This window comes from Lycium barbarum, chromosome 3, assembly GCF_019175385.1.
Source record: "Lycium barbarum isolate Lr01 chromosome 3, ASM1917538v2, whole genome shotgun sequence".
NCBI classification, from domain to species: domain Eukaryota; kingdom Viridiplantae; phylum Streptophyta; class Magnoliopsida; order Solanales; family Solanaceae; genus Lycium; species Lycium barbarum.
In genome coordinates, this window is record NC_083339.1 from 70,060,664 (window position 1) to 70,132,752 (window position 72,089).

Here is a 72,089-nt window from a genome sequence, read left to right on the forward strand (position 1 = left end):
CAATTCTACCAGCAACAATGGGTGAAATATATGATAAAGTCGAACCTGGATCAATTAGTGCATACACAGACCGAGAGAAGACCAATAAAGTACCTCTAACGACATTAGGAGATGCCTCCTGATCCTGGCGGCTGGCCAAAGCATAAATGCGGTTCGAAGGACCGCTAATACCAGAAGCTCAACCACGGCCTCTGTCACGACCCGCTGGTGGTGGAAAACCCTGCCCCGTAGGGCGCATAGCCACTGACGAAGATGAAGACCCAGCGGCTAATCCGGTAGGCTGTGCTGCACCACTCGAACTACCCTTATATGGGCAATCTCTCACAGAATGGCCCTGACGACCATAAGAAAAGCATACACCGGTGGCTCTGTAGCACTCCCCCGGATGATACCTGCCACAAAGAGAACACTGAACCCTGGGTGGCCTCATCTGACCAGAACCCCTATCTGTCCGCGAACCTGAAGCCCTGGAGCTCTGGCCTGCTCCTGAATACCCTGGGCTATCGAACCTGCGACCTGTAGGCTGGGGAGGCGCGCTCTGCGCCGGCTGAGATGAAAGTCTGCTAGGCTGCTGCGGCTGTTGGGGCTGTCTGCCCTGAAAATCTCCAGATGACCAGGCCCTCTTGGGCTGTCTCCGATCCTGGCCCCTGTCAGGCTGGTGTCCTCCTCTGCCCAGATCCTCCATGCCCTGGGCATGGGCCTGAATACGGGCAATGTCCATACCGAGCTGAGCAGCCAATACTAAACAGCTATCAACAAAATACCGATCCAGCCCCATAATATATCTGTGCATCCGGTCCGCCATAGTAGTCACCACAGCAGGTGCATATCGGGCCAAGGAATCAAACTCCAAACTATAGTCCCGGACACTGCGGCCCTTCTGCCTCAATAATAAGAATCTATCAGATCTGGCTCATCGCAACTCTGGGGGCAGAAAATGTCCAAGAAATGCCTGAGAAAAATTGCCCCAAACTGCTGGAGGAGCGCCGTCCCCTCGGGATAGCTCCCATGACTCGTACCTGTTTGCCGCCACATCATATAACCGGTACGAAGCTAACGCGACTGACTCTGTCTCGGAAGCATTAATCAAATCGAGAGTGCGCCGTATCTTCCTGATAAACTCCTCGGGATCCTCCTCGGGCTTTGTCCAGAAGAATTCTGGAGGACTACAAGTAAAAAACTCATGGGCTCTAGAACTATCACGCCTGACTGCCCGGTCACCTCCCAGTCCATGCCCCTGAACCTGCCCTGCCACAAGTCTAGTCAGTAACTGGACTGCCTCCCTCATAGACTGATCCTCAGTGCCAGGCCGTGGAGCTGGAGGCTCAGGTACTGGAACTGCAGGAGCTGGCGGTGGAGCCGCCCCCCGATCTGCAGCTACGGCCACCCCAATCTCCTCCACGAGTGGCGGTGTAGAAGAACCCTCTGTCTGGGGAAAAGTCTCCGGAGCAATATGTGCCTGGGCCCTGGTAATCCTCTGGACCCGGCTAGCCTCTCCCAAGGCTGTTGACTTGGCCTTTTGGGCCGCTGTTGCCTTTTTTGGAGACATATCTGCAAATATAGCCACTCGTTAGGGAGGGGTCATCCTGATAACACAGCTCTATCGCACGATCTAAGACAGAAAGAAGGGTAGTATCCTAAATGCCCTGTAGCCTCCTGTTTATAGGTGTGGTGCACAACACACCGATAGACAAGACTCTACTAGACACGGTCTGTGGACAATCCGAGGACGAACCGCTCTGATACCACTTTTGTCACGACCCAACCCCGTGGGCCGCGACCAGTGCCCTAGCTGGGCACCTATACGTACCCGATACCCAAATTAGCATATTAACAAAATAATATAATAATAATATTAGTGGATGCTACAGAATTTAGCATAAAAAGCAGACTTGGCACACATAGGCCGATAAGGCCATCATAGCACAAAGTATCCCAAACATATGTACAGAACCCACACAGATATATCCACAGACCTCTACAGAACATATCATAATCATAAGACGGGACAGGGCCCCGTCATACCCAGAACAATGTACATATCCAGATAGCAGTGACAGACTGTACCAAAAGATGGGCTCTGAAGAAGAGAGCGCCCCAAAATAGGAGAAATGGCTTCCTAAACGTGTGGATCAGCGAACCTGTCGTCTGTACCTGCGCAGCATGAAAACGCAGCCCCCCCCCCCCCCCCCCCGAAGAAAGGGGGTCAGTACGAAATATGTACTAAATATGTAAAGCGGAATCACAGAAGTCAAATCATAATGATTTCAGAAAATGAGTACAAAATCTAGAGTGTCAAATGCAATTTCCAAAAACAGACAGAATGTGTACAGAAACATATGTCATATCATATCCGGTCCCTGCCACGGGACTCAGCAGACAGAACGTGGCCACCCTCCCGACGCTGGTGCCACAATATAGAGGAATCAGAAAAAGGGGCGTCAGATCAGAATGGGCGGACATGGCACATCATACTCCACAGACCCATGTACGCGTATGCCTGCCCCCTCACATCGGGACGCGGCGAACAATGCAGAGAATCACGCTTGACAACATATCCTGGCCCGGGCTCAGTGTGGGAAACATTGGGGCATCCACGAATGGAGTAGTGAGAGACTAATGCAATTTAAAAATACCATAATTATTTTCAAAGACTCGAAGAGGCATATGAAAGATAAACAAATCCAATGAAGTCGGACGGAATCATAATAGATGCATTTCGGGTATCATAATAAATTACAGAAATATAACCTCCCTGAAGTCATTCCGAGTGTCAAAATAATTTATAAGATTTAATAGAATATTTAAAACAATATTCGTTATGCGATTAGTAGGGTAATCAAAACATTTCTTTCAAAAATCGCTTAAAAAGGAAGCTTTAGCACATTAAGGGCAAAACCGGGAATTGTGGGCCCGCCTCGGGACAAAAAAGGCGACGGGCTCAAATTATGCCCTCTAAGCTTATGCTATCACCTAAGAAGGTTCTACAAGCATTCTATGACTTTCCAAGTAATTTGGAGCAAAGTTGTATTATTTCAAGAAAAGTGTACCAAAGTAGTTCAATTCTACTGAAGGAAAAACTGAAATTTTCTCTTGCGGATTCCGAGGGCCAAGAGGTCCTTCGAGGCCCGGATCCGACCCTAACACACTAAGGGCATGCCAAGGGAAGAATTGGGGTTGCTTTACATACCTTTCAAGCTCTTTACGCCTTTCCAAACTCACTTCCCGTTTCGTCGAAAAACTGTAATTGGTCAAGTTTACCAATTGTAAGCTATGAATACCAAAGTTTCAACTTAATGCATATTTGTCTACCGAAATTTTGGCAGCACTTCCCCTATACATATAGCACCCCGAGAATTCAACTCGGCTATAAATCATCAACAACAACCCAAACGACAACATCAATATCAACAATGAACATTAAAAACACAAATATCCTTCAACTAGTCATTTTTCTCACAAGTTGACATAACCTTCATTCTAACCCAAACTTTCACTAATATCAATAATTTAACATTCATCAACAATCAAAATCATCACCATATAGTTCTAGAAACATTTCTTATCATTTTCCTCAAGTTATACACTCGATATACATAATATACAACTTTCCGTCAAAGTCATAACTTATGCAAAACATCAAATCTTTGGCATACAACTTCGTAACAAGTTTCCAACTTCCAAATTCATCAATGATCATCATAATTCACAACCAAACAACTTCATTTCCTTAATGTCGGAAAATCATACTAAAACGACATAAGTTTCTACATTCCAATTCAATACAAACTTATATCATTCCAACTTCATTTACACAACAAACATCACAACAACACAACTAACACACTAAACAAACTTAATCCATTCCATTCCAAACCACTCCATACCACACGGCCAAATGCTATTTTCATCAATTCAATCAAATTTATTCCACTTTCATTCTCAACATAAATTCCATCACAATCACAACTAGAATACAACATGAATTCAACAGATTGTCACCACACAACACACACACACCCACGGCTCTAAGCCATATTCCAAACCCACTTTGCAAACTTCCATTTTTCCATACAATCAACACATTTCTATATACTACAACACAATCAAAACTTCATAACACAATAAAAAGGTAGAAATTCTTACCTTTTCCTCAAGTCTTCTTCACTTGGAGATATGATCACTTTGGTGATTCTAATGCTTCCCACTCCAAAACAACTATACCAAGTTACAAAGGAACCTTGACTTAGTAGGAAATCAACAAGAAATAAATTTTTTGGACAATATTTTGGAGGGCTAATTTTTGCTCTCCAAGCCGAGAGCCTCACTTTCTCTTCTTCTATTTTGCTCTTGTTTATCTTCTTTGTTGATCTTATCATAGTCTTCAATTGCTTAAATAATTGAAGTGCTTGGTCACATGACCAAGCACATGACCCATAAAATGGGCTTGGACCTAGCCAAAGTGGCCGGCCAAGCACTCCATTTTGGGCCTCACATTACTTCAATTTTTTTTTTAGCCCAATACTTATGAATCACATTTTGTAATTCCCGAAACAAATTTCCAAAATTCCAAAATTGCCCTTAGCCTTGTCCCACACTTTCATGACTCTATTCTTTCATACATAACTCCTATGTTCAACAAAATATCAAATTTGACCTTACATCTCAAAACTCCCATATATGACAAGTTTTTCCAAACGTGTGAAAACACGGGTTATAACACCATGTGGTTCGCTCGGTCATATGCAGTCAGGCACCGAGTGCCGTATTATGCCAGGCCATGGTTCGGGGCGTGACAGTTAGTCTGTTCTTCAACTTTTGAAAACTCTACTCACAAGCGTTTATCCACTGGAACTTAGCTGCCTTCTATGTCAGCTTCATCAATGGTGCTGAACGAGAGGAGAATCCCTCTACAAATCTTCTGTAATATCCTGCCAATCCCAAAAAACTATGAACCTTCATCGGATTTGTGGGTCTAGGCCAAGTCTTCAAGGCCTGTGTCTTCTGAGTGTCAACCCTGATGCTTTCATCTGATACAATATATCCGAGGAAAGCAACGAAATTCAACTAGAACTCACATTTAGAGAACATTGCATACAACTTCTGATTCTGAAGAACTCTGAGCAAACCTCACAAATGCTCCGCATGTTCCACCTCTGTATGTTGTCTTCGAAATATCTTTCTCTTTGACCCTGACCTGATGATAACCTGATCTCAAGTCTATCTTTGAAAAGCATTTTGCACTCTGCAAATGATCAAATAAATTGTCAATTCTATGGTGCGGATACTTGTTCTTTATCGTCACCTTGTTCAACTGTCTGTAATTTATGCACATTCACAATGAGCCATCTTTCTTCCTTACAAATAACACTGGTGCTTCCCACAGTGACGTACTTGGCCTAATAAAGCCCTTCTTGGCTACTATATTTGCCTTCCTTGTGTCATGACCCAAACTGATGAGTCGTGACGGGAGCCTGACCTCTAACGACCAAACACCCCCAAACACGTATCTATAACATACTGAACATCAAAGGCCCATAAATGGCATAAACTGATATATATATATATATATATATACGACATGTGAAAGAACTGTCTACAGACCTCTACTTGAATAAAAGCTGTAGAAAGGAAGGGACAGGCCCCATGATGCCCATATGTATACACATCAAAAAAGGGCATATCAAAACTGACTGTAGCTATGGATCGAATGGAGCGTACTGACCACTGCTAGATCTAGAGGTCCTACTAAGCTGGACCACCTGTCTGTGTCCCTGTACCTGCGGGCATGAACGCAGCCCCCCAGCAATAGGGAGTCAGTAAGGATAATGTACCGAGTATGTAAGGCATAAGAATAACATATATATACATAAGAATCATGGATAAAACTTGAACTCATAACTGAAATGACTGACTGCATGTACTTGTATGAACTAGTATCTGCCTAAATCGGCGTAACTGACAATGCCTCTGTGGGCACATAATATGCATGCTCATACCTATCAATGACGGTCATGTATCTATATGTGTGCGTATATAACGCCTAATATGTATGCGTATATAACGCCTGATGTATGTGCGTATATAACGCTTGTAAGCCTCTATGGCATCTCATCATATCATACTAGCTCCTCTGTGGCAAAAATCGATATTATCATCATAGTTTTAATGCGTATATAACGCCTTCTAGTCACGGGTCAATGTATATAAATATATAATGAATGTAATGCATGAAGGAACTGTATGGACAGAACTGGCTACATAAGACTGGACCCATGAAAAGAAGGATCACTCATAAATGGGGTACATGAATATCAAAGACTGAAGAACTGCTAATACTTCTAAGAGTAGAGTAATATGGAATCTCGCTTACGCGCTTGTTGGATCATATCATAGGATCATGCCAAAGAAGAAAAGAATGGCCTTAACATACCTGGAAGTATACTCAATCGCCCAACTTCTACCGCTCGAACTTGCAAGTCTACAATTAAGATAACACAGGGCTTAATTAGACTATTTACTTCACTTACTAACCATCCTCAAATACGTATAAAGCTCAATGAACTATAGACAATAATTTCCTTTGTAAAGTTACAACTCTCCAACTTCTCATTCGATCCCATATCAACTACAACAGTCACATCAAATATGCCAACACACACACACACACACACACACACACACACACACATATATATATATATATATATATATATCAAGATATACGTAAACCCGTTTCCAATCATCTCTTAATATAACCCTATATCACTACATTGCCCATCATCAACTTAACACTTCCACAGTTTCCTTCTCTTCACTTAATATCACTAAAACTCTTAATACTCAACTTAAATATAAGGGTAGAAATCATTTACATACCTTGAGGGGTCAAGAATCCTAAGAATCACTTCAACTTCAGCTCCCTAAACTTCACAACCTTAAAGAAACCCTAGAAGCAACCTTCTTTTTCACCATCTTGGGTTTACGGGGTTCAGGTCCTGTCAAATCTTCACTAATATGATGAAAAATATTTGGAGAGAATATATTAGGGTTTTCTGATTTGGAGAGAAGGAAAAATATGAAGTAGGTTCGTAGACCACCTATTTATACTTGGAAGCCAAAAAGGCTACAGCGTCCGATTTGACGAGCAGGTCGACAGCCTGTCGACTTGCCCAGTCGACCTGCGCCTGCTGATGCATGGTTGCGGGATCTTGTCGATGCCGCACATCAAAGGTCGATCGAACATGTCGACGACCCGTCGACGATGACTGGTGTCCTGCAGATTTTTCTAATTCAGTTCAGATCGCATCAATTCGATTCGTTAAATTTCTAACTCCATAAATTGATAGGAATATCTGCTGGTACCCTGGTACACGGGGTAAGGCACTTTATACCTCCAAACTCGGGCTCAGGTCTCTATTCCAAGGGCATAACCGACTCAGAAACCATAGGTTCTACCACTACGAACATGAGGGATGTAACACCTTGGATGGTATAGATTATCCACATCGTAATCCTTCAGCAGCACCAAACATCACCTCTGACATAAATTTAACTCTTTCTTCTTAAAGATATACTGAAGGCTTGTTAGATATGTGTAAACATCAATATGAACACCATATAAATAATGTCTCCAAACATTAAGCACATGAATCGCCGTAGCTAACTCCAAATCATGGGTGGGATAGTTCTACTCATGCTTCCTCAGTTTTCTCGAATCATAAGCAATAACCTTACTGTGCTGCATCAACACACAACCCAACCGACGCCCTAGGCATCACAATAGATAGCATAACCCTTTGATACCTCTGAAAGTGTCAAAACTAGTGCTGAAGTCAGTATGTTCTTAAACTCCTAAAAACTCCACTCACAAGCGTCTGTCCACTGGAACTTAGTTGCTTTCTGTGTCAGCTTCGTCAATGGTGCTGACAGATAGGAGAAGCCCTCTACAAATCTCCTATAATATCCTGCCAATCCTAAAAAACTAAGAATCTTCATCGGATTCGTAAGTTTAGGCCAAGTCTTCAAGGCCTGTAACTTCTGAGTGTCAACCCTGATGCTTTCATCTGATACAATATATCCGAGGAAAGCAACGAAATTGAACTAGAACTTACATTTAGAGAAGTTTGCATACAACTTCTGATTCTGAAGAACTCTGAGCAAACCACACAAATGCTCCACCTCTGAATGTTGTCTTCAGAATATCTTTTTCTCTGACCCTGACCTGATGATAACCTGATCTCAAGTCTATCTTTGAAAAGCATCTGGCACCCTGCAAATGATCAAATAAATCGTCAATTCTCGGGAGCGGATACTTGTTATTTATCGTCACCTTATTCAACTTTCTATAATCTATACACATTCGAAACGAGCCATCTTGATTCCTTACAAATAACACTGGTGCTCCCCAAGGCGATGTACTAGGCCTAATAAAGCCCTTCTCGAGCAAATTTTTCAATTGCTCCTTCAATTCCTTCAGCTCAGCAGGGGCCATCCTCTAAGGGGGAATAGATATCAATTGAGTATCTGGTAGCACATCGATAGCAAAGTCAATCACCCTTCAGGAAGAATGCCTAGGAGTTCGTTTGGAAATACATCTGGGAGTTCATTAACCACTGGAACAGACTGAAGAGTCAGTGGCTCTACTTCTATATTTCGGACTCGCAATGCGGTAAATTTTTCCCTTTGCAATCATCTTCTTTCCCTTGAGATAGGAAATAAACCTACCCCTCGGCGACGATGTATTACCTTTCCACTCCAGAACTGACTCTCCTGGGAACCGAAACCGAACCATCTTTATTCTACAATCAACTTTAGCATAACAAGAAGCCAACCAGTCTATACCCATTATAACATCAAAGTCTACTATATCCAACTCAATCAAATCTGCTACGGTATGACGATTTTAGACTATAACTACACAAAACCTGTATACTCGTCTAGCTATAATCGGGTCTCCAACAGGTGTAGACACCTCAAAAGGCCTAATCTTCACAGGTTCTATCCCAAACTTACCAGTTGTCACGACCCAACCCCGTGGGCCGCGACTGGTACCCTAACTGGGTACCCGTACATACCAACCCGACCGACTTTCGAATCATACGGATTTTTTTTTTTTAAAAACAGAAGTTATAGAAATAGGCCGATACACATACGGCATGCGCGCAAACATATATATACATACCTGAACATACAGACATTTACAGATAAGCCGATAAGGCTAACATACAGACGAAACCCGTAACCCACACATCTATCTACAGGCCTCTACAGACATACAGAGTCATATGACGGGACAGGGCCCCGCCGTACCCAGAATATCCATACATACAGAGTATACAGAAAACAGGAGATATATACCAAAAATATACGCTCCGGATCAAAGGAGCTCTTCAAAACAGCTGAATCAGAAACCTACGCTGGCGGCGTATCACCTGGCGCTTCTGTACCTGCGGGCATGTAGCGCAGCCCCCGAAGAACGGGGGTCAGTACGAAAAATGTACCGAGTATGTAAAGCAGAAACATAACAGATATAAGCATAGTCCGAACCGGAGTCACAGAAATATAACGGATAGAACCATAAATCAGACTGACGGACAGAGTCATGATCCAGACAGACATACAGAATCGTGTTCCATACAAATAAATCGAATTATGGTTCGAACAAACAGACGGAATCATAATACGGACAGACGAGCAGAATCAGAATCCATACGGTCATACAGACATAGTCGTAATTGAGACGGACAGACAGAAGTATGTCGGACAGAATTATGCATGCAGAGTAGTACAGAGTCATATAGAATCATACAGAGGCATGTGCTTAGATAAATATAGATAGCACACGCATACATTCATACAGATCCCGGCCCTGTCTGGGGGCGCGGTAACAGAACCCGGCCTTCTTAGTACGGGACGCGGTGGACAGACAGAATCAGATCAGATCATATGCCATCCTGGCCGCCATCCCCATACACAAATCATAATATCATACAGTCATACAGATCTCGGCCCGTACGCCGAGGGACGCGGTGAACAATGCAGAGAAATATGCACGATAACAGAACCTGGCCCGGGTCGCAGTGAAAGAATGCATTGGGACAGACACGAACCGATAAATGAGAAACTACTTACATACAGACTCAATCAAACTGAAGGGTGCCAAACGGCGAGCCAAAATCAGAATATCCAGATAGTATGCATAGTACGCGCCTATATCCTAGTTGGGAAGGCACGACAGATTATTATCAGAATCGGATTCTCAGATGTTCAAAAATCATTTGTATAAATTACACAAAAATAGCCATATTATACACAAAATAATAGTCCAGAAGTTTTTAGAGAAAATCAGACCAAAACGGAAGAATTTAAAATTTTACAGAAGATATCGGGCCTTGTGGGCCCGCCTCGGACCAACTTGAGGCTACATAGGTAAATTATTGCTAATAGACCTTATGAGGTCATCCATAGTCGTTTGGAAGTGTTCCGACTCCGTTTAGGGAAGTTTTGTACAAAAATTCACTTTAAAGGCAATTTGTAAGAAAATAGCTTCAATTGAATTGAAGGAATTGGAGCGGTTTTCCGTCTCGAATTCCGGGGAACGGAGTCGTACTTAAGGCTCGCGGCCGAGCCTACCACATCCAGAACATGCCTAGGAACATAGGGAAATGCTTCACATACCTCGATGGCGCCTTATGCTCGCTTGGCGTCAATCCAAATTTCGTCCAAAATCTGGAAATGGTCAAGTTTACCATTTGTTAGTTTCATTCTTTCCATATTCCAACTTTACACATACTCGCCTACCGAAATTTCGGCAGCATTTCCTCTGTAGATACGACATCCCCGAGACTTAGCTCGGCTCAATTCATCAACACAACAACCCAGGAATGACATCAAAACATCAATGGACATTAAACATACACTAAGGCATCATTAGCCATCTTTCGACATAACGAAACATTTTTCGTTTCAAACTTGCATTTCCAAACCAAACTTATTATTTTCATATTCATTATCCATCAAAGTCATTACGACATACATCGGAGGCATCCATACCATTTTCACATTATATTCATAAGATACACAACATTCAAACTTTCCATTAAGTCACTACTTTTCCAATCTTTTCCTAACTTTCAACATACAAGTTCATTATACATTTCCATCCTCCAAATTCATCAACAATAATCATAATTTGCCTCTTGATACATTCATTTCCATTTTTACATAATTCATAACAAAGTTGCATACTTTCCTACAACAACTTGATAACCATTTTTCCAAAACAATAAAGATTGTTATCTTTCCATTCACTTCACCATAACATACTTAACATACAAACAAGATCAAATTCATACTCCATCAACACATAACAATACCACACGGCCACCTCCTACATTCTTCAATTTTCACTAATTCATTCCACTTCCATTTCTAATAAAATTTCCACCATACTACAACTAAATTACAACATGAATTCAAATCATCCAAGACATGTAATACATGTACATGTATTCGGCCAACATGCATATTTTTTCCACACACAAAATTTTCATGTTTTTCATTCATTCACACATACTACAACATACATATACCCTTTATAACATAACAAAAGCATTAAATCCTCACCTTTCTTCAAGTTCTTCACTTGGAGGATAGAATTGCTTTCTTGCCACAATACTTATACCAACTTGTAGAGGGCTTTGCACTTGGTAATATTCCCACAAGAACTTGATTTTTAAACCAAAGATTAGGCCTCAAAAATTTTTCTTTCTTTTTCTTTCTTTTTCTCCTTCAAACCCGAAATGCCTCTTTCTCTTCCTCTCAATTCTTTTTTCTTGAAGCTTCTTTGGATAAACATGTATTATTACCTCTTTATATTAACTAGTCATGTGACTAATCACATGACTTATGGCCATTGATTTTGGGCCAATATGGCCGGTTGGGCCTCCAAGTTTGGGCCTTGTTCTCTTTTTTTTTTTTTTTGAGTCCAACTTGGCTAATTTTGTAATTTATGGAACAAGTTTCCAAAATTCCAATTTTGCCCTTGGCCACCTTTCGTAATTCCACACCATTGAATTCATAACCTACACATTCATACCAAGTAAGGTCCAATTGTGGCCTTATTCATCACATGTCAATTTGTCTTGAATCTTTTTGAATAAGCGAAAATGTCGGATGTAACACCAGTAATAAAAGGAGTGATGTATGATAAAGTAGAGCCTGGATTTATCAATGCATACACGTCATGAGAGGAAACTGATAATATACCTATAACAACATCAGGTGATAACTCAAGATCCTGTCGACTAACTAATACATAGACGCGGGTTTGAGGACCGCTCGAGCTGGACGCTCCGCCTCTTATCGTTAATTCAAAGAAAACCTTTAATCATAATAAAATCTTTTAAAAATAAAACATAAAAACACATTGACCTATGTGGTCACTTTACACTACTGTCGACACCTCGACGCACTATCCACAGGACACTGTCTGCAAAAGTCTCTAACAGACAGGAGACACCATAACATAAGTACTCCGACTCGGCAACACTCCGAACTGAGATGGAGCTCACCAATCCAGCTGATAGCCAGGGAAAATCCTATAGCCAATGACTTCTACTCATCTGTATACACCTACGTGGCATGAAACGCAACGTCCACAAGAAGGGACGTCAGTACGAATAGTGTACTGAGTATGTAAGGCATAATTAATAACATATATGGATATGAAAGGTAACATGGAATTGGAGGGATAACTTGTACATCTTAAAATCAAACGTACACAAGCACCTTTTTATATATAAATACACATATAATATGAATATTAGTTATGCAGAACGTGCAACCAAATCCATAAATATTAGTGCTGTGGAACGTACAGCCCGATCCATAATCGTCATATTTTAGTGCCGAGGAATGTAAAGCCCGATCCATTATAAGTTAGTGCCGAGGAACGTACGACCCGATCCATATAAGGTAGTGCCGAGGAACATACGGCCCGATCTATATAGGTTAGTGCCAAGGAACGTACGACCCGATCCATATAAGTTAGTGCTGAGGAACATACGGCCCGATCCATACATATATCATATTCATATGCATAATTTAAATAACATTCATGAAATCTCATATGAAGGCTACAACTTTATCAGAGCGACATAAGGTCGGTAACCTCCGATTCACATTATGGAACAACCATTATCGCTATATCTCACTTCGAAGGAACAATTCATAAGGTGATATTAACAACAAAGAAATAAATCTAGAAAATCATGAAATAGCTCAACATCTTCATATCATCGTTGAAATCATAAATTGAATAATTTAAATGTAAAATCAACATCATCGTAATCCTCATAAAAACATTCTCATCTTTAACTTTACAGGATGCTTTAAGAGTCATAAACTTTGAGCTTTTTGAAACAAGGTGGTTATTAAAACATGTACGAGATCATAACATAAGAATCATGCCTTCGAAAGAAAGGGACGAGCCTTAACATACATGTTCAGCCTTCAACTACCTACGGTTATCCGTCCGAACTCGCAAGTCTACATATAAGACCATTCAGACTATGATTAGGCCCATTGTTGTATAGTTATCCTAAGCCGTCAAGTAAATCTTTCTATAATCTTCCAAAATTTCGACAATATATCTTCTGTTTATATGTCTGGCCCGAAATCACAATTCAGCAACCACTCAACAACAACAACAATACCAACATCAACAACACTATTATCCATACCAATATATTCCATAAACATGCCACACGATGTTTTTCAACATACAATAACAATATACACTTCCTTTCTTTTTAATCAAGGATCATAATCTCATCAACACACCAACAACATTAGATACCATCTCTGTACATGTAAATCATCCAAGCCACACGGCCACAACATGCTCCAAAACAGTCCATAAATACAACAGCTACAACACAACACTTTATGACCTTTCCTCTATAACTATTTTCACTTTTAAGACCTGTTAAACCTTCAAATCAACTCAACATAAGAGATAGGGTGAAGATCATACCTTATACTTGAATACGATCAGCCACACCAACTTTATTCAAGACCAAACTTACCATAACATGATGTAGAAGCAAGAACAATCTCCTTTCAAGCACTAGTTTGGTGTAATCTTGTTAAATTCTTGATTTAATGGGCTATAAGTGTTTGGGGTTGTGTTGGGAGGTTTCTAGGAGTATTGGGAATGTAAGAATGCTGAAACAATGGAGTTAATGGGGGTATTTATACCCCTCATAAGTCGGTTCCATGGACCTTCTCAAGTAGGACCCATGGAACCCATTTGGCAGCTTGGAGTCTTGTTCTTAAAATGGCCATAACTTTTGGTCTCGATACTATGTGAAGGCCCATGACCTATGGTTGGAAATCTCTTTCAATTATTTACAACTTTAATTTTTGGTGTGTTTCCAAATTCCAAACTTATAATAGTGTTTTGGCCCCTCCAATTCAGATCATCCGAAAACGTGTCCTTAAATAATCCTTTTGGAGGGCTTATGCACATATTTGACTTAAGGGTCCTTCTTAATACTTGCTCAACTTCCCATGTCCTACTCATATCACTCTTCATATGTCCTTTATAAAACCCTGACATGTGGGCCCCACCTTATCTTACGGTTACGAGGGCTATTCATCAAGTAATGTGTTAACTGATTTACTCCATACGATCTCCAAATGTCATATATGTATTCTTATACGCAGATCATATAATATTCATCCATAATGCTTGTATAACTTTTCTCTCCCTTGAACTCATACTAAGCCATCTACAGGCTTGGTAACAAGAAATTTTTTGGGGTGTAACGTCCTTCTCCCCTTTGAAACATTCATCCTCGAATGTTTAAACTAGTCTTGTACTCTGTCCCTGATCCCATTCTCTGGTACATCCCTTTATCGAATCATTTTTCCCATTAACATATCGCATTTAATCGTACCATCGCCATAACAGGTCTCCATTGGTTATTTACTCGCTCTTTCCTACGCTTACTTCTGTCCTTCCCGAAATCTTGTTGTCCATTCCCCGACTTTTAACTTGTTTAGATCCGTTCATACCCTTCATAGCCTTCTACTGAATTTACTAACATCATAGGTTTACAAACCTTTCTCTACTCTCATAGCTAATCTCTTTGTTCTTGAAACTCATAAGTCGTAAAACATGGTTCTGAAGAAATCACTAACATACCTGGATACCGAACCAGGTCGCTTCTGGCCTCTTAACTGAGGTCTGAACCAATTATGACCTCATGTACTCCAATAGCTCATATCTTCCTCATTTTTACCTTACTGACCTTTAAATCTCTTAACTTGCCTCTTGATACTCTCGTAACCCTCGCTCTGCAATTGTGTTAACACTCTAACTAGTCGTAGCTCTGCTTAACGTAATCATCTCTGCATCAATGGAAAACATCAGTTCTGACTATACTTCATTTTACTGACAACTCTCGATCTGTAGGAACTAAGTAAGCCCAATTCACTAATCTAACTTATATAAAATCATCTTAATATCTCCAGTATCCTAAAGTATAACAGGAACAACCCATATCTTTATGACATTATTTAACTCAACCTTAACAAATAATCAATTCCATAATCCTTTCTATCAATCATTTCTTTTGAATTAGTCGTGAAAACCTTCTCTTTATATTAAGCCACAGCAGAACTCATTTGTCGACTTTCCCTGAATCCCCCAATAGACCTTGTTCCCACAAAACATCGAATGTAACCCATTTTAGTCCTTCGAATTACTAATCATCTTCCTCATAAACCATTCTTCATGCACACCAAGAATATTTTAAAACTCCCTTGCATTCCCTTCTATTTTCTTGTCATATCCTTCCCATTTTATGGACATTAAGTTCCCCTACTGGAATATCGTTCAATTTCTTTTCTTCCCCACAAATTATTTTCAGTCCAGTCTCAAAAGATACTCTTTAGTTACTCTATTCATTTGTTGACTTGCCTTCAGATTTTGTTAATCTTATTTTCACAACAATTCTTACTCCGAACCATCTCTATAATCCATTCCCAATACAACATCTACCATATATTATTTTAGACCTTGTGCTCGTACTCAAGCTTACTCGCTTCCCCCCTTAAAGGTCTAACCTTATGGGGTTGTATTTCATTGCCATTCTCGATCGAAATTTCATCCCATAATAATCCTTCAAGTTCTCTACTTGTCATTACCCAAAAATACTACTTTAAATCTCAAATCATGCCTATAATAACCCATGGCGATACTCAAAATAATGATGTGCCCAACTATCTGTCCAGCCGGAATAGTACTTTTTATTCCAATAACTAATGCCCGGTGTCCACTTGTAGCGTCATCTTTATGTTATCATTCCATATCAAATTGCCCAATACTTTCCCATTAATCAATCCGTATCAATCATAGACGTATAATCATCGTGATCTCCTAAATCTTTAGTCCTTGTCCTTAATTTTTTTAGAAAATTTTGGCAGAGTGCCCCTTATATTTCTTACTATCACAGGCTTGCACGCCGCCCAAAAAATACATACAATGCCTTCCAGAGCCAATTATATAAATACATAGCACACCTTAGCAATATAGGGCTCTCAATATAGAACAGAAATACAAAGAGGACGAAACTTACATCATGCGTCACAACTCGGGATATACCTGAACCTTTATTGATCGTCCTTTTGCACTTTCCTAGTCACTTCCTCTTCCATTCATTAGCTCTACATTTCAATCATACTTGAAACATTCTTACCATATCTGACTCATAATCCTTTTCACTAATACTCACCTCTATACTGATTCCTTCAACTTATATTGTCCCTATAATCCCAGTATCATCATTCACTTCCTTTGTTAGTACCATTCTTCCGCTGAAATCAAGGGTTAGTGCAAGGAATTTCATTTCCTATGACTTGGAAATTACCGCACAATCTTAGATATGAAAGAAGGGTAACCATCCTAAATTCCCTGTAGCCTCCTGTTTACGCAACACACCATAAACAAGACTCTACTGGACACGACTTTGCAGACAACCACTAGGATGAACTGCTCTGATACCACGTCTGTCACGACCCAAACCGGAGGGCCACTACTGACACCCAAGAACCTACTCGGTTGAGTGCCATACTACCATTCCATCCAGGAGTCACAACTTTTTGTGAACCTTTAATCTACCAAATGACGCTTCCATCAGGTCAAAAAAAAAATTCAATAAAACTCTTTCATCAAATCAAGGATTTCTCCCTTATCGTTAATTCAAAGAAAACCTTTAATCCCAATAAAATATTTTAAAAATAAAACATAAAAAGACATTGAACTATGTGGTCGCTTTACACTACTATCGACACCTCGACGCACTAGCCACAGGAAACTGTCTGCAAAAGTCTCTAACAGGCAGGAGGCACCATAACATAAGTACTCCGACTCGGCAACACTCCGAACTGAGATGGAGCTCACCAATCCAGCTGATAGCCTGGGAACATCTATAGCCAATAACTTCTACTCATCTGTATACACCTGCATTGCATGAAACGCAGCGTCCACAAGAAGGGGGTCAGTACGAACAGTGTACTGAGTATGTAAGGCATAAATAACAACAAATATAGATATGAAAGGTAACATGGAATTGGAGGGATAACTTGTACATCTTAAAACCATACGTACACAAGCACCTTTTTATATATAAATACACATATAATATAAATATTAGTGTTGCGGAACGTACAACCCGATCCATAAATGTCAGTGCTGTGGAACGTACTGCCCGATCCATAATCATCATATGCTAGTGCCGAGGAACGTATGGCTCGATCCATTATAAGTTAGTGCCGAGGAATGTACGGCCCGATCTATATAAGTTAGTACCGAGGAACGTACGGCCCGATCCATATATGTTAGTGCCGAGGATCGTAAGGCCCGATCTATATAAGTAAGTACCGAGGAACTTACGGCCCGATCTATATAAGTAAGTACCGAGGAACGTACGGCCCGATCCATATAATTTAATGCTGAGGAACGTATGGCCCGATAAATATAAGGTAGTGCTGAGGAACATATGGCCCGATCCACATAATTTAGTGCCGAGGAATGTACGGCCCGATCCATATAAATTAGGGCCGAGGAACGTACGGCACAATCTATATAAGTTAGTGCCGAGGAACGTACAACCCGATCCATATAAGTTAGTGCCGAGGAACGTACGGCCCCATCCATATAAGTTAGTGCCGAGGAACGTGCGGCCCGATCCACATAAGTTCGTGCCTAGAAAAGTACGGCTTGATCCATTTAAGTTAGTGCCGAGGAACATATGGCCCGATCCATATATATATCATATTCATATGCATAATGTAAATAACATGCATGAAAGCTCATATGAAGGCTACAACTTTATCGGAGCGACATAAGGTCGGTAACCTCCGATTCACATTGTGGAACAACTATTATCGTTATATCTCACGTCGAAGGAACAATTCATAAGGTGAGATCAATAACAAAGAAATAAATAGAGAAAATCATGAAATAGCTCAACATCTTCATATCATCGTTGAAATCATAACTTGAAACTTTTAAACATAAAATCATCATCATCGTAATCCTCATAAAAACATTCTCATCTTTAACATCATAGAAAGCTTTAAGAGTCATAAACTTCAAGCTCTTGGAAACAAGGTGGTTATGGAAACATGTACAAGATGATAACATAAGAATCATGCCTTTGAATGAAAGGGGAGAGCCTTAAAATACCTGTTCAGCCTCCAACTACCTACGCTTATCCGTCAGAGCCCGCAAGTCTACATACAAGACCATTCAAACTATGATTAGGCCCATTGTTATATACTTATCCAAAGCCGTCAAGTAAATCTTACTAGAATCTGCCGAAATTTTGGCAGCATCTTCTCTGTTTATATGCCTAGCCCAAAATCACAATTCAACAACCAGTCAACAACAAAAACAATACCAACATCAACAACTCTATTATCCATACCAATATATTCCTTAAACACCCCACACGATGTTTTTCGACATACAACAACAATATACACTTCCTTTCTTCCCAATCAAGGAGCATAATCTCATAATCACACCAACAACATTAGATACCATCTCTATACATGTAAATCAACCCAGCCACACGGCCACAACATGCTCCAAAAAATTCCATAAATGCAACAACTCCAACACAACAGTTTATTACCTTTCCTACATAACTATTTTCACTTTTAAGACTTGCTATACCTTAAAATCAACTCAACATAAGAGATAGGGTGAAGAACATACCTTATACCTGAATAAATTCAGCCACACCAACTTTATTCAAGACCAAACTTACCACAACATCAAGTAGAAGCACGAACAATCACCTTTCATGGACTAGTTTGATATAATCTTGTTAAATTCTTGATTTAATGGGATATAAGTGTTTGGGGTTATGTTGGGAAGTTTCTAGGACTATTGAGAATGTAAGAATGCTGAAAAATGGAGTTAATGGTGTATTTATACCCCTCATAAGTCGGTTCCACCGACCTTCGAAAGTGGGACCCACCAAAGTCATTTGGCAACTTGGAGTCTTGATCTTGAAATGTCCATAACTTTTGATCCCGATATTGTATGAGGGCCCACAACCTATGGTTGGAAACCTCTTTCAATTATCTACAACGTTAATTTTTGGTGTGTTTCCAAATTCCAAACTAATAATAAGGTTTTGGCCCCTCCAAGTCAGATCGTCCGAAAACGTATCCTTAAATCATCCTTTTGGAGGGCTTATGCACATATTTGGCTTAAGGGTCCTTCTTAAGACTTGCTCAGCTTCCCATGTACTATTCATATCACTTTTCATATGTCCTTTATAAAACCCAGACATGTGGGCCCCACTTTAACTTACGGTTACGAGGGTTATTCATCAAGTGATGTGTTAACTGATTTACTCCATACGGTCTCCAAATGTTATATATATATATATATATATATATATATATATATATTCATATACCCAGATCATATAATCTTCATCCCTAGTCCTTGCATAACTTTTCTCTCCCTTGAGCTCGTACTAAGCCGTCTACAGGCTTGGTGACATGAAATTTTTCGGGGTGTAACACTATGAGAAGTCGGTCTCCTTCATCGGTGAGGAACAAAAGTCGGCTGTGTGGTTGATGTAGCTCGCTCTAGAGGAGGTGTAGCAGAAGTAGAAGGGAAGATGTTCATGGGCACAATACTTGGTAACGTATTCTCTCTGGTAGATGGAACAAATAGGGGTTTGGAACTGAGATTCCATCTGCTCCACATAATCAGCTTCCCCCAAAAGGATAGCTTCTTCCTAGAGGAAAGTGGTGGGGCCTTCGAGCCTGTTTCGTCTTTCCCTCCTTTCGAGGGGCCTTTCTTCCTCTTTAGGCTCATTGCCTTCTAAGTCAATCACTGGTAGCGGGAGCTGGAGTTGTTATCTCGGGGATATAAGGATGATTCCTACTAACTCCGCTCTAATCCTTGGGGATATTTCTTTTACTTTGTTCGGTCCTAGACCAGGGACTTGCAGAAGAACGCATGTGTGTTCGCTTCTATTCTTCGGTCTGCCAAATAATTTGGCCTACCACAACCTTGTTATCCAGCACTTCAGTGATCGGAATGGCTGGGGTAACCTTGGACAAACCTGAGAAAGATAAAACAAAGTAAGGAGTTGACCCTAAATGTGAAGGGTAAAGTGGAAATAAAAGGAGACAAGTTACCATGATTGTTGGGTGTCTAGTAGCGGTCATCAGAGAGTTTCTTCCATGTCTGGGATTTTGGAGTGGAAACATCAATGATACTGTGGATCAAGTCCACAAGACCTTCAAACTCGGAGGGTTCCCAAGGATGAAAGAATGGAGTTAGCATAAGAAAGGAAACCAGAAGAGTAATTCATAGCACAAGAGCTTGCGAGTGGGGTTTCGTCGCTTCCATATAGGACGGCTACCGGCCGAAAGAAGATAAAAATTTGTGACAATTACGAATCATTCCTTCCAATCTCGGTCATGGTCATTATTGAGGCAAGTGGGGTTAGCCTTGCTGCCCTTTTTGGCCAGATTAATTATACCTCCCCAAAAGATCCTCGGGGAATAGATTTTGATTAAGTGGTCGATGGTGCATCGCACATTAGCCGGAGTGGCTAAGTAACGAAGGCTAGCCACTGGTCTCCACACCGATGGGCCTACTTAAGCAAAACAAACTTTATAGCGCCGATAGATGTCGAGAATGATCAGGTGCATTACGTCACCAATTTTTATTTAAAAGGGGTATGTATAAACATACAAATGCCCTTGTTGGTAGGAAATGATAAGCTTATCTTACTTAGAAGCTATCACCTCAACTCGCTCCCATCGAAAGTCAGCTTTTACAGTGGGCAAGAGAACAACCTGGATTTTGAACTGATAATTACCGATGGGAGAATCTCGATCGCCGAGTTAGCCAGTGGTGACGACTTTCTCCTCGAGATTATTGTCAAATTACTAGTTCTTTGGAATTATGGACCGGGCTAGTAGATTTGGCTTGAAGACGATTTCATCGCCGTTATTGTACTGGTCGTCAGCAACCTGTGGTGGCGGCGCTAAGGCGGAAGAATTATCAGCTATATCGAAAATATAGAAAGTGGCAGCCTCAGTAAAAGGTGTTTGTGAAGTCGACATAGTGTAAGAGGAAAAGATGGTCATATAAAGGTTTTGAAATGATGAAGTGGCCGAAAAACCTTTTCAATAGAGGAGCACAAAAGTAGGACAAAATATTGTTGCAGAAAAAGATAAAAGAAATTGAAAAGTGAACAAAGTAACATTTAGAAAGTGATAAACCGTTTATATAAAGAGGGAAAGGCACCGAGGTCATCATTACCTCGGTAATGTCACGATCCAACTGGTGAGCCATGAGGGGTACCTGACTGTATTAGTTAAGTACCATCTAATGTATATTTGTGACATTAGTAGGAACATAGGTGGACTGATAGGGCCATCATATGATACTCAATACACTTATAAAGAAAATATGCTTTTATCGGATAATCTGAAAGATTTATCTATATGGATATGCTGGACATACTATATGAACCAACGAGGCTATCATAATCACCTGTGTGACAACATATGAAATAACAAGTCTGGATATCATCTGACTATACGTAACTGTCTATAAGCCTCTACTAGAAAATATATGTAACGTGCTCGAGATAGGCCCCCACCATACCCATGTATATATGCATACGTGTATGTATATTTAAGACCATGCTGACTCCTGGCATCTCCGGAACAAATAGAGTGCATCGACCTTTTCCGCTGAGTTGACATCCTAATAGATGGATCACCAACCTGTATCTCGAGGCCTGCGGGCATGAAACGCAGCCCTCAAACAATAAGGGAGTCAGTACGAATAATGTACCAAATATGCAAGACATGAAAACATCATGTACATAAGAATCATGAAAGGAATCTGAGACATGAGAGTCAATCTGTATATTTGAATATGTCTATGTAACTTTGTACATCTGAAAGTGCATATGATGGCATATGATATACATGCTTTCTTTAAAAAATGATATACATATATCATAATACCGTACTCGGCCATATAACATAGGCTCGGTGTTATCCGTACCCGGCCATGACAGGCTCGGTGTTATCCATACCCAACTGCAGTGGTGTGCACAATACATGCCGTACCTGGCCGACTATAGCGCGGCTTTGGGTGGTAAAATAAGTGTATACATATATATACAATGCATGAATGACTCATAGGAATAACCTTTGGCCCTTTCAGAGTGCCGTAGGGTTGGTGACCTCTGAATATCATTATGGAGCTAGCATCGTCAACATATCTTACCTTTACTATATCAATGATCACAAGATCAATTCAAGAGTCATAAAAATGAAGTAATAACATTATCAGGAATCCAAAAAAACATAATCTTTCTAGCATTCTAAGAATGGAATCATTATGGATAACGTTAGTTCGTTCATTTGTTTTGGCCTTCTGATATGATTCATGCCAAAGAGAAAGAAGAGGTAGCCTTAACATTCCTAGATAATCTCCTTCTCAATCAACAACCAAGCTTAACCTAATCCTCTTGCGTCTACAATAAGTGAAAGGATATCATCGTCAACATATAAGGTAATGACTATCATATTTCGCTAATCTTATAATCTACGGAAAAACGGGCAGCATTTCCCCTATTTATACTATATCCAAAAGACCACTAAGGGTTATCAAACATCCCAACAACAACAACAATAACAACAATGGCAACAACAATAAGGATTCAATATACACTTATCCAATTACCTTAAACAACCATATCGAGCTTTTATAAATAACGAAACATAATTTAAATCCAATTCTAGTTCCATAAATCAGTCTACAACCTTCATAACATTATACTTATGTTTACCATAACCTCTTTAGTCCAAAACATCTTAAGGATAATCTCTAAAACAGTCCATACGTTTTAACTCTTTAACCTTCACTTCCGAGTCCTAGTTTTACATGTTTTCCTTCTTCATTTCCTTCCATTATTACATGAATAATCTTAAAAACAATAGACACAACATATTCAGGTTATATTTAAACAATTTCCATCAATTAGAAATGATATTTACACCTTCAAAATAGTCCAACAAAACAGTAGCCATACTTTAGGCTATTTCAAAGCAATCTTGTAGTATTTTGCTCCAAACAGCTTACCCACATAAATTTTAGCTTAGGCACAGCCAAAGGGATGTTAAAAATACCTTAAAAAGTAGATATCACTCAAAAAACATTGATTTTTTGGCTTCTAATAACCCTTAATCACGCTACATCATCATAGTAATAATCTTTTGTAGTCTTTACCACCTTTTGATGGAAGATGGGGTTGATTTCACCTTGGGTTTGGTTTTGAACCTTGAGAATGTGCGGAGAATGGTTTTGGAAGTTATCTTGACGAGTTGATGAAGAAAGATGATGAAAATGACGTCTACAGCACAATTTATAGCTCCAAAGGTTGGCCACCGGCATAGTGGGGTCCCAAAATAGCTGCCTGCGCAGTCTCGAAAAAATGCTCTCTAATCCGATGTCATATTGTTGAACGGTTTAATGCATTGGAAACTAGACTCGTATAGCTTTAATTTTTTGTGTGGATCATCCTATAACTCCAAGTAGATTTGAAGAAAAGCTCAGTTACATCTGACCCAAATTTAAGCAAACTTATGAACGTAACTTGTGACGACTTTTGTCAAGTTTTATTTTACAACTCACTTGACTTCAAAAATTAACACACGACTATCATATGAATAAAATGCCTCATGAAATGACCTTCTTAGCATGTTAAGCACCCCTAGTCTTACCCCAAACGTATGGGTTATAACATTCTCAAACTTGCTAACTTTCGATGAAACTTAGGCATTCTGATTCATTTGATGTCCAACCTTCCCAATGCTTGCCAAAAATGATTATAAACTATCATATAAATAGGATGATCATGTAGAATATCTTATGACCTCTAAAAAAATTTTGCTTACTCAGTCAACGTCGATTAACTCACGACGAAACTCAACGTATAAAAACATGGAGTGTAACATCCTTCCCCCTTAGGAACATTCGTCCTTGAATGTTAAATTAGTGTAACTATCTTCTTGAATGTCAATGTTATTCCATATGTGCATAAACTCATAAAATAGCTCACAGCTTGCCGCATCGATCTTCACATCCTAGACTTTTGATACTTAGGAGGTTTGATTGTTGTGTGTCCCAGTCTTTCTTTATTGCGATTTCTAGTAGCTTTTAGCAGTAGCTCTTTCGTTGTCCTCCATCACATTCTTCTATTAATTCTTCTCTCGTTCCTTACCATAGCCTTTGTTGTTAACTTAGTCATTTCCTTTCATTTCCTCTATTAACTTATTTCATTTCGCTTTCTTCTTACGATACTATGATGGAATTTCCCTGTACTTTATTTCGTTATATAATATTTCCCACTGAACTTACACCTTCCTTGAGGCTCTTCGCTTACCAGGTCACCATTTGAAATTGATAACCTTTCTTGGATGTTACTAATGCTTCACTTGGGAGGTATCATTTTCGTACGCAAGTCATAACCGAATTCTTCCAACCTTAGATGAACCTACTATCTGATACTTTATTATTCATCGTCACCTCCTCGGTCCTTGTAGTTCCTCTTACTTCTAATTCCAGCATCGAACTAGGTGACCTTCTTGCGACCTGCAGTCCTTTTGAAATGGTTCACTTCATCCTCGGTTCCTTATTTATGAACAATTATGTCGACTTCTCTGTATGAAAATTGTCACGATCCAAGCTGATGAGCTGCGACGAGTGCCTGGTCTTTAGTGACCAAACACCCCTATACTTTTATCTGGATAACATTGCATACTATGAGCCCACAAATAACTCAACCTGGACTAAGCTGACTCATGAAAGGATATATATATATATATATATATATATATATATATATACTGATGATAACAATGTAAGCCAACTAGGCTGCCACATGACCTGTACACAAAAGAATAGGAGCCGACAAGGCTACGTCACATGTCATCTACACATAACTATCTACAGACCTCTAATGGCATGAAAGCTATAGAGAGGATGGGACAGGGCCTCATCATACCCATGTACATGTCTATATCTCCAAAGTAGCATACCAAAATGAACTGCTGCTCCAGATCAAGTGGAACGCACTGACCATAGCTGGATGAATGTCCTACTGAGCTGGACCGCCTATCTGTCTACCTGTACCAGTGGCCATGGACACAGCTCCCGAATAATAGGGGAGTCAGTACGGACTATGTACCTAGTATGTAAGGCATAAGAGGGAACATATACATAAGAATCATGAAAGGAATTTGAAACTCATAAACAAACAGACTGTCTGAATGCATCGGTATGACTAAAGATACTGCATAATATGAATGCTATTCTATAAAAATCATATAATAGTGCCGAGGAACGTACGGCCCGATCCATATCTCATCTAATCCCTCGTCCGGGCATCCCATGTCTGGGCATCCTGCGTCCGGGACGATAATCATCTCACGCCGCCCACTAGTGGTGCTACCCGACCATATAGGCATGGTGTGAGAAAAATAGTTGTACACATAAGTATGTATATAAGGAATCAAGGATTCGATGAATCCTGTACCATCTAACAGTAGAGTCTTTGGAACTTGCTCGCTCACTCGTTCATTCAAACAATAAAGATCATGCCAAAAAGAATAAAAGGGACAGCCTTAAGCGTATCTACTTGTCCAACGTCTACTTCTTGAAATCGTAAGTCTACAACCAACATAACATAGGCCACAATTAGACCCTTTATAACACTTACCATCCAATTCAATTGAAAAGGGGACTTAACGAGGTCCGGATAGCATCCCCTTCATAACACGATAATCCCTAAATTCCAATTTAACTTAAATATCGACAATAATACTAACAACAACCCTATCGATACTTACATATAGAAATAAAACCGATTCTACTCCAAATGACCCCTCCAACATAGCCCTCAAGTCCAACTCTACTCTTATTCAACTTACAACTTTCATAACAATAATTCCTTTTTCTTAAACCACAAATATTCTTGATAATAACTCAAGGACAAGGATAAGAATCATGTACATACCTTGAAGAAACTAGGATATCAAGAATCAAGCTCTAACTCTAATTCCCAAGCTCATCAACTTCAAAGAAACCCTAGGAGCAACTTTCTCTTCACAAGCTCGGGTTTACGGGGCTCAGATCTTGCTCAATCTTCACTATGATGATGGAAAATATTAAGAGGAGTATTCTAGGCCCTTCTCTGATTTGGGAGTGAAAATAATGAAAATAAAATGTGAGGGTCAACTATATATAGATGGAACTAGAAAGTTTAGAGTTGCGGTTTGATATGCGGGTCGACGGCCAGTCGACACGTCAACGGTCCATCGACTTGCGCCCTCGATCAACCATTAAAGAATCAGAGACGGTGGTGTGTCGACTGTGTGCATTGACACAACCGTGGACACGTCGAGGGTTCATCAAAAGGGACTGGTTTTCTACCAGTTCCCTGAGTCCATTCCGCTGCGACGATTCAATTTGTTTAGCTTTAATGCATTAACTATTTTTCGTTGATCGCTTCTTCATGTCCTTTGATTATTTACTCAATAACTTAAAGGATGAATCAGTAGCAATTTGCTTACCCTTACTCTGCTTGATATCGTAACGTGTCGCTCATTTTCCATGCTGGGTTATTATGGACGCTCTTCACTGTTTATCCTTTCTTATGTAGTCATCGTCCTTCCAATCATTTACTAAATTATTCATGCGAATATCTTGTCGTATAGTTAGCAAGCCCTTATAGATATACCTTCTGTCACGAACCAACCAGAGGGCCATGACGGGCACCCGGGGCTAACAAACCGAGCACCTCTAAATATACATCTCATAAACATTTCTGGGTGGACCATAAAAATAGCTCCTGCATATCATGATCTATAAGGACATATATCACAATATAACGACACATCTCTATATAATCTTCAACAGTTATGTCCATCATCACCAGCCGACAAGGCTACTAAAATGTTATACAATGATATGGGCCGGTAGGGTTATGAAATGTCTAACTATACACACATGTCTACAATCCTCTACATGGAATACAAGTGACCATAAGGACCAGTACCAATAGACTGCATCTCCGAAGTAAGTGGAGTGCTCCTGAGAATCCGCTGATAAACCACCTACGGGTCAAATCTGTGTACCTATCTACCTGCTGGCACGAACGTAGCATCTACAAGAAATGACGTCAGTACGAACAATATACTGAGTATGTAAGGCATGAATAACAACATAAGGCAGATACGAAAGGTAACAAGGAATAAGAGAGATAACCTGTACATTTTAAAAAATCATATGTAAGTAAGCACACACAGATATATATATGTGTTAGTGTTGCGGAACGTGAAACCTGATCCATAAATGTTAGTGATGTGGAATGGACAACCCGATCCATAAATGTTAGTGATGTGGAATGTACAACCCGAACCATAAATATACTGTTGCGCAACGTGCAGCACAATCCATATATGTTAGTGCCGAGGAACGTACGGCCCGATCCATAAATATCATATGTTCGTGCCGAGGAACGTACGACCCGATCCATAAATATCATATGTTAGTGCCGAGGAACGTACAGCCCGATGCATATAGGTTAGTACCGAGGAACGTACGACTCGATCCATATATATATCATATGTTAGTGCCGAGGAGCGTATGGCCTGATCCATACATATCATATGTTAGTGTTGAGGAACGTACAGCCCGATCCATATATGTTAGTGCCGAGGAACGTACGACCCGAATCATATATATATCATATGTTAGTTCCGAGGAACGTACGACCCGATCCATACATATCATATGTTAGTGCCGAGGATCGTACGACCCGATCCATATATGTTAGTGCAGAGGAACGTACGGCCTGATCCATATATATATATCGTATGTACATATACGTAACGTAAATAACATGCATGAAAGCTCATATGAAGGCTACAACTTTATCGGAGTGACGTAAGGTCGGTAACCTCCGATTATATTATGAAGTCGGTAACCTCCGATTATATTATGGAACAATCATCATCGCTCTATCTCACAGTGAAGGAACAATTATTATAAGGTGAGATCAACAACTATGAATAAAATCGAGAAAAATCATGAAATAATTCAGCATTCTCATAATAACATTGAAATCCTAAACTTGAAACCTTGCAACGTAAAATCATCATTATCATTGTAATCATCATAAAAACATTCTCATCTTTAACATCATGAGAAGCTTTAAGAATCATGAACTTCCTCCTAAGCTCGTAAATCTACGTTCAAGAGAATTCATATTATCGTTAGGCTTATCGTCATATGCTTGTCTTAAGCCCTCAAATTAATTCCTTTTAAAATCTACCTAAATTCGGGCAGCATCTCCCCTGTTTATATCCCTAGCCCAAAATCACAATACCAACAAAACAACAACAATAGTAATACTAATATCAACCATATCATTATCAATACCAAAATATTCCATAAAACATCTGACACGATGTTTTTCAACATACAAAAAAAATATACACTTCCTTTCTTCCCAATCAAGGTGCATAATCCCATCAACACACCAACAACATTAGATACCATCTTTATACATGTAAATCAGGCCAGCCACATGGCCTCAACATGCTCAAAACAGTCCATAAACACAACAACTACAACACAACACTTTATGACCTTTCCTCCGTAGCTATTTTTACTTTTAAGACTCGCTAAACCTTCAAATCAACTCAACATATAAGATAGGATGAAGAAAATACCTTATAGTTGAAGCAATTCAGCCACACCAACTTTCTTCAAGACCAAACATACCACAACATCAAGTAGAATCAAGAACAATCACCTTTCATGGACTAGTTTGGTGTAATCTTGTTAAATTCTTGATTTAATGAGCTATAAATGTTCAGGGGGATATGTTGAGAATTTTCTAGGACTATTGAGAATGTAAAATTCTGTAAAAATGGACTTAATGGGGGTATTTATACCCCTCATAAGTCGGTTCCACCGACCTTCTCAAGTTGGGCCTGCGGAAGCCATTTGGCAGCTTGGAGTCTTTATCTTAAAATGGCCATAACTCAATACTCCGATTTGTTTTGTTCAGCGGTTTATTGCGTTGGAAACTAGACCCAACTAAATTCATTTTAGGCTTTTGAAACACCTTAAAAACCCTAATATACCTGAAGATATACCCCTCCAATGTTGACCAAAAATTCTGCCAACGTTTTTCCAAACTTTCGAAAAACTTATTTTCATTGATTTTCTTGGTCCCGGAATGTTTCGAAACTCTCCATGCATGATATTTATCATTAATCATACTTGATAATGGTCATTTCCTTTGGTTTCAAGGTTGTCCTTCCCGGGAACGACTTATGAGATCATAACTCATCCTTTACCTCATTGTTACGAACTTCCCATGGCTTATACCTTCTAAAAATTCTTGAGATGCCTCTGATACTCCATTAATACGGTAAAGTACGTGGCATGCTCATGCTCTGAAAATGCGAGGTGTAACATCCTTCCTGCCTTAGGAACATTCGTCCTCAAATGTTGTTGCTTGCGAGCTTACAATGCTTTTATTAGTTTCTTGAAATGGTTGTCCTCCTTTAGTTCCTAATCTCCATGCTCTTATACTGTGGGCTCATTAGTATTCTTTTATATCCTCCCAATTCTCTGTTAAACTCATAAACATGGAACTAAGATAAAATCCTACTTAATCATAACTTTCTTTTGATACGAGTATGCTTCCTTCATTAAGTCCTTGGGTCTCTTATACCTGTGAATAATTGAGACTTAAACTAACCTCCATTCTCCTTCGGCTCCTTATTGTCATCCTTGCACCATTCTGTTATCCATTTCATCCCGGCGATTGTTTATATGGTTCCATGTCATACACTTTCACAATTGATATAACTAGCAGCTTGGAATTTCATGACTTACGAGGTACTCCCCAATGATAGGTAGTATTGTTGTCTTGCTATCCATAGGCACACTATCTTCCTTTCTTTTGAAGATTATTGAACTTCCTATAAATATTCCTGTTGTAAAGCTTTCACCTCTTCTAGTGCTACAAGTTCTTTTTAGTAATCTCGATTGTCCCTTACACTTATCCCTGGTTACATGCGGCCTTCCTCACTCCTTCTGCTACCCCTTGGAGTACTTTACTACATATCCAAATCTACCTAAAATTTCTTAGGCGCGAGTGATTCGAGTCATAGTCCGGAATGCAACGTATCGTATTGGCGAAACTTATTTTCCTTCCCATATTTGTCTCATAATATACCTGCATTTAATCCATTCTCATTTTTCTTTAGCACATTCTTGACATATCGGTTCATCTCGAAATTTGACTCCTTCAATCCAATATATTTCCCTCTTTGAGCTTGGAAATATTGTAGCTCATCTTAGAAAGGAATTTGTTCTTCCCCCCTTTATAGGATGTTCTTATATACCAGTAACCTTCGAGTATTAACTGTCTTTGATAATCATCTGATCGACCTTAACGATCCTTCACTCCACTGTTCCTGGTAATGCCAGAGTTCCTTTCATCGCATGGTTTAACTTATTTTCCTTTCTGCTAGTTGAGGTCTTGTATCAAATCAAAATGCTCATAAAATATCAGGTCCAATTCAGATGCCTTCTTTATTGTCTTTTCACTTCTACCTTTCATGACTAGTAATCCTCTAGGCTAATGAATTAATGGGGACATCGGAATTCATTAGGCCCCTTATGGAATGTCCGACTATACCACGCTCCTTTAGCCCTAGTCTTTCTTTACGACTATCTTCTTAATATCCTTGATATTCTCTTTGCTTTGGGTTCCCAATTTTGATTTGTGTCTATACTATACCATTAAAAGTTGGTATTCCATGCAATCCATTTCCACGACTCGTCCTTTCATTAGCTTAGCTCATTTTGTCCCGTAATTCTCCTTAACTACTTGTTTGTATCACAGCTATGCATCATAGTCCTTCTAGTGTTCTATCGGTTCTTGTTCTTATCATGTAATCCTCACAAAGTACACCCTTTGTCACATACAACATTACTCTACCTCCCGTTGATCTATTTAAATTTGATCCTATCCTATGGTCTTCCTGCTTCCATCCTAACCCTTTCCTTACTTATATTACCTAATCCTAATTCTTTCTGTAGCACTTGCTACCTCAATTTTTGACATACAACACAATCAATATTCTTAACATGTCGTAACATCAATCGTAAAGGCATACATAATACTCGATGTAGTCACTCATGACTTATCTTTTTATGATTTTACCATACCATTTGATTATGTCCTGAATCTGTGGCTTTAATACATCTCCCCTCTCTTCTTGCGTAGCTGGCTAGAAAATTCTAATTGTAAAGCTCATATGTTCCTAATTTCCCTCGGGCTATTTTGGTTTCTCATATTTTTTTGTACGTCTAAATCTGTAGGTCTTCCTAACATATATTTCTATGTCCTAACTGTGAATCCCCTCGATATAACATTACTTAAAAATCTTCACTCGTACTTGCACCCTGTCTCATTGTAAAAAATAATCAACCTCACATCCTTTACTTTCTTGTAGCAACTGAATCTACCCTTATGATATTTTATCTTCACTTGTACACCTACTCTATTCTCTCTTTACACATAAATCGACATCGCACCTAATTTCTCTATCATCAAATAACCTTCACAACACCCGTCTGAAAATAAAAATTGAGGTGAAGTCTTCTTAGATTAGCTAGAAATACACCACATATTCCTAAGGTTGATACAATATATACTTCCTTCGTCGGCCAAGCAACATCACATTTAGAAGTTATATAAGCAATCCAGAAAACAATCATAAATGCAAACCAACTTACCTAACCATTTCTCATTCTTGAGTTCAGGGTCATCATTAATACCTAAAGTAAAGTGACCATAATGATTCTCAGAATAGTACCAACTATCAAATACATAGAAATCTTCTTGAAATCGAATTACTGGTGACGTCTGAATCCTAATGCAAACTCACATTATATAGGAAAGTCTGATAAAACGAGTCCGTGTGCCTGTCATTGACCCCTCCTGGTCCTATGTATATGCATAAACTTCGAGGGTAAAACTTTCCCCTACTCGTTAACTTCCTTTCTTTTATTTGTATCTCTTCGTTATCTCTTACTTACCAATGTAATACTGCACTTGGATTCTTACTGTCAACTTTCCCTATATCTCCAATAATCTCAATTCTCCAAATTCTTGAATGCACTCATTCCAACTTCTTTAATCACTAATCATTTTCCCACTCCAGATTCCTTCCCTTGATTTAAATTAAAATAATTCTAAAACTTCTCTTTGAAAGCGTCTCATAATTGTTCATTCAATCATAACTTACCAAATATCTGATTGTCACCTTTCCCTTCACGCTTTCTCTATAGCATAGACATTCAAGAATTCAAGTTGTAAGAATTTCGGTAGATTTTCCTCTATACTTCTTACTGCCTCATTCCTGCACACAGCCCAAAAAACACATCCAATGCCTCACAGGGTGATTACAATTACCCGTAACATCTATTTCAAGTTCTTATATCAAACTCTATCAATATCCATAAGGCAGGAAACATACCTTACGGAGTAACACCTACAATTCTCACTAATTACCTCATAGCGACATAATTAACTGCTCATCCACAATCAAAACATTTAGGATTAGAATCCGGGGCATCTGTCACGACCCGACTAGGGGCGATGACGGGTACCCGGGGCTATCACCGAGCACCGCTAATACTACTAGTAATCATACTCATGCTGCGATCATTCATTAATCTCATGCTTATAATCATAGAAGAACCATTTTCACTTGAAACATATTTACTTTTGTATACAATGAGGAAATCGTGAGACCATACTACCCACACTGTTATACCCCGTATTTTTCGCGTTCGGATAGTTTGAGATAATTGTGACAAGTTAAGGACAAGATTATAATTTGACCTTGTTTGGTACATAAGTTGGTTATGAAAATTTTGGACGTGGAAATATGAGGAAAGGCTAAGGGTAAGAAGGTAAATTCACAAAGTGGCTCAAGAAGATATTAGGAAAGTCTAAGGGCAAAATTGGAATTAGCAAATCATGTATTCATGAAAAAAAATAAAAAAGATAGAAAGAAAAGGAAAAAGAAAATAAAAATAAGGGACATGTGCCATGCACATGGATGTGGGCCATGTCCCACATGACCTTAATATATGCCACATGAATGGAATTTCATCACATTTGAATTTGGAAAATTCAAGAAACTTGAAGAGGAGAAAATAGAGAAAGAAGAAGAAAAGACCATGGCCATTTCGGCCAAGAGGAGGCGGTTTTACCCCTATGAAATTTTGTCCCAAAAATTGATTTCTTCATGTATTCCTACTAATTCAAGAGTCCTCTTCAACGTGGTATAATTGTTGAAGCAAGAAAATCATCCTTTGTTGCAAAATCACAACCCTAGTCAAGTGAAGAAGTTAGAAGGAAAAGGTATGATTTAATTCCTTTTTATATGTTATGAAGGGTTCATTTATGTTGTAGTAAGTGGAAATGGAAGAAAATCATGAAACCATGCAAGTTGGAAGCTTGGCCGTGTGTGTGCATGTTGTGTAGAAAAGATGAACTAAATTTTATATGGTGATTTGGTTGTTGTTGATAAGTATTCTATGATGAAAATGAGAATTTGATGGTTCAAGTTGGAGTTGAGATTAGTATGTGTAGCCGTGTGTGTGTGTTGTGTGTAGGAATGATGAAATAATTTTATGTAGTATTTTGGTTGTTGTCATTATGTATTTTATGATGGGAATGAAAGTGGTAAGGTGCAAATTATGATTGTCATTAATGAAATTGGAAGGTAAGAATGAATTATGAATGTTTATGTTGAGAAATGGGAAGTTTAGGTGAATTACGGTTTTGGTGGAAAGTTGAACATTTTTGTATATCTTATGAATATTTTGCGGAAATGGTATGGAATGCTCCCAATTTTCATTGTAATGATTGTGATTGATGATGAATATGAAAATAGTAAGATTGGTTTGGAAGGGTGAAGTCGGAATGAAAGATATTGTGTTATGTCGGAAAGATGGCTAGTTATGCCATATTATGTGTTTTGTAGTACTTGTTGTTGTTATTGATGTTGTTGTTGGGTTGTTGTGGATTGTTTTGGCTACGTTAAACTTTTGGGGATGTTGAATTTATAGGGGAAATGCTGCCGGAATTTCGGTAGACAAATATGAATCTAAATTGAATTCTTAAAAAGTTCACAACTCACATTTGGCACTTATGACCATTTGTAGATTTTGAGCGAAACGGGAATTGAACTTGGACGAGCGTAAGGCGCAATCAAGGTATGTAAGGCTACCCTATTCCTTCTTTTGGCATGTCCTAGGTACACTAGGTCGATACTTGAGCCTCGCGGGCAATTCTGTTCATAGAAATCCGAAAGTGAATTTGAGCACCATTCATTCAATCTAATTGAACTATAAATCTCATGTTTTGGTCGAAAGGAAATCAAACGTCCGAAACTTTTGTAAATGTAATCAAGTCGACTCGAAACTTCCTTGGATGACTCTATAGACCCTAATGTCCATGATTCATGTCCGTCGCCTCGACTTGATCCGAGGTGGACCCACTACTCCCGAATCTTCCCCTATTGTTCTATCTGGCTTAATTTCGTAAAATAATTAAAGGAAACTCTTGGCTGTTTTATTATCCCACTGAGTCCTTAATCTATATTTTGATATGTGCACACGATCTTATAAGTTATATTTGGTCTGATCCGTAAGATATCCGGAAGGAATTCGCTTCTAAAGTGCTATCTAATATGTTCCGAGTATGCCTATGATTCTGACTTATATGGGTAGAAGTATGTTTGACATGACCCATTTTACGACATGATCGAGTAACGAAATAAGTATAAAGAATTTGTGTCGGAAAGAATATTATGAGTCATATTGCCCCCAACTTTCGTGAAGCATGTTTTACAGAAAATTTTGTAAGTATGATAACATGAATGATGGTTTCACCGAAGCTTGATATGTTACGATACGTACACATGATTTCGGAAGTTTATTTAATTTCATCCATATGAGGTTAGCACGATACCTAAAGACCTATTTGATATGTTCCTTAGTTGTTAATAAAGAAAATAAGTGATATAATTAATACCTTGATATGTTGTGGTGTGTGCGTATGAATCTAAGTTGTACCCGAGTTGCTCTATACGTCATCCGAAAAATAGCTGATACGACTAGTACTTCGGTTTTGCAAAGATTGACTTCCGAAACATTTATGGAGCGTTCCGTACTTCGAACGCTCGTAACTTTCGTATGCTAGTTCCGATTGACCCGAAGCTTGTTTCTGGACCTCCAGATGCCGATAATGTGTTTGCATATAAGTATGTTTGTATCTCGGGTCTTGATTGTGTGCATGTGGTTTCGCACTACTCTGTTCGTGCAAGCTTTGATTTGGACTTCACTGAGCCCGGGCCAGGACCTGTTCTCGTGCGTATTTCTCTGCATTATTCACCGCGTCCCTTTCACTTGCGGGCCGGGGCATGTTATGTATGATATGATGACATTATGATATGATGACGGGGTGGTGGCCAGGATGGCACAATCACCGCGTCCCGCAAATGAGGGTCGGGGCACGTTACATGCATATATGATGCATGATATTGGCATATATGATACATGACATTGGCATACATGACACATGACATTGGCATACATGATTCCATTTACCGCGTCCCTCACTGAGGGCCGGGGCACGTTATATGCATACATGATACATATGATTCACCGCGTCCCTTACTGAGGGTCGGGGCACGTTATATGCATTTATGATATATGATTCACCGCGTCCCTCACGGGAGGCCCGGGGCACGTTATATGCATATGTGATACATGATTTCGACATGCATGATCTGTGGTTGGAAAGTCAGCGTTTGGACAAATATGTACGTTCTGTATCCCTTGACATATGACGTTATCTGTGTTTGGAAAGTAACCAGTTTGGTACTTTGTACTTTCTGCACTCCTTCTGATAGATGACATCAGTATACATGATTGGCAGTCTGAGCAATAAGCACCCCGGTATTTTGACTAGTGTACACTCTCTTTGTACTGTAAATTCCGATTGTGATTCTGTCTGTTATACTTCTGTACTTCTGATTCCGACTATGACTTTGCTTACTGTATTCTGCCTTACATACTGAGTACATATTCCGTACTGACCCCCTTTCTTCGGGGGCTGCGTTTCATGCCGCGCAGGTACTCCCAGATGAGGTGAAGACATTATAGAAGATGTTCCAGCGAAGATGGCAAACTCCGTTTGCTCCTGGAGGACTGCCCAGTCAGAAGTATATGTGATATGGTTTCTAGTTAATGTTAGAGACTTTGCAGACAGAGTCGTGGGTATGGTATGTCGGTTTAGTAAGCGGCACCATCAACCGATGTGTCAGTTTGTATTATAATATGAATTCTATATAATCACAAATTTAGTTGAATTTGATAAGCATAGAAAAAACAAATTCTGGGAGCCTTAATATGTATGTCATGCTTATTTGACTTAACAAGTCCGGAAAGATCATGTATGAAATAAGAGTATGTGGGTTCGCTCGGCTCCGGATATGGGGTCGGGTGCCCATCACACCCTAGGGAACCAGGGTGTGACAAAGTGGTATCAGAGCAGGTCTGTCCTAAGAGTTGTCTGCAAAGTCGTGTCCGGTATAGTTCTGTTTATGGTATGTAGCGCGCCACATTTATAAACAGGAGGCTACGGGGCATCTAGGGAAGTTACTCTTCTTTCACATCTGAGATCGTGCTATAGAGCCAAGTCATAGGGAACGGGATTCCTGATCCTGATTTTTGGTTACAGCAGAAGAATGACATCGATAGAAGGAAGTAATTGATGATGTTAGGAAATACAAAGCACGCAGGTAAGCGCGGATATGAAGGATATGTGTCAGGTAAGATATTGAAATACGATTGAAATACGAGTTGAAGGTTAAAAGAGAAGATGAACAAGAAAGTGTAACAAATGCAGTTTGAGATGTGCATACGAGGTATGTTCGTCATTTTCGTATTGTTGTTGATATTGGGAGCCCTGTGAGGCCGTGATATGACATGATATGCATATATGTATGTTGGCCCTGTGGGGTACTGTTGGTATTCTCTGCGTACAGGTTTTGAGATAGTAATAGTTACAGAGGAAACTCTGCCGGAACTTTCCCAGATTGTAATACGACTTGAAAGGTCATGCCGACAGTAATGATAAGATCTAACTAAGCTACGAGTACGGCTGATATCGAGAAGGAAGTAATAGTATGCATAAGATAAGAGGAGGGAGGGGTAAAAATGGTAAATGTGAAGGAAAAGACGTGTTACGGGGTGTCCCGAAGTCTGTAAAGCTTAGATTTGTCCCAGATTATGTAGTAAGGGACATACGAGGAAGTGGACGTGATTATATCAGCGTTAAGGCACCGAGACGCACCAAAGTTTCGAGGTTAAGCGTGCTCAGGTGGGAGCAATCTCAGGATGGGTGACCCCCCCCTGGGAAGTATGCAAGAATTCTACATATATTCCGGTATAAGAGACGAAAAGAAAGTTAAAGTAGCCTGAGTGAAATTAGAATATACGAGATGGTTGGAGACCATAAAAGGCCACGCAACACGCAATCGGTTAGATTAGAGAAGAGACAGTGAGATTTCATAAAGTTCCACATCTATTATATCGGACAGCGGGCTTAATATATGGTTAACCCCTGGAGATCTGTCCAGAAGGAATTAAGAATACAAGTAAGTCTTAACGCAGCAATTTCTCTTAAACTGACGAGCAAACTAAGCGTGTCATCTAGACGCTAAAGGATAACCTATGAGTTCGTGTCATTGATTTTGGAGGCAGCGAAAATTGATACTCGTCACTTGTTAAGTCTACGGGTAATAATAATAACGGCCATGCTAGCATTCAGAAGACACCGCTTAAGGCTCTATATGGTAAGAAATGTGTGTCATCAATTAGCTAATTTAATAGTGACAGGGCTAAATTATTTGGCACAGATATAATTCAACAGACAATTGATTAAGTGAAACTTATCCGGGAACGATCATTAGCGACTTAGAGCCGACAGAAACATGTACAGGTGATCGGTGTCGACGCTTAGAACTCCGGATCGGTGTCGACGCTTAGAACTCCGGATTGGTAGCTGGGCATTTTTGAAAATATCACCCATGAGAAGTGCTATGAGAAAAACTTAGCCCGAGGTGTATTGGACCTTATCGGATCATTCGTGACGTAGGCAAGTTGCCTATGAATCAGATTTACCATCGGATTTAGGAACGATGTATCTAGTGTTCTGCATGTCTATGCTTCACAAATACATTGTGACCCCTATAATATTCCCCGTGGAGGGGCATTCAAGTGATAGAGAAGCTGTCCTACGAGGAACGGCCAATAGTGGTCCAAATTTGGTAGGAAAGAAAAACTGCATGACAAGGATGTGGCTCCCATTAAGGTACCGTTTGGAGAAATAGTGGTAAAGAAAAGGTGACTTAAGGAATTCAAGGCGAAATAAAGAAGAAGAAGTACCCCAACTGGTTCCTATACCTACAGATAATCTGAATTCCTTATTTGATTATGTTGATTAATGCACGAGTTGTGTGTGATAACTGCAAAAAGGGAACTTCCCCAAAAATACTTATGAGTCCCTATAAAGCTAGTTTAACATTCGAGGACGAATGTTCTAAAGGGGGGAAGGATGTTATACCCCGTATTTTTCGCGTTCGGATAGTTTGAGATAATTGTGACAAGTTAAGGACAAGATTATAATTTGACCTTGTTTGGTACATAAGTTGGTTATGAAAATTTTGGATGTGGAAATATGAGGAAAGGCTAAGGGTAAGAAGGTAAATTCACAAAGTGGCTCAAGAAGATATTGGGAAAGTCTAAGGGCAAAATTGGAATTAGCAAATCATGTATTCATGAAAAAAAAATAAAAAAGAAAGAAAGAAAAGGAAAAAGAAAATAAAAATAAGGGACATGTGCCATGCACATGGATGTGGGCCATGTCCCACATGACCTTAATATATGGCACATGAATGGAATTTCATCACATTTGAATTTGGAAAATTCAAGAAACTTGAAGAGGAGAAAATAGAGAAAGAAGAAGACAAGACCATGGCCATTTCGGCCAAGAGGAGGGGGTTTTACCCCTATGAAATTTTGTCCCAAAAATTGATTTCTTCATGTATTCCTACTAATTCAAGAGTCCTCTTCAACGTGGTATAATTGTTGAAGCAAGAAAATCATCCTTTGTTGCAAAATCACAACCCTAGTCAAGTGAAGAAGTTAGAAGGAAAAGGTATGATTTAATTCCTTTTTATATGTTATGAAGGGTTCATTTATGTTGTAGTAAGTGGAAATGGAAGAAAATCAAGAAACCATGCAAGTTGGAAGCTTGGTCGTGTGTGTGCATGTTGTGTAGAAAAGATGAACTAAATTTTATATGGTGATTTGGTTGTTGTTGATAAGTATTCTATGATGAAAATGAGAATTTGATGGTTCAAGTTGGAGTTGAGATTAGTATGTGTAGCCGTGTGTGTGTGTTGTGTGTAGGAATGATGAAATAATTTTATGTAGTATTTTGGTTGTTGTCATTATGTATTTTATGATGGGAATGAAAGTGGTAAGGTGCAAATTATGATTGCCATTAATGAAATTGGAAGGTAAGAATGAATTATGAATGTTTATGTTGAGAAATGGGAAGTTTAGGTGAATTACGGTTTTGGTGGAAAGTTGAACATTTTTGTATATCTTATGAATATTTTGCGGAAATGGTATGGAATGCTCCCAATTTGCATTGTAATGATTGTGATTGATGATGAATATGAAAATAGTAAGATTGGTTTGGAAGTGTGAAGTCGGAATGAAAGATATTGTGTTATGTCGGAAAGATGGCTAGTTATGCCATATTATGTGTTTTGTAGTACTTGTTGTTGTTATTGATGTTGTTGTTGGGTTGTTGTGGATTGTTTTGGATACGTTAAACTTTTGGGGATGTTGAATTTATAGGGGAAATGCTGCCGGAATTTCGGTAGACAAATATGAATCTAAATTGAATTCTTAAAAAGTTCACAACTCACATTTGGCACTTATGACCATTTGTAGATTTTGAGCGAAACGGGAATTGAACTTGGACGAGCGTAAGGCGCAATCAAGGTATGTAAGGCTACCCTATTCCTTCTTTTGGCATGTCCTAGGTATACTAGGTCGATACTTGAGCCTCGGGGGCAATTCTGTTCATAGAAATCCGAAAGTGAATTTGAGCACTATTCATTCAATCTAATTGAACTATAAATCTCATGTTTTGGTCGAAAGGAAATCAAACGTCCGAAACTTTTGTAAATGTAATCAAGTCGACTCGAAACTTCCTTGGATGACTCTATAGACCCTAATGTCCATGATTCATGTCCGTCGCCTCGACTTGATCCAAGGTGGACCCACTACTCTCGAATCTTCTCCTATTGTTCTATCTGGCTTAATTTCGTAAAATAATTCAAGGAAACTCTTGGTTGTTTTATTATCCCATTGAGTCCTTAATCTATATTTTGATATGTGCACGCGATCTTATAAGTTATATTTGGTCTGATCCGTAAGATATCCGGAAGGAATTCGCTTCTAAAGTGCTATCTAATATGTTCCGAGTCTGCCTATGATTCTGACTTATATGGGTAGAAGTATGTTTGACATGACCCATTTTACGACATGATCGAGTAACGAAATAAGTATAAAGAATTTGTGTCGGAAAGAATATTATGAGTCATATTGCCCCCAACTTTCGTGAAGCATGTTTTACAGAAAATTTTGTAAGTATGATAACATGAATGATGGTTTCACCGAAGCTTGATATGTTACGATACGTACACATGATTTCGGAAGTTTATTTAATTTCATCCATATGAGGTTAGCACGATACCTAAAGACCTATTTGATATGTTCCTTAGTTGTTAATAAAGAAAATAAGTGATATAATTAATACCTTGATATGTAGTGGTGTGTGCGTATGAATCTAAGTTGTACCCGAGTTGCTCTATACGTCATCCGAAAAATAGCTGATACGACTAGTACTTCGGTTTTGCAAAGATTGACTTCCGAAACATTTATGGAGCGTTCCGTACTTCGAACGCTCGTAACTTTCGTATGCTAGTTCCGATTGACCCGAAGCTTGTTTCTGGACCTCCAGATGCCGATAATGTGTTTGCATATAAGTATGTTTGTATCTCGGGTCTTGATTGTGTGCATGTGGTTTCGCACTACTCTGTTCGTGCAAGCTTTGATTTGGACTTCTCTGAGCCCGGGCCAGGACATGTTCTCGTGCGTATTTCTCTGCATTATTCACCGCGTCCCTCTCACTTGCGGGCCGGGGCATGTTATGTATGATATGATGACATTATGATATGATGACGGGGTGGTGGCCAGGATGGCACAATCACCGCGTCCCGCAAAAGAGGGCCGGGGCACGTTACATGCATATATGATACATGATATTGGCATATATGATACATGACATTGGCATACATGACACATGACATTGGCATACATGATTCCATTTACCGCGTCCCTCACTGAGGGCCGGGGCACGTTATATGCATACATGATACATATGATTCACCGCGTCCCTTACTGAGGGTCGGGGCACGTTATATGCATTTATGATATATGATTCACCGCGTCCCTCACGGGAGGGCCGGGGCACGTTATATGCATATGTGATACATGATTTCGACATGCATGATCTATGGTTGGAAAGTCAGCGTTTGGACAAATCTGTATGTGCTGTATCCCTTGACATATGACGTTATCTGTGTTTGGAAAGTAACCAGTTTGGTACTTTGTACTTTCTGCACTCCTTCTGACAGATGACATCAGTATACATGATTGGCAGTCTGAGCAATAAGCACCCCGGTATTTTGACTAGTGTACACTCTCTTTGTACTGTAAATTCCGATTGTGATTCTGTCTGTTATACTTCTGTACTTCTGATTCCGACTATGACTTTGCTTACTGTATTCTGCCTTACATACTCAGTACATATTCCGTACTGACCCCCTTTCTTCGGGGGCTGCGTTTTATGCCGCGCAGGTAGTCCCAGATGAGTTGAAGACATTATAGAAGATGTTCCGGCGAAGATGGCAAACTCCATTTTCTCCTGGAGGACTGCCGAGTCAGAAGTATATGTGATATGGTTTCTGGTTAATGTTAGAGACTTTGCAGACAGAGTCGTGGGTATGGTATGTCGGTTTAGTAAGCGGCTCCATCAGCCGATGTGTCAGTTTGTATTATAATATGAATTCTATATAATCACAGATTTAGTTGAATTTGATAAGCAAAGAAAAAACAATTCTGGGAGCCTTAATATGTATGTCATGCTTATTTGACTTAACAAGTCCGGAAAGATCATGTATGAAATAAGAGTATGTGGCTTCGCTCGGCTCCGGATTTGGGGTCGGGTGCCCATCACACCCTAGGGAACCAGGGTGTGACACACACATACGTATCTACGAGCCTCTACTAGAGTATTAGACATATGGATGGGAGAGGACCCTGTCATTCCCAAAATACATATATATACACAAAATAATAAGCAATGGCACCTCCGGAACAATGGAGTGCTCTCAAAGTCTACTGATAGCTCCTATGAATCTGGATCACCTCCCTGTCTACCTATGGGCATGAACACAACGTCCAAAGAAAAGGACGTCAGTACGAGCATTTTACTGAGTATGTAAGGCATAAATAACAACAATACATCAATGAAATAAGGAGACCTCAAGTGAGGGACAACCTGTAACTGACTGTCAATTTTGATAGAAATAAAGCATGCTAACTCACTTCATAAACATCATCATATCATATCTACATATCTATATAAGCTGCCCGACCATATCGGTATGGTGTGATCATCATTAGCCCGCGTCCAAGCCTTCCGCGTCCGGGGTAACCATCTCATGCCGCCCACTAGCGGCGTCTTCCCATGCCATCTAGACATGGTGTATACGCTGCCCGCCTTAGCGGTGTCTGCCCGACCATATATGCGTTGTGTAATATCATCATCATGTACTCATCATAATGCATGCATAGAAACTCAAAGACAACTATACTTTATCGGGGTGACATAAGGTCGTGAACCCCTGATTCCATTATGGAGCATTTATAAGCATGCTGCCTCACCTTGAAGGAATTAGCATATAAGGTGAGTGTATACAATAAACAATATCAATGGATCATAGTTAGAATCATTAACTTTAGAATCTTTAGGCTTAACTTATCATTATCACTATCATGCTCATAACATCTCCCGTTTCTCTATCTCATGTGAAGCTCTTTATAATCATAGACTCATATTTTCCGGGATGTAAGAGAGTCATGGGAAAATAGGAGAATTCATGCCATGGGAGTCATGCCTTAGAAGGAAGGAACTAGCCTTACATACCTTTTTCATTTAGCTATTCTATGGCTCGATCGTTCTCCTCCAATGCTCGCGTTTCTACCTTCAAAAGAGTTCGTATTAACATTAGCTAATCGATCAAATGAACATGCTCAACTAAGGCTAGAGAAAATTGGGCAGCATTTCCTTTGTTTATACTGCTTTCCCCATATCATATATCAACTCCCAAACGTCTATAATAACATTCACAATATTTTACCCAACAATCTTCATTCACCTACTACTCAAAATCTTCATTTCACAATTTCACTTTTTTAAAAAAAAAAAAATCTCATTATCATCCATAATCATGATCATAATACACTATCACGTTAACTCACATATAACGTTTATCCCATGTTCTTAATGTCATTTATAACATATTTATAATCACAACATATCAAGGATCAAGACTCATTCCAAGCTACTACTCAAAATTTCATTATTCTCATCTTTGTAATCCATTTTCTATCTCCTTTCATAATCTAAGTCTTTCAACCTCTCAATACCTTAAACAACATGGAATGATCATAAAACATACCTTAGATAGTATGGGAATGAGTCTTGAGTGGGAATACTTCACTTGAGCCAAAACCCTAGTTCACTTCCAATAGGATTTCTTGCCTTAGATGAACCCTAATGAGTTTCTTGCACTTGGTTCTCTTGGTTTGATGAAGTTGATCTTTGATTAGTCTTGATTTAGTGTTGATGAAATGTGTAGAACACTCTAGAAGCCTTGAGAGAGATGGAGAAGAATGGGAAATGAAAATAATGAAGTGGGAACATCACTTTATACTTGGACTTAATTCAGCCCGTCGGGACATCCACGGACACTTATACGATCTGTACAATATTATACGGTCCATATAAGTGTAATAACCCATATTTTTTTAGGCTTAGTTGGTAATTTAAATAAAAGAAGGAAAATATATATATATATATATATATATATATATATATATAGAGAGAGAGAGAGAGAGAGAGAAGAATTAAGTGGTACAAAATAAAAGAAAAGAAGGATTAAAGGGTCCTTTAGGAAAACAAAAAAAGGGAAAAAGAGGTGTGGGCCAAGCCCACAAAAAGAAGAAAAAGAAAATAAAGAGAAAAAGGAATAAGAGTCTGATAGCATCAGACGTGAAAGAGAAAAAAAACCAGAAACGATAGAAGCAGAAACAAGGAAACAATAAACGCAGTAGAAGGAAGGGAAGAAAAAAAGGGGAGAAAAATAAGGATTTTCAACCCAAATCATCAAGGTAATGCCTCTGATCTTTTATTTAAGTTTATTACATAATTATGGGTGAATCTTTATGGTGAAAACATAGGGATATTTTGAGGAATTGAGAAAATTTAGCTCTAGGGTTCTTCAACTAAAATCATTGATTTGAAAGGGCAAATAGCATCGGATTTTAGACTTCTATATATCGTTGGAATCCTCTCGTTAAGGCCTTTCCGAAAACATAAGTCTTGTCAGGTTTTGAACACATTGATCGGAGGGCGTTTTCGTCCTTTAAAATTTAACTTTAACCGTTTAAGCCTCTAAAAATATAGAAGTGGTTTACCCTAAGGATTTTGACCATTCTAAATCCGTTTTTGTGTAATTTGAGGCAATCCGGAGACTCAAGAACACAGTTTTGATTTTTTGGGAAGTGTGCTTGAATTGTGAATTTGAGGTAAGTGAGACTTTAAGCTTTGGGTACTTGCTTTTCAAAACCCGTTTTAAAAATATGTTTTGTCTGCCTGGTCCATGTGTTGGGGCGAGCGTGTGCTTGGCAGAATCGGTGGTCCTTAAGGATAACCACATATACTTTATTTTCAAAAAATCCAAAACTCTCTTTATAAATTATTTTGTGATGTGATATAGCTGTGAGCCATGATATTGGGGCATTGTGTATGCTTCCCTTAGCATTGTGTGTGCTTCTTGACTATATTGGGGCATTGTGTATGCTTCCCTTAGCATTGTGTATGCTTCTTGATAATATTGGGGCATTGTGCATGCTTCCCTTAGCATTGTGTATGCTTTCTGATAATATTGGGGCATTGTGTATGCTTCCCTTAGCATTGTGTATGCTTCCAGACATATTTGGCACATTGTGTATGTTGCCGTGGATTCATAGTGTTGACTAATTCTTTAACTGCCACTTATGACGGTTCGTAGCGTAAATTGTGTTGAGATATATAATATATTTGATAAACAGTGGTTTGGACCTTGGTTGCTATTATATAATGATATATTCATGTGCATAATATTTTTGTGCTTGTTGTGTGTTTGTATTTTCTAACACTTGTTCCAGGGGTATTTGAAGTGGCGGGTCGAGGATCTTACTGGGTTATATTTATGTATAACTCACTCCTTACCTGCATGTCCATGCAGATACTGTCGTTGAGAACGAGGCTGGTAATTGAAGACTTCGTGAGTGGATTCTGTTGCTGAGGTGAGCCACCGCATTGTTCGTGGAGGCAGCCATTTCAGCTTTATCTAGTTTATTTCTAGTTATTTCTTTTATTTTGGGTTTACATGCCCGACACTCAAACTCATGTAACTCTGTTAGATGCTCCATGGTCTTAGCGTGGGATGTGGGCTAGAGATTCTTTTTACCTTAGCGTTGATTGGTTTTCATAAATCGATTATGGATTTGGTTAGCGACTATTTCGCATTTTATCATTAATAACGTTGTTGGACCTGCACTTATTTTCTTTTAGTGCTTTTGTAAATAGTTAAGAGTATGATATATGGTTCGCCTGGCGGGTGGTGTTTGCTGGGTGCCAATCACGTTTAGCGGGTGTTTTGGGATGTGACAAAGTTGGTATCAGAGCTTAGGCTTTAAGTCCCGGGTCCATGGAGCAGTGTTTAGTAGAGTCTTGTTCATGGGTATGTAGGCGCCCATACTTATGACCTTGAGGCTACTGGACGTCTAGGAATTTCCCTTCTTTCATTCCTTGTTCGTGCGTGAGATGAATCAAGTTTAACCTTGTAATATTTGTTTCGCAGATGGCTAAGAAACGCGCATCTTCATCTGCTAAACGTGGTGCTGGACAGAGCAGTACCCGCGGTGGTAGACAAGCTAGTGCTCATCAGACTAGAGCTCAGACTAGGACTCAGGCCACTCCTCAGCCTGAAGTTGTGAATGAGGGTCATCCCCGAGTTGCGTCAGAGCAAGTGCTTGAACAAGTGGTTCAGAACAATCCACCGGCACCAGTTGCCGCCTCTACTATTGCTATGCCCGCAGAGGTGGTGACCAGATTATTGAATGTGTTGGAGGCATTGGCGCCTAATCATGGTGGAATTCCAGGTCCTCAGGCTACTTCACAAGCACAAGCTCAAGTTCAGTTGAATGTTGCAGCTAATCAGACACCTCAGTTGGCCCCTCAACAGGTTGTCCAGTCTGCAGGGCAATCTAAGGAGTTTAAGAATTTCATGGATCTTAAGCCACCAGAGTTTGATGCTTCACCTACTTCTATTGAACCTCAGAAGTTCATTGATCATTGTGAAAAGATATTGACTACGTTGGGGCTGAAGGAGACTCGTGGTGTGGAATTTGCCACTTTCTTATTCTCAGGGTCTGCAGAGTCTTGGTGGATTTCGATTCAGAGAGGTAGACAAGCAGGGTTACCAGCTATTACTTGGTCAGAATTTTTAGCACTGTTTAAGGACAGGTTTATTCCATTAAGCAAGCAAGATGACATGAGACGTCAGTTTAATAATCTGCGGCAGGGAACTATGACCGTTACAGAATATGAGGCCAAGTTTACAGATTTATCCAGGTATGTACCTTATTTGGTAGAGGATACGAGAGAGAAGGTGAGACGATTTGTGGATGGACTTGAGCATCGCTATCGTGGTCCTGTGGTACGCGATGTGCGATATGGTACCTATTCAGATGTAGTTGACACTGCTCTCCGTTACGAGTCCTATCTAGAGATGGACAAAGTTGAGCGTGAAAGCAAAAAGCCACGTAACACAGGTGGGTTTAGTGGTGCTCCATCTGCGGGCAAGAGTGGTTTTTATCGTGGGCAGTCCAGATCTACTCAGTCAGAATCAGTGGTGCAGTCTTCTAGTGGTTATTCCGCTAGACAGGGCCAGCAGTAGATGCAGCGGAAGGGTAATAGCTCATATCAGTCAGGTTATCATCCGAGGTGTTCTAACTGTGGTAGAAATCACAGTGGTCGTTGCTTTGGGGCAGATGGGGCTTGTTTTACTTGTGGTGAAAAGGGGCATATTGCTAAATACTGTCCTAAAGGAAATTCTGGTGCTAGTCGAGCTACTACACAGCCGCAGGGAATTACTACAGCTACACAGGGTCAGATTCAGCCAGCTAGGACCGCTCCACAGGGTGCTCGTGGACAGGGTCGACAGGGTGCACAGGTTGCTCAGGGAGGGGGTGGACCGCCGAGATTCTTTTCTATGACCAGACAGGATATCGAGGCATCTAATGCAGTAGTCACAGGTATTATTACTATTGGGTCTCATGGTGCATATACTCTTATTGATCCTGGTTCTACGTATTCGTATGTATCTCCTTCTTTTGCTATATTCTTAGAACGAGGAGTTGAGTCTATTAATGTGTTGTATGTGGTAGAAACCCTAGTGGGGGGGAGTATATTAGTGGATAGAGTTTATAGAGATTGTGTGATATCTGTTCAGGGCAGGGACACCGTAGTTGATCTATGTGTGTTACCGATGTCCGCTTTCGATGTGATTATGGGCATGGATTGGTTGGCATCATGTTATGCATCGGTTGATTGCTATGCTAAGCTTATACGTTTTAATTTTCCTGGAGAAATTTTAGTGTGGAAAGGCATGACTCCTGTGACTCAAGGAAAAATAATATCTTATGTAAAGGCACGCCGAATGATTAATCATGGGTGTTTGGGTTTTATTGCCACCGTTCATGATACTCGGGCGGAGAATGTTACTATTGATAGTGTTCCTGTTGTTCGCGAATTTGCGGATGTTTTCCCTGAAGATTTACCCGGCCTACCCCCGATGAGAGAAATCAAGTTCAGCATTGATTTAGTTCCAGGGACTCAACCTATCTCTATTCCTCCATATCGTATGACTCCACCCGAATTGAGAGAACTGAAGGTTCAACTCCAAGAGCTACTTGATAAGGGGTTCATTAGGCCTAGTGTATCGCCTTGGGGTGCACCTGTGTTATTTGTGAAGAAGAAAGATGGCACGATGAGAATGTGCATTGACTACAGGCAACTGAACAAGGCGACTATCAAGAATAAGTATCCATTGCCTCATATTGATGATTTGTTTGATCAACTGCAGGGTGCTACTCATTTTTCCAAAATCGACTTGAGATCAGGTTACCATCAGCTGAGAATCAAGACTGAGGACATCTCTAAGACAGCTTTTCGGACAAGATATGGGCACTTCGAATTTTTGGTGATGTCATTCGGGCTGACTAATGCCCCCGCAGCATTTATGGACCTTATGAACAGGGTATTCAAGCCATACTTAGACCATTTTGTGATTGTGTTCATTGATGATATTTTGGTCTACTCTCGGAGTGAGGCTGAGCATGGACAACACTTGAGAATTGTGCTACAGACACTTAAGGAACAAAATCTTTATGCCAAGTTCTCAAAATGTGAGTTCTGGTTGAGCACAGTTTCCTTTTAGGACACGTGGTGTCCCGAGAGTGGATTCAAGTTGATCCAAAGAAAATTGAAGCAGTTCGAGATTGGCCTCAACCCACTACTCCCACAGAGATATATAGCTTCATGGGACTAGCTGGATATTACAGAAGGTTTGTGGAGGGTTTCTCGAAGATAGCTGCTCCATTGACACGTTTAACTCAGAAAGGTGTGGTATTCCAGTGGTCAGATGAATGTTCAGAAAGCTTTCAGAAATTAAAGACTGCATTGACTACGGCCCCGATTTTGACCATACCTACTGATGAGGGTGGTTTCACCATTTATTGTGATGCATCTCGAGTTGGGTTGGGTTGTGTCTTGATGCAGAATGGTAAAGTGGTAGCTTATGCGTCTCGACAGCTAAAGAAACATGAGAAAAATTATCCAACTCATGACTTAGAATTGGCCGCAGTTGTATTTGCACTCAAAATCTGGCGTCACTATCTTTATGGTCAGCCGTGTGAAATCTATACTAATCACAAGAGTTTGCAATACATATTCAAGCAAAAAGATCTGAATTTGAGACAGCGACGGTGGTTAGAGTTACTTAAAGATTATGATCTTACTATTTTGTATCATCCTGGTAAGGCGAATGTGGTGGCAGAAGCATTGAGTAGAAAGTCTATGGGCAGCTTGGCCCGATTTACTGCTGAAGAACGACCTATGGCTAAGGATATTCAGGCAATAGCCAACCGTGGGGTTCGGATTGATCATACAGTACAAGGCAGGTTACTTGCAGTTATGGTGGCACAATCGTCCTTAGTGGGGCAGGTCAAAGCTTGCCAATATGAAGATCCCCGTCTTGCTAGATTGCGAGATCGAGTGCAAAATGGGGGCGTTAAGTCATTCTCTATTGATGACGAAGGCGTGTTACGTTGTCATGGTAGACTGTGTATTCCTATGGTAGGTAATGCGAAGCAACTAATTCTTGAAGAGGCTCATAGCTCGCGGTACTCCATCCACCCAGGTGCTACGAAGATGTACCAAGACTTGCGTGGATTATATTGGTGGAAAGGTATGAAGGCTGATATTTTGAAACATGTGACAAGTTGCTTAAATTGTCAGCAGGTCAAATACGAACATCAAAAACCCGGCGGAGTAATGCAAAACTTGATTATCCCAGAGTGGAAGTGGGAAAGGATTATGATGGATTTCGTAGTTGGTTTGCCGAATACTTTCAAGAAACATGACTCAATCTGGGTGATTGTGGATAGACTCACCAAATCCGCTCGTTTTATACCAGTTCGAGTTACTCATACAGCAGAGCAGTTAGCAAATATTTACCTTCGTGAGATATCACGACTTCATGGTGTGCCTATTTCTATAATATCTGATCGAGGTGCACAATTTACTGCTGAGTTTTGGAAGTCTTTTCAGAAGTCGTTGGGTTCACAGGTCGAGTTAAGTACAGCCTTTCATCCACAAACTGATGGACAGTCTGAGCGAGTTATTCAGATTTTAGATGACATGCTTAGAGCTTGTGCGATTGATTTTGGTGGTCAGTGGGACGATCAGTTGCCTTTGGCAGAGTTTGCTTATAATAACAGCTACGAATCGAGTATACAGATGGCGCCGTTTGAGGCTCTATATGGTCGTAGGTGTCGTTCACCAGTTGGATGGTTTGAACCGGGCGAAGCACAACTATTAGGTCCAGATCTGGTTAAACAAGCCTTGGAAAAAGTTACATTGATACGAGAACGGCTTCGGACAGCACAAAGCAGACAAAAGTCCTATGCAGATAAGAAAGTACGTGATACGGAGTTCATGAAGGGGGAAAAAGGCTTTTTAAAAGTATCCCCTATGAAAGGAGTTATGAGATTCGGTCGGAAAGGCAAGTTAAGTCCTAGGTACGTTGGTCCTTATGAGATTTTGGATCGAATTGGGTTGGTGGCATATAGACTTGCTTTACCTCCGAGACTGTCTGCTGTTCATCCTGTATTTCACATGTCTATGCTAAGACGATATGTCGGTGATGATAGCCATAAGATTCAACCAGAGGATGTGGAGCTCCATGAAAATTTAACTTATGAGGAGGGTCCGATATCTATTCTTGATAGGCAAGTGCGACAATCGAGGTCGAAGAAGGAAGCTTCAGTCAAAGTGTTGTGGCGTAATCATCCAATCGAGGAGACTACTTGGGAGTCTGAGACGGATATGCGAGATAAATATCCTCATTTGTTTGACGCGACAGGTATGATCTAGATCCGTTTGAGGACGAACGTCATTTTAAGTGGTGGAGAATGTAATAACCCATATTTTTTTAGGCTTAGTTGGTAATTTAAATAAAAGAAGGAGAATATATATATATATATATATATATATATATATATATATATATATATATATAGAAGAATTAAGTGGTACAAAATAAAAGAAAAGGAGGATTAAAGGGTCCTTTAGGAAAAAAAATGTCACGACCCAACCCCGTAGGCCGTGACTAGTGCCCGATCTGGGCACCCAAACCCATTTATCAAACGTATTCAAATGTATAGCAGAAGCCGACCAGGCTATATTCCAAATACAGATAATTTCCAAAAACATTTCGGCAGAGTTTCCTTTGTTTTTCGGACTAACCAGAATAACCCTGTACACAGCAAACACCAACAGAGGCCACACAGGGCTAATCAAAGCAATGCACAAACATATGCGGACCGGCCGCCTCGGCGTATGGGATCGCCCAAACAACATATACACATAAGCATACAGACTGACCATAACCCACAGACATGTCTACAGACCTCTAAACTGACCGACAGAATCATATGACGGGACAGGGCCCCACCGTACCCAAATAGTCAGATATGCAGAAATATATACATGGCAGAAGATATATATATACCAAAAGTGGACTCCGAATCAAGGGAGTACTCCGAATTAGCAGAAGTGGAGCCTACAGTGGTGGATCACCGGCGTCAGTACCTGCGGGCATGAAACGCAGCCCCCGAAGAAAGAGGGTCAGTACGAAAGATGTACTGAGTATGTAAAGCATGGAGTACAAAAATATAGGCCACAACTGAAAGCAAACAGAATACAAAGGAGAGAAATGCCGAACAGTATATCAAATGTTTATCAAAAACATATATACATAATGCAAACAAAATCATGCAAAGCCCAGGAACGTGGTCACCACTCCGACGCTGGTGCCACACACAGCATAACACTAGAAGGTTCAAATCTCCGTACATCCCCGAACACACACATATGAGCGTATCACATCACCGCCATATCACAGCATAACTCCAAACGGAGGCCTCGGGGAACCGTAACACAGCATACGGCCGAATCATCATAGAGCGTACGAATCATAACCGGCCCGGGAACCGGTGACCGAAGTCATAGTAAGGCACGAGCAGAGTCGTGAGCAAACAATGCACTTTGTATATTAAAATAGCCTTTCAAAACTTGATTACTTTATAAGTCAGTTCATTAACCAAAATAGTCAAATAATTAGTTAGTACGAAAGTTTATTTCACAAAATGTTTCCAAAGTGGTACGTATGGCTCAAAACATAGTTTGTTACATCATAGTGTTCCGAACATTATTTCATAGAGGACAATTTCAAAATCGAAGATTCTTTGTCGAAGCTTATCCAAAAAGAGAGCCTAGTAGGACAAATAAGGCATCTCGGGGTCAGCGGGCCCACCCCGGGTCAAGTTGAGGTGGCGAACATAATTTATGAACATTTCGGATGTATAAGATCATACATAAAGATTTCAAAGTAATCCGATTGCATTTGCATAAGTTTTGGACGTTTGATTGCTTTCTAGCCAAAATAGGAACATTAGGCTTCAATTGAATTGAATGAATAGTAGCCATTTTCTAGATCGGATTTCGAGGAGCAGAATTGCTCCCAGGGTTCCGATATCAACCTAACTTACTAAGACATGCCAAAAGAAGAAGTGGGAAGCTTTACATACCATAGAAACGTCTTATGCTCACCCCAAAATCAAATCCCGTTTCGTCCAGAATCTGCAAATGGTCAAAGTTACCTATTAGAGATTCTTAAGCTTAAAAATTCCATTAACTTCATTTCTGCCTACCGAAATTTCGGCAGCACTTCCCCTATATATCTAACACCCCCGAGACTTAGCTCGGCTCAAAATACATCAACAACAACAACCCAAACATCACAAACAACACAAACCACAACTAAAGCACTTTAACTTCAATATTCTTCCTTAGCATATAAGTTGACAACTTTCATTCAAACTTCACAATACCAAACTAATGTTCACCTTATTGTACTCATTCACCCATTCAAGGTTATTCAAGCACATCCCAATTGGGTTCCAAACACTATACATAATTTCAAGAAGTCCTTACTTTCCATATTTCACCCGAAACATCAAAATTTCCGACGAACATTCCAACTTACATTGTTTCATTCCAAATTCATTAACAACAACCATAAGTCATATTTAAAGCCTTAATATCATAATTATACAATGATATACACAAATATACCAAAATCATATACTTTCCCACAATAATCCGCAACCATTTTCAATGCCAATTCAATTCGTTTAACATTTATTTACATCAAAAATGCCACAACGACACAACTAACAAACTAAACAAAGTCAAATTCACCTCCCCTCCACCACATTACGGCTCACGGCCAAACACACCCTTCTCACACACACACGCCATGCACAAACACAACACCATTCCAGAATCTTCATGAAACATCAATCACTATAACATATAAACCCATTTCATAACATAAAAACATAGATTTCTCACCTTTTTCTTGAAATTCCGATTTGCCGCAAACGTCGCTCTTTCGCCAAACTACTTGTACCACGTCAGAGAGCGTCTTGCGTATTCTACGAATACAAGAAGAACAAGATTTTTAAGACTAAGATCAAGGCTAGAAAATTTTCTTTTCTCTTCTATGGGGTTTCGGCCGAGAGTCTTTTTTTGGAGCTCAATGGTTTTAATTTTTGTTTCTTGAACATTCTAATGGCTAAGGATGCTATATACTTGATTAAGGGTCATGTGGTAATCACATGACCACTTAAAATGGGGCTTGGGCCAAGCCTTGGCCGGCCACCCCTTACACTTGGGCTCAAATTTTTGTTTAATTTTTCTTGGCCCAATCCATTGAAGTCTCGTTTTGTAATTCCCGAAACTAATTTTCGAAATTCCAAATTTACCCTCGGCCTTCCCCAATGACTTAGCACCAATAGTTTCATAACCAACATAGTCATATTCTCTAGAATCAAAATATTTCCTCATAACACACAAGTCTTATTCATTTTTCTCGATTTCTAAATATGCGAAAACACGGGACATAACATTCTCCCCCCCTTAAAAACATTCGTCCCCGTATGTTAAATTAATCTTATAAGGTCTTATGATCATGGCGGGAGTGTCCCTTTTTAATAATGGCATACATAATTCATTTTATCAATCAACACAACCAACTGAAAAGTTTAGATTACCTGTGGACGTCGGAAACAAGTAGGGGTATTTCTTTTTCATCTCGTCCTCCGCCTCCCAAGTCATCTCCTCGCAATTGTTATTGCGCCACAGGACTTTGACAGAAGGCACTTCCTTAGTGCGCAATCTCCTTACCTGTCGATCCAGAATAGTTACAGGCTGCTCGTCATAAGACAACTGCTCCGTTACCTGAATGTCATCCACTGGGAATATCCTGGAAGGTTCACCGATACATTTCCACAGCATAGACACATGAAATACCGGGTGTACGGCCTCCAAGTCGGATGGTAAGTCTAGCTCATAGGCAACCTCGCCTATCTTCCGAACGATCTGATACGGCCCAATATACCGCGGGCTCAACTTACCCTTTCTACCGAATCTCATGACACCCTTCATGGGCGACACCTTCAGGAATACCCAGTCGCCAATCTGGAACTCTAACGGTCGACGTCGTCTATCTGCGTAAGCTTTCTGTCGACTCTGAGCAGCCAATAATCGTTCCCGAATAAGCTTTACCTTATCTACTGCATCCTGGATCACATCTGGCCCGATTAACTTAGTCTCGCCCACGTCGAACCAACCAATAGGAGATCTGCATTTTCTGCCATAAAGGGCTTCATACGGTGCCATCTGAATGCTGGAGTGATAACTGTTATTATAGGCAAACTCAATAAGCGGCAAATGATCATCCCAGCTGCCCCTGAAATCAATAACGCAGGCCCGTAACATATCTTCCAGCGTCTGAATAGTGCGCTCGGCCTGCCCGTCGGACTGAGGATGAAAGGCTGTACTGAGGCTTACCTGAGTCCCTAAACCCTCCTGGAATGACCTCCAGAAATTTTCCGTAAACTGGGCACCTCGGTCAGTAATAATAGATACAGGGACTCCGTGAAGTCTGACTATCTCTCTGATGTACAATCTAGCGTAGTCCTCAGCCGAATAAGTAGTCCGGACTGGGAGAAAGTGGGCTGATTTCGTCAATCTGTCAACAATAACCCAAATAGAATCATACCTGCGTGGAGTGCGCGGTATCCCAACAACGAAATTCATATTAATCATCTCCCATTTCCAGGCTGGAATTTCCATCTCCTGTAATAACCCACCGGGCTTCTGGTGTTCAATTTTAACTTGCTGACAATTCGGGCACTGACTAACGAACTCGACAATATCTTTCTTCATACCGTCCCACCAATACAAACACCTGAGATCATGATACATTTTAGTGGAACCAGGATGAACAGAATACCGTGCATTATGCGCCTCGCCCACGATTTGTCGTCGTAAGCCTGCAACATCCGGAACACAGAATCTGCCTTCATATAATAATACCCCTTCAGGTGAAATTTCAAACGGGGTCTTGTCTTTAGTAAGGGCCACATCTCTGTACTGAACCAGAATAGGATCTTCGAACTGACGCTGCTTTACTTCTGCTATAATAGATGATTCAGCAACTGCACGAACAGAAATCCCAGAATCTCCAGAATCTGCCAGACGAACTCCAAGGCTGGCCAGCTGATGAATATCACGAACCAAATCTTTCTTACCAGATGGTATATCAGCCAAGCTGCCCATAGACTTGCGGCTAAGTGCATCCGCTACCACATTGGCTTTCCTCGGATGGTACAGAATATCAACGTCATAATCCTTCAGTAACTCAAGCCATCTTCTCTGCCGCAAATTCAATTCTTTCTGCTTAAAAATATACTGGAGACTCTTATGGTCCGTATAAATATCGACATGGACCCCATATAAATAATGCCGCCAAATCTTCAAAGCATGAATCACCGCGGCCAACTCAAGATCATGAGTGGGATAATTCTTCTCGTGCGGTATGAGCTGCCGGGAAGCATAGGCTATGACTCGACCGTGCTGCATCAACACACAACCTATCCCAATACCAGAGGCGTCACAATAGACCACATACCCATCTGATCCCTCTGGAAGAGTCAAAACTGGTGCTGAAACTAACCTTTCTTTCAACATCTGGAAGCTGCGCTCGCAGGCATCGGTCCACAGAAATTTCGTTGCTTTCTGAGTAAGCTTCGTCAGTGGTGCTGCAATAGAAGAAATGTTATATCCCGCATTTTTTTCCGCATTCGGATAGTTTAAGGTAATTGCGGGAGATTAAGAGCAAGATTATAATTTTGACCTTATTGGTGTACAAGTTGTTTATAAAAATTTTTAAGTAGAATTAATGAGGAAGGTCAAGGGCATAAAGGGAAATTCGCAATATGACTCGTGAAAATATGGAGGAAGACGAAGGGCAAATTTGAGATTTGGAACATAATTTTTCATGAATTAGAGGAAATTTGCTAGAATTTTCAAGAAAAGGGGCCACTTGGCCATGGACCCCACTTTCAACTTGGCTAAATGAAATCAAGCCAAGCTAGGGGCAAAATGTTTAATTACTATTGGAAGGGACTAAGTATATATACATGTGGAAAGATGATTTATTCATCTTATTTCCTCTAGAATCTTCAAGAAAAGAAGAACAAAATAAAGAAGGAGAAAAACCCTCAAGGCCTTTCGGCCAAGATCAAATTTCCAAGGAAAAATTGATAAAAACTCTTCAAAAATTATTTTCTACCAAGTAAAGGGTGCTTAACAAGGTGGAGTTGTTGTTGGAACAAGAAAGATTCAAAATCATACAAGATGCTAAGTTGTAGTTAAGTGAGAAGTTGAAGAAGAAAGGTGAGTTTTGATCTTTCTTTATGTGTTGTACATGGTTTATATGTGTTGTAGTAAGTTAAAATGGATGAAATTCATGAAAGAGAGGAATAAGGTATGTGGCCGTGTATATATGTATATGTGTAGGAATCATATTTCAATTATTTTGTTTAGTGTTTGGTTGGGTTGTTGTTGTTGTAAATACTATATTGATAATGGAAGTTGAATGAATTTTGAGAGGTTGTAGTGTGTATGTTGGTGTTGGCCGTATGGTTATGGTGGAAGATGGAAGAGAATAAGTCAATTTTATTTAATATTTTGCTTGTTGTTATGTTGTGGACTCTATGTTGCTAATGAATGTCTAAGGACCTTAGTGAAGTTGTAGTAGTGGAGACTTGTTTTAGAAGTTATATGAATGGAGTGTAATGTTCTTGCATGCATGGAAGGTAATGTGGTTAGTATGATGTTGTTGGAATATAGATTATGAGGTTGCTATTGTTTTCATTGAAGTCGGAAGGTTTTGAAGAAAGTAGTAAATTGAGATCATGTATATTGAATGGAATATGTGAATTGCTAGTGTGATTGTTGAATTATGTTAATAGTTTGGCCGAGTTTGAATTCCCGGATTGTGTTTGATGAGAATTTGACTAAATTGAATGTCGAGGATGGTATATTTACAGAGGAAATGCTGCCGAAATTTCGGTAGCAAAATGTTTCCTTAAGGTTTTGACTCTAAGTATACTAATGGAAGTTTTGGTAAAAATGACCAATTCGCAGATTTTGACGAAATTGTGACGTGAATTTGGAATAGCTAAAGGAGCGGAAAGAGGTATGTAAGGCTTCACCCTTCTTTCTATGGCATGTCTTAACTAAAAGAAGTCGGGTACGAGTCTCGGGGACAACCCTAATCCCCGGAATCCGCACCTAAAGTTTTCAACTTTTCGTTCAATTGAATTGAAGTAAAAGGTGTGCAAAATGATGAAAAGACCTTCTAGACCCCTATAACTAGGCTAAGTGGGACCCGATTACCCTAAGACTCATACAAGTAACGCTATGACACGTAATATGGGTAAATTGTATACGCTACCTCGTCCGGCCCGAGGTGGGCCCGTTACTCTCGGATCTTCCTATAATCTTGGTTAACGTACTTGAAGTGAATCCAAAGGGAGCCTTTGATCCCGATTTCGTCACCAAGTGATAAGTACTATGACTACTCTAGCGGGAGTGTTTCTATGATGATAATGATAATGATAATGTAGGACAAGAGAATGTAGTTATGATAAGTACGACCGGAACGACTCTACGACTAAGCCAAGTACTTCATATAAACATGAAAGCGATAAACTAATTTTTGAATCATATTTATATTTTCTAGTTATAACTTTATTTTCTAAAATACCTAAGATTTCATTTTCGGTTACTGTAACACTATTTTCCGTTGATAGTTTTGCCTTAAAATACTTGTTCCTTCAAGGTGAGACAAAGCTATCACTAGCATTCCGTAATGTAATCGGAGGTCACCGACCTTATGTCACTCCGATGGATACATGATTTTCCTTGGCTCTCTTGTGCGCTTATATGACATATGTATATATATATAACGGGTATACGTGTATGGGTATGTATATGTATATGACAAAGTAACTGTATATAAGACATGTATATACATAAAGGATGAGTAAATGTACGTGTATGTGGGGAAAAAGGGAAGGGCCACTGTTATATCATCACCTGATTCAGCTGGATTCCATCCTGGACGCGGGATGCCCGGACGCGGGATATGGGATGAGCCGTACGCGGCGTCTGTATATATATATAATGTGTGATACATATGTGATGTAATATGTTGGGTCATCGTTGGGGAGGGGGTTGGGAGAGCCGATTGTATTCGGCATCTGTAAATGTAAATGAAAGATACCGTTATTGAAATGTATTGTTTTCTGCACACGAGAATAAGAAATATAAAAATGTTGAATCCTGTGCCCATGAAAAGAAACGTTTCAAAGATGAAAAGACAAGCCTACATGACAGCCGGCCTAAAGAGGGGCCTTCCTATGTACAGGTCACGTTCTTGCCTCGTTATACGCCTTATGGCTCCGTGATATTATTATTGATTGTACTCTATGTTACTGCTTGCATTGTTTTCCATGCCTTACATACTCGGTACATTATTTGTACTGACGTCCCTTCTTGTGGACGCTGCGTTCATGCCGCACAGGTTAGCAGGTATGCGGACCGGGTCTCTAGGGCTCTATCTGCAGCATTGGGCAGCGCTCCAGTCGTTCCGGAGCCTCATATCATTGGTACTATTTTGTGTATGTATTTTCGGCGCGACAATACTCGGCCCTTTCTATGTATAACGGTACTATGTCTAGAGGCTCGTAGACAAATATACACAGTCATCTATGTACAGTTTAATGTATTGTATTCCGAATGGTTCGCGTTCTGGTGTAACGCGATATTAGAAAGTTTACTGCAAATGTTAATGTTTAGAAAAAAAAAATATGGCACTGTTTATACAGGATAGCTAAGGGGTGCTCGGTACAAGTATCGGGTACTCGTCACGGCCCCTAGTCGGGTCGTGACAAGAAAAGTCCTCCACGAACCTGCGATAATATCCGGCTAATCCCAGAAAACTGCACACCTCTGTCGGTGTAGTAGGCCTGGGCCAATTCTGTACAGCCTCAATCTTCTGCGTATCGACCCGAATACCTTCTGCGCCGACAATATGGCCCAAGAATGCCACAGAAGTTAACCAGAATTCACATTTGGAGAATTTAGCATATAATTTCTGTTGACGGAGAATACCAAGTACCGTCCTCAAATGATCTGAATGCTCCTCGGCTGATCGCGAGTAAATCAGAATATCGTCAATGAACACAATAACAAACATATCCAAGAAAGGCCGAAATACCCGATTCATCAGGTCCATAAATACCGCTGGAGCATTAGTCAACCCGAAAGACATAACTCTGAATTCATAGTGCCCGTACCGGGTCCTGAAAGCAGTCTTCGGGATATCTGATTCTCGCACTCACACCTGATGATAACCCGAACGCAGATCTACCTTCGAAAAATATTTAGCACCCTGCAACTGATCAAACAAATCATCAATCCGGGGGAGGGGATATTTATTCTTAATAGTCACCTTATTTAATTGTCGGTAATCGATACACATGCGCAGTGACCCATCTTTCTTTCTCACAAATAATACCGGCACTCCCCAGGGTGATGTGCTGGGTCTAATAAAGCCCTTATCCAACAAATCTTTCAGCTGCTCCTTCAACTCCTTCAATTCAGCCGGTGCCATCCTGTACGGAGGAATAGATATAGGCTGCGTGTATGGCAACGGCTCTATAGTAAAATGAATCTCTCGCTCAGGCGGAAGGCCAGGAAGCTCGTCAGGAAATACATCTGGGAATTCATTAACGACCGGAACAGACTGAAGGGTAGGTGTCTCAGCTGCAGTATCGTGCACACGAACCAAATGATAGATATAACCCTTCTGGATCATCTTCTTAGCCTTGAGGTATGAAATAAACTTACCCCTCGGTGATGCTGTAGATCCGAACCACTCTATAATTGGTTCCCCTGGAAACTGAAAACGGACTACCTTTTTCTGGCAGTCGACATTAGCATAACAGGAAGACAACCAGTCCATACCCATAATGACATAAAACTCAAGCATGTCTAACTCTATCAAATCAGCTTTAGTGCAACGATCATAAATAGTCACAGAACAATCCCTATAGATCTGCCTCGCTATAACAAAATCCCCAACCGGCGTAGCTACCTCAAATGGCTTTATAGGCTCAGACACTATCCCAATTTTACTAGCAATGAGCGGGGAAATATATGATAAAGTAGAACCAGGGTCAATCAATGCATATACAGATCTGGAGGAAACCAGTAATGTACCTGTGACGACGTTTGGCGAAGCCTACTGATCCTGGCGGTTGGACAAAACATATATGCGGTTCGAGGGACCGCTAGAACCTGAAACGCCACCGTGGCCTCGACCGCGTCCCGCCGGTGTCGGCGCACTTCGCCCTGCAGGGCGTGCAACAGATGGAGCAGATGATGAACCGGCGGCTGACCCTGTCGGCTGAGCCACACTACCAGAACCGCTAGCCAACGGGCAATCTCGCATAAAATGGCCCTGACCACCGCACGAAAAACAAGCTCCAGTGGCTCGATAGCACTCCCCAGGATGAGACTTCCCGCAATGAGAACAACGGGGTTTGGGTGGTCTGGCCTGGCTGGGGCCTCTAGACACCTGTGAACCTGCCGCCCTGGAGCTCTGACCAGCCCCGGACGGTCCTGCACTATCAAACCTCCTGCCGCCAGACTGAGTACTCCGGCCGGACGGAGGAAGCTGTCTGCCTGTATGCTGCTGCTGAGGCTGTCCGCCTCGAAAATCTCCAGAATATCCCGCGGACCTAGCCCTCTTGGGCGGCCTCCTGTCCCGATCTCTGCTAGAATAATCAGTCCTGTGACGGTCCTCCATACCCATCGCATAAGCCTGAAGTCGGGCAATATCCATATATGTCTGCAATGACACTGCCATACAGCCGTCGATCAAATAGCGATCCAACCCCATAACATATCTGTGCATCCGATCGGACATATCTGCTACTACGGCAGGTGCATACCGGGCCAGGGAATCAAACTCCAGATTATACTCACGAACGCTCCGACCCCTCTGCTGCAGATGTAAAAATCGATCAGCCCGCGCCCGTCGCAACTCTGGGGGCAGAAAATGTCGGGTGAAAGCAGTCGCAAACTCGTCCCAAGTAGCTGGGGAAGCACCCTCGCCCCTAGATAACTCCCAGGTCTCATACCAGTCAGCAGCAACATCCCGAAGTCTATGCGAGGCCAACTCGACTGACTCGGTCTCTGAAGCCCTGACCAAGTCTAGTGAGCGCCGCATCCCCCGAATAAAATCATGGGGGTCCTCATCGGGCTTAGACCCGAAAAACTCTGGAGGGCCACACAATAAGAACTCTCGAACCCGCAGGCTGTCACGCTTGTCATCATCATCATCGTCCCTCCGCCCGCGTCTGCGAGCCTGCCCTGCTACCAATGTGGTCAGCAACTGTACAGCCTCCCTCAGGGTCCTGTCCTCCGCCCCTGGCTGAGGAGCTGGAGTCTCGGGAGCGGGTACTCGGGCCTCTGGAGCTGCTGAAGGACCTGCTCCAGGTTGTACCAATGGTGGTGTAGCGGACCCCTCAGAATAAGGCACAACCTCAGGCAAATCATAGACACGAGCCCGGGTAGCTCGCTGTGCCTGACTAGTCTCTCCCATCCTTGCCTTGCCCTTCTGGGCCGCCGTTGCCTTCTTCGGAGGCATCACTGCAAACACAAGAACGGGTTAGATCAGAATCATCCTAATAGCACAGCTCTATCGCACGATCTAAGATTCTAAAGAAAGTAACATTCTAAATGCCCTGTAGCCTCCTGTTTATAGATGTGGTGCACAACACATCGATAAACAAGACTCTACGAGACAGGGCCTGTAGACACTCCGAGGACAAACTACTCTGATATTACTTTTGTCACGACCCAACCCCGTAGGCCGTGACTAGTGCCCGATCTGGGCACCCAAACCCATTTATCAAACGTATTCAAATGTATAGCAGAAGCCGACCAGGCTATATTCCAAATACAGATAATTTCCAAAAAAATTTCGGCAGAGTTTCCTTTGTTTTTCGGACTAACCAGAATAACCCTGTACACAGCAAACACCAACAGAGGCCACACAGGGCTAATCAAAGCAATGCACAAACATATGCCGACCGGCCGCCTCGGCGTATGGGATCGCCCAAACAACATATAGACATAAGCATACAGACTGACCATAACCCACAGACATGTCCACAGACCTCTAAAGATGTACTGAGTATGTAAAGCATGGAGTACAAAACTATAGGCCACAACTGAAAGCAAACAGAATACAAAGGAGAGAAATGCCGAACAGTATATCAAATGTTTATCAAAAACATATGTACATAATGCAAACAAAATCATGCAAAGCTCAGGAACGTGGTCACCACTCCGACGCTGGTGCCACACACAGCATAACACCAGAAGGTTCAAATCTCCGTACATCCCCGAACACACACATATGAGCGTATCACATCACCTCCATATCACAATATAACTCCAAACGGAACCGGCCCTATGGCGAGGCCTCGGGGAACCGTAACACAGCATACGGCCGAATCATCATAGAGCGCACGAATCGTAACCGGCCCGGGGACCGGTGAACGAAGTCATAGTAAGGCACGAGCAGAGTCGTGAGCAAACAATGCACTTTGTATATTAAAATAGTCTTTCAAAACTTGATTACTTCATAAGTCAGTTCATTAACCAAAATAGTCAAATAATTAGTTAGTACGAGAGTTTATTTCACAAAATGTTTCCAAAGTGGTACGTATGGCTCAAAACATAGTTTGTTACATCATAGTGTTCCGAACATTATTTCATAGAGGACAATTTCAAAATCGAAGATTCTTTGTCGAAGCTTATCCAAAAAGAGAGCCTAGTAGGACAAATAAGGCATCTCGGGGTCAGCGGGCTCACCCCGGGTCAAGTTGAGGTGGCGAACATAATTTATGAACATTTCGGGTCTATAAGATCATACATAAAGATTTCAAAGTAATCCGATTGCATTTGCATAAGTTTCGGACGTTTGATTGCTTTCTAGCCAAAATAGGAACATTAGGCTTCAATTGATTTGAATGAATAGTAACCATTTTCTAGATCGGATTTCGAGGAGCAGAATTGCTCCCGGGGTTCCGATATCAACCTAACATACTAAGACATGCCAAAAGAAGAAGTGGGAAGCTTTACATACCTTAGAAACGTCTTATGCTCACCCTAAAATCAAATCCCGTTTCGTCCAGAATCTGCAAATGGTAAAAGTTATCTATTAGAGATTCTTAAGCTTAAAAATTCCATTAACTTCATTTCTGCCTACCGAAATTTCGGCAGCACTTCCCCTATATATCTAACACCCCCGAGACTTAGCTCGGCTCAAAATACATCAACAACAACAACCCAAACATCACAAACAACACAAACCACAACTAAAGCACTTTAACTTCAATATTCTTCCTTACCATATAAGTTGACAACTTTCATTCAAACTTCACAATACCAAACTAATGTTCACCTTATTGTACTCATTCACCCATTCAAGGTTATTCAAGCACATCCCAATTGGGTTCCAAACACTATACATAATTTCAAGAAGTCCTTACTTTCCATATTTCACCCGAAACATCAAAAATTCCGACGAACATTCCAACTTACATTGTTTCATTCCAAATTCATTAACAACAACCATAAGTCACATTTAAAGCCTTAATATCATAATTATACAATGATATACACAAATATACCAAAATCATATACTTTCCCACAATAATCCGCAACTATTTTCAATGCCAATTCAATTCGTTTAACATTCATTTACATCATAAATGCTACAACGACACAACTAACAAACTAAACAAAGTCAAATTCACCTCCCCTCCACCACATTATGGCTCACGGCCAAACACACCCTTCTCACACACACACGCCATGCACAAACACAACACCATTCCATAATCTTCATGCAACATCAATCACTATAACATATAAACCCATTTCATAACATAAAAACATAGATTTCTCACCTTTTTCTTGAAATTCCGATTTGCCGCAAACGTCGCTCTTTCGCCAAACTACTTGTACCACGTCGGAGAGCGTCTTGCGTATTCTACGAATACAAGAAGAACAAGATTTCTAAGACTAAGATCAAGGCTAGAAAAGTTTCTTTTCTCTTCTATGGGGTTTCGGCCGAGAGCCTTTTTTTGGAGCTCAATGGTTTTAATTTTTGTTTCTTGAACATTCTAATGGCTAAGGATGCTATATACTTGATTAAGGGTCATGTGGTAATCACATGACCACTTAAAATGGGGCTTGGTCCAAGCCTTGGCCGGCCACCCCTTACACTTGGGCTCAAATTTTTGTTAAATTTTTCTTGGCCCAATCCATTGAAGTCTCGTTTTGTAATTCCCGAAACTAATTTCCGAAATTCAAAATTTACCCTCGGCCTTCCCCAATGACTTAGCACCAATAGTTTCATAACCAACATAGTCATATTCTCTAGAATCAAAATATTTCCTTATAACACACAAGTCTTATTCATTTTTCTCGATTTCCAAATATGCGAAAACACGGGACATAACAAAAAAAAGGGAAAAAGAGATGTAGGCCAAGCCCACAAAAAGAAGAAAAAGAAAATAAAGAGAAAAAGGAATAAGAGTCTGATAGCATCAGACGTGAAAGAGAAAAAAACCCAGAAACGATAGAAGCAGAAACAAGGAAAAAAAAACGCAGTAGAAGGAAGGGAAGAAAAAGAGGGGAGAAAAATAAGGATTTTCAACCCAAATCATCAAGGTAATGCCCCTGATCTTTTATTTAAGTTTATTACATAATTATGGGTGAATCTTTATGGTGAAAACATAGGGATATTTTGAGGAATTAAGAAAATTTAGCTCTAGGGTTTTTCAACTAAAATCATTGATTTGAAAGGGCAAACAGCATCAGATTTTAGACTTCTATATATCGTTGGAATCCTCTCGTTAAGGCCTTTCCGAAAACATAAGTCTTGTCGGGTTTTGAACACATTGACCGGAGGGCGTTTTCGTCCTTTAAAATTTGACTTTAACCGTTTAAGCCTCTAAAAATATAGAAGTGGTTTACCCTAAGGGTTTTGACCATTCTAAATCCGTTTTTGTGTAGTTTGAGGAAATCCGGAGACTCGAGAACGCAGTTTTGATTTTTTGGGAAGTGTGCTTGAATTGTGAATTTGAGGTAAGTGAGACTTTAAGCTTTGGGTACTTGCTTTTCAAAACCCGTTTTAAAATTATGTTTTGTCTGCCTGGTCCATGTGTTGGGGCGAGCGTGTGCTTGGCAGAATCGGTGGTCCTTAAGGCCAACCGCATATACTTTATTTTCAAATAATCCAAAACTCTCTTTATAAATTATTTTGTGATGTGATGTAGTTGTGAGCCATGATATTGGGGCATTGTGTCTGCTTCCCTTAGCATTGTGTATGCTTCTTGACTATATTGGGGCATTGTGTATGCTTCCCTTATCATTGTGTATGCTTCTTGATAATATTGGGGCATTGTGTATGCTTCCCTTAGCATTGTGTATGCTTTCTGATAATATTGGGGCATTGTGTATGCTTCCCTTAGCATTGTGTATGCTTCCAGACATATTTGGCACATTGTGTATGTTGCCGTAGATTCATAGTGTTGACTAATTCTTTAACTGCCACTTATGACGGTTCGTAGTGTAAATTGTGTTGAGATATATAATATATTTGATAAACAGTGGTTTGGACCTTGGTTGCTATTATATAATGATATATTCATGTGCATAATATTTTTGTGCTTGTTGTGTGTTTGTATTTTCTAACACTTGTTCCAGGGGTATTTGAAGTGGCGGGTCGAGGATCTTACTGGGTTATATTTATGTATAACTCACTCCTTACCTGCATGTCCATGCAGATACTGTCGTTGAGAACGAGGCTAGTAATTGAAGACTTCGTGAGTGGATTCTGTTGCTGAGGTGAGCCACCGCATTGTTCGTGGAGGCAGCCATTTCAGCTTTATCTAGTTTATTTCTAGTTATTTCTTTTATTTTGGGTTTACATGCCCGACACTCAAACTCATGTAACTCTGTTAGATGCTCCATGGTCTTAGCGTGGGATGTGGGCTAGAGATTCTTTTTACCTTAGCGTTGATTGGTTTTCATAAATCGATTATGGATTTGGTTAGCGACTATTTCGCATTTTATCATTAATAACATTGTTGGACCTGCACTTATTTTCTTTTAGTGCTTTTGTAAATAGTTAAGAGTATGATATATGGTTCGCCTGGCGGGTGGTGTTTGCTGGGTGCCAATCATGTCTAGCGGGTGTTTTGGGACGTGACAATAAGTGACCGTACTTCACCATCAGAGAAACAACATTTCTGTTGGGTGTTATACGGACTGTATAAGTCGGTCGTATAACCCCATTTCCTTGAAATTATTTTCATTGTTCGTTTGACCTCCAATCCTTATGGAACCTTATTAACACTTGTTTAACAACTCATTAACAACCTAAGGGACGTTATAACTCTTCTCCAAGGCATCATTAAGTCACAATTAACTTGTTACTCGTAAATCTCTTCCGATACATAACGTATACCTTGCCTTTCTTGGACAACTTTCTTCTCTTACCTCGAATGTCTTTGAAATCTCAATTAGGAACATCAAATGATATTTCTTACTTATTGAAACATCTTATACTTTGTGCCCTCTGTTAGTCTATTCACTGTGCATCAACGGAAAATTTTTCGATGTGTAACAACATCACATCCTATAAGTTAACTCTACGGCACGATCTAGGATGAGAAAGAAAGGTCAATCATTCCTAAATGCCCTACAGCCTCTTGTTTGTAAGTGTGGCGCGCTTTACACCCATAAACAAGACTCTACTGGACATGGCTCCTAGACACTCCCTAGGACGAACTGCTCTGATACCACTTTTGTCACGACCCAACGAGAGGGCCAGGACGGGCACCCAGGCCTAACAAACCGCGCACCTCTAAACATACATCACATAAACATTTCTGGGTGGACCATAAAGATAGCTCCTGGATATCATGATCTGTAAGGACATATATCACAATAAAACGGCACATCTCTATATAATCTTAAACAGTTATGTCCATCATCACCAGCAGATAAGGCTACTAAAATGTTATACAATGACATGGACCAGTAGGGCTATGAAATGTCTAACTATACACACATATCTACGAGCCTCTACATGGAATACAAGTGACCATAAGGACCAATACCAATAGACTGCAGCTCTGAAGTAAGTGGAGTGCTCCTGAGAATCCGCTGATAAACCACCTACGGGTCAAATCTGTGTACCTGTCTACCTGCGGGCATGAACGCAACGTCCACAAGAAAGGACATCAGTATGAACAATATACTGAGTATGTAAGGCATAAATAACAACATAAGGTAGATACGAAAGGTAACATGGAATAAGAGAGATAACCTGTACATTTTAAAAAATCATATGTAAGTAAGCACACACAGATACATATATATATATATACACACACATATATAAGTGTTAGTGTTGCGGAACGTGCAATCTGATCCATAAATGTTAGTGCTGTGGAACGTACAACTCAATCCATAAATATACTGTTGTGCAACGTGCAGCCTGATCCATATATGTTAGTGCCGAGGAACGTACGACCCGATCCATAAATATTATATGTTAGTGTCGAGGAACGTACGGCCCGATCCATAAATACCATATGTTAGTGCCGAGGAACGTATGTATCGATGCATATATATATATATATATATATATATATATATATATCATATGTTAGTGCCGAGGAACGTACGGCCCGATCCATACATATCATATGTTAGTGCCGAGGAACGTACGACCCGATCCATATATGTTAGTGCCGAGGAACGTACGGCCCGATCCATATATATATCATATGTACATATACATGACGTAAATAACATACATGAAAGCGCATATGAAGGCTACAACTTTATCGGAGTGACGTAAGGTCGGTAACCTCCGATTATATTATGGAATAATCATCATCGCTCTATCTCACCTTGAAGGAACAATTGTTATAAGGTGAGATCAACAACTATGAATAAAATCGAGAAAAAATATGAAATAACTCAACATTCTCATAATAACAATGAAATCATAAACTTGGAACCTTTCAACATAAAATCATCATTATCATTTTAATCATCATAAAAACATTCTCATCTTTAACATCATGAGAAGCTTTAAGAATCATGAACTTCTAGCTTTTGAAAACAAGGAGGTCATGGAAACATTTATGGAATCATAACATATGAATCATGCCTTTTGAAAGAAAGGGGCTAGCCTTAACATACTTTTTCGGTCATCTTAACTTTAATTATTTAACGCTTATCCTCCCAAGCTCGTAAATCTACATTCAAGAGAATTCATATTATCGTTAGGCTTATCGTCATATGCTTGTCTTTAGCCCTCAAATTAATTCCTTTTAAAATCTGCTGAAATTCGGGCAGTATCTCCCCTGTTTATATCCCTAGCCCGAAATAACAATACCAACAAAACAACAACAATAGTAATAATAATATCAACCAAATCATCATCAATACCAAAATATTCCATAAAACATCCTACACGATGTTTTTCAACATACAAAAACAATATACACTTCCTTTCTTCAAATCAAGGAACATAATCCCATCAACACACCAACAACATTAGATACCATCTCTATACATGTAAATCAGCCCAGCCACATGGCCACAACATGCTCAAAATAGTCCATAAACACAACAACTACAACACAACACTTTATGACCTTTCCTCCATAGCTATTTTCACTTTTAAGATTCGCTAAACCTTCAAATCAACTCAACATAAGAGATAGGATGAAGAACATACCTTATACTTGAAGAAATTCAGCCACACCAACTTTCTTCAAGACTAAACTTACCACAACATCAAGTAGAAGCAAGAACAATCACCTTTCATGGACTAGTTTGGTGTAATCTTGTTAAATTCTTTATTTAATGGGCTATAAATGTCTGGGTATGTGTTGAGATGTTTCTAGGACTATTGAGAATGTAAAATGCTGAAAAAATGGATTTAATGGGGGTATTTATACCCCTCATAAGTCAGTTCCACCGACCTTCTCAAGTGGGACCCGCGGAAGCCATTTGGCAGCTTCGAGTCTTTGTCTTAAATGGCCATAACTCCCTACTCCGATGTCATTTTGAAGAGCGGTGTATTGCGTTGGAAACTAGACTCGAAAAAATTCATTTTAGGCTTTTGAAACACCTTAAAACTCCTAATATACCTGGTGATATACCCCTCCAAAGTTGACCAAAAATTCCAAAAATTCTACCAACGTTTTTCAAAACATTCGACAAAATTATTTTCTTTGATTTGCTTGGTCCCGGAATCTTCTGAAACACTCCATACATGATATTTATCATTAATCATACTTGATAATGGTCTTGTCCTTTGGTTTCAAGGTTGTCCTTCCCGGTTACGACTTACGAGATCGTAATTCATGCTTTACCTCATTGTTACGAACTTTCCATGGCTTTTACCTTCTAAAACTTCATGGGGCGTCTCCGATACTCCATTAATACGGTGAAGTACATGGCATGATCATGCTCAGAAAATGTGAGGTGTAACACCTTCTTACCATATAAGATCAACATTCATTGTATAAATAACTCTCTGCACAATGTCCATTCTTATGTCGTGTCACGACCCATTTCAGCCTAGGTCATGCGGGCACCTACCATTCCCACCTAGATAGGCGAACCCTTAACTCAACGTTCACAATAAATAAATATAATAAAATAGTGGAAGAAGTAAATGACGTAAGTCTCACAATGTAATAAAATATAGATAAGTGCGGAAGTAAATGAATCCACACTGGTATCTGGTATGGTCATACAACAGCATCTAAATCCGAATAGCTCTGGTCTGAATAATAATACATAAAATGTCTCAACTTCTGTCTTAAAAGAAAAGTAAGACATAAAAAATATAAGAGTCTCCGAGGTCAGCGGACTCCATGCTCACCCTGGAAAACTCAAGTAGAAGCTGAGGAGTCGATCAGCCACGAGTCAGAGAAGTAGATCCGGCCTGACACTCTGCATTCATAAAAGAATGCACCAAGTGCAGTACAAACAACAGTACTGGTAGGCATCATAGGCCGACTAAGCATAGTTAACACAATTCCGAAAATAACGCAGATAAACAAGTAAACCAATCAAGCATGAGACAATATAATCGTAACCGAGTATCCATCAACACCTATGTAAGTATCTAACCCTAATATAAAAAGTCTGAGTATATCTAATCCTTTAACAATCAACACTATAGAATCAACAACACAATCATCACAATACAGTCATCACAACATCTCACTCAAGTCATAATGCAATGCAATAATGGTATGAATGTGATGCCATGCCATGCTATGTAAAAGAGATGTACACATGTACTCCGGACCGAAATATCGACGTCTCGGCAGCACAACCCCGTGTGACTCGCGAAGTCTGAGTGCCACTCGTCTCGGATCTTTGCCAAACAGACAGACGGGACCATGGCTAATTGGTCACAGTGGGAGTCTCATCGGCACC